Genomic DNA, 70,206 nt, shown 5'->3' on the forward strand with positions numbered 1-70,206 from the left:
CTGGAAAACACCCAGAGCCAACTATTTCGTGGACCAGTGTTGTCAAAGTCTGACATGAGGAGGGGAAAGCAGCACCTAAACTGGGGAAAATAAAGAGGTCAGGGGTTTCAAGGAGCTTGGGGTTACAAGCGGAAGCCTTGACCCAAAGCGGTCCCTCACAAACGCCCAAACACATAGCACCTATCCCCGGGTCACTGGCTCAAACCTCAACGTTAATTCAACGTTAATTGAATTTTTCCCCCCTCATGTTAGAAAGGGAATCTAGGGTATCGTATTTACTGGGTAGGATGGAGTTCTGCAGCCAGGAAGCACTCCCTTGTCAGAGACATGGGTGTTTCCACAGCGATCATACAAGTATTCGCCCCAAGTGAGACAGAAGGGGGACCCAAGTGGCCTCGTGTCATGGTAGTATGCTAACCATAAGTTAGCATACTTAACCATACAGAACCGTAAGTCTGAAGTAGGTATTTCTGGTTTCTCTTTTTTTTTCCCCAGAAGGACATCAAAACCAGAACATCAAAATACCGTCCCAAACTAACACGAACAGGATCAGTGTTCAACACAGCAAGAAGGTTGGAGGACTTCAAGGCTGGGAGGTGCTTCACCCAACCACCCACTTGGTAACACTCTTCCGCAGGAGGGAAGCTCTTCGGGTCTTCAAAACAGTTGGAAAATCACGTCCTGTGCATGTCTTGACCTGGCAGCCCTCCAGACTCAACTGTCTGTTGTGCATACACACCCGTTTCTTGTTCGGATGATTCTGCCGGTGCTCACAAGGACAAGCTAAGAATCAGACCCTCTGCAACAGAGTCCGGGTTCTCCACTGAAGATCAGGACTCTGGGGGTGGCCCCTGCCGAAGCAGGACGCTTGTCCAAAAGCGCGTCCACCTGCTTTGGGGAACTTGATCTTTCTCATGGATGACACCTTTCTCGTGGATGGGTTGTTAACACATTTTCACAGGAACTGGAATGCTAACTCTTTCTCCTTCAAATTCCCGAGGGCACTGCTTCTCACCTCTTTCTGCACCACCACACACTGCTGATCTTTGTTCCCTGAAGAGTCTCCCAAGTGCACTTGTTCCCGTTGTTTCTGTCTTGTTACTTTCAGTGAGTGCTATGACCAGAGTGGGACTTTTTCCTCCTCTGCAAAGCCAGCCCACCACCAGGGTGCCAGTGGGAGGCAGCGGAGGTGGCCCTCCAGAAGGTGCTAGAGGGTCCTGTCCACCCCCCCCCCAACACCTCAGGGCCACGGACCTTTGCCAAGACGTGACAGCACTTTGAGAATTTCTGAGCCTGTTTCTCAGGAATCTGCTCCTTTTCTTGGGCAAATTAAGGATATCCAAAGCAGACTGAACTGTTTGGATTTCTGCATTTGCTTTTGGTTTTTCCCCCCGCACTTTCTCCTGCAGTCCAACTGAGTCATCCACATTTTTTAAACAATTTAAGACTCCTTTTAATTGAAATAGTTTTATGTTGGTTTGAAAAAGTCGAGTGACAGGTCCTGTGAATTCGATGGAAAAGCATGTCAGCTTCTCCTGGTACCTTCGGTGGACAGGAATATTTGTCACTGTTTTTTTTTTTTCTCTTCTCTGCTTGCTGAAATGTGATTCTGATTTATAAATCGACACCCGATTGACAGATGGATGGCCTACTTTCTGGGCGCTGGCTGCTGACAGAGCCCCAAGACATGTGTAAAGTGATACCTGCTCTCAAGGGGTCTTCATTGTTTTCTTCTCAACTAGAAACATTCCCAAAGCCAAGCTACAATATGAGAAAAATGAAAGACAGATGGTGTCATCAGGCCCTCTGTGAGAACCCGGTGGTGGAGATGGTTCCCCGGGAGCCTGATGAAGGCCAGGCCCACATGGGTCCAAGAGACAATGAGGAGGGAATGGGGTCTGACAGGTGCAGTTGAACAGGTGGAGGAAGGTGCAAGGTGTTTTAGGGAAGCAGAAGGTGGGAAGGAAATCTAGAGGCAAGAGAGAAAGAGTCAGTGAAGAAACCAATGTGGCTAAGGCAGAAGACTGTAAAGCTAAGGCTGGAAGTGTCTGAGGCTGGGATCTGCAGGTCCTGAAGCCCACTATCTGTCCTTTCCTGCTAGACGGTATGGACTGGCTGGAGGTATGGTATGTGCACAGAACAAGAGGTCAGAGGCCCAGTCACTGGCAACCACAGGGCCAGGAAGGGCAAAGAAATGAGAGAAAAGCAGGGCAGATTTGAGAAAATTTTCCAAATCATTGATGACTAATACAAACTACTCAAAAAATATACATTCAATTTTCACATGCATTTTTAATTACTCCCTTATGGATTTTGTACACAGCCCACTTCCCCTATAACCCATGCTCATTTCATTACCATTAGTTGTGAGCCTATCACCTATTTTCCTTTCCTAAAACAATTCCAGAAACCACCAGGTAGGAACAAACTTCTATTTAATAAAATGAACATCTGTGATGACACACCAGGAGCAAAATCCTAATTGTTCTAAAACGGGCACTTTGCTTTGACAACCAACTACCTATTTTTTTTTTTACCAAAAAAAAAGAAAGAAAGAAAGAAAATGCTTTATTCCTTTAAAACACCTGCTTTCTTTCCTTTTTAACTTCTAAAGGAAGAGATTAATTTTTATTGGCAAGAAGAGAAGTCACTCTCCAACAAAGGAAAAGCTGTGCTCTACAGAAGAGTTGCCCTCTACATTAAATAACACACAAGAATATCAACCCCAAACCACAAATCAAAGTGGGGCCAACCCCGTTTTCCCACATAAAAGCCCGCAGTCTGATAACCTCACTCCTTTGGAATTAGGCTGCAATTCTCCCTCCTCAAGGAGGGTGGCCCGCACCGCGGCGTTTCTGGATGGCCAGATTTCCATTAGAATCGCCTTCCTCCATTCACTCCCTTCTCCACGCCCTCCACCCCAGCGCAGTTACTCAGGGGGTTATAATTTGGCACTAAAATTCAATTAAGCTGAAACTTTGGTCATATGTGGCCTTTTTCTCAGCAACGCGCGATTCCTCCCACCCGTCTTCCGAACGTTAGCCGATCGATTTTTAAAGCGGAGGGAGGTAAAAAGTTGACCGAGACCGAGCTCTCCTTCCTAACCACCGGCCCGGACTCCCCAGACGCCAAGACCCGTAGCGCGGGGTCAGTGCACCAAAGCGCTAGTTCGTGGGCCCCGCGGCCAGCGCCTCGCGCTCCGCAGCCGGGACACCCGCGCGCCCCGGTGGGAGTGCGGCTTGCAGGGGCTCCCGGTGCGAGCCGGCCAAAGTCTGTCGGAGCATTGAGACCCCATTGAGGACTGTGGGAGTTTGGGCGGCTTAATGGGATTGTGTTCGGCGCTTCAGGCGCTCCTTTAAGACTCCATGGCACCAACGAAACTCCAATAAAAGGGCCTCTCTAATTGCTCTCTGACTTTCTATGAAACTTTCTAAGCTGCGCTGACATCCTCGAATACAACTATGGAATTCAACAGGGGAGACCAAGGGGGTGTGCGCAGAGCAAGCGGTTCTCAGCCAGGCGTGTGTGGGGTGGGGGGTGACTTGGGGGAGGGGAGATGGGGCGAGTGTGAAGTCTGCTCAGGGGAAAGAAAAATATGAGTGTTCTCCTTTGTGTGCGGACAAACAGCCGAGCGCGGGAGGTCGGGGCCGGGGTCACGCGGCTCCGGGCTGCAGCTGCTGCCGTGGGGCGGGGGTCCCGGGCGGGCCCCCCGGGCGTCGCGGCCGGCGGCGGCATCAGCATTCCGGAGGCGCGGGCGGCCGCTGTCCTCGCACGACCCCGGCCGGTCCAGAGCGCGCCCCGCTCCGACCCTCGGGGCGCCCGCGCGCCTGGAGCGCGGGCCGGGCGCCGGAGCAAGGTAAGCACAGCGCGCCGGCGCCCCTCGCCCCTCGACAGAGCGCACGGGAGGCCCAGGCCGGCCCGGCTGCCCCAGCCCCGCGGTCCCCTCGCTCCTGGGGCCCGACGCCCAGCCGGGGACCCCCCGGCAGCCCCGCCACCGCGGCGCCGGGCCTGGCCTGGGCCTGGGCTTGGCCTGCAGGGCCCTCCGCGCCTCAATTCGGGCCGGAGAGGACGGATCCGCCACGGGGCTGACTCGCCCCTCTCGAGAGGGGGCCCCACGAGAGCACAGGTGACCTGCCCAGGCCGCCCGCGGCGTGGGTCACCCTCCCTCCGAACCGCTCCGTGGGCGGCGGCCTTACCAGGGTCCTGGCCCCGGGCGCTGGTGTCCCGGGGGCCCTGCGCGAGCCCCCGCCGCCCCCTCGGGCTCTCCCGTGCGCAGGCGGGGGCCGCGGGGGCCAGGCTTCGGCCAGCGTGGGCGCGCGGGCGTGGGCCCGGCCTCGGATGCTGCCCTGCGTGCCCACGCGGTCACCCGAGGGCGAAGGCACGTTGGGGGCTGGGGGCAGCGATGGCGGCGTCGCGAGGCCCAGGCGCCGGCAATCAAAGGCTGGGGATGGCGCCCGCCGCGTTGCCCACGGCCAGGCCTGGGGCATGAAAGGATCTTTATCCTCGAGTGACACGGCGGCGGTTTCCTCCTGCCTCCCCCTCCTGCGGCCCTAATTGGGGCCGGCTGCTAATGTGATTAAAGGCCAGTTAAATGTCTCTCGGGGCAGATGGTGGGAAGAGGCCGAGACCCCTGCCCCCTCCCCGGGGTCACGCCAGGCCCGTGGTCAGGGGGCCGGTGGTGGTGCCAGTCCCAGGGCAGCCTGGCCGGGCGCCCGCCGATTGTTCACCCCGAGGCAGGGAGGCCGCGGGCGGGCTCCTGGAGCTTTATGTAAGCTGGTGGGCTTGGGGCCCGGCCGGATTTGGGGATTCTTTTCGCACAGTTTCCATTTTCTGGCCTTTGGAACAGCGCCCTAGGCCCTTGGGGCCCTCCCCCTCCGGTGCCCGGCGCCTGCTGGGCCCAGCCGCTGTAGCAGGCCTGGGGGCGCAGGGCGCTGGGGGTCCGGCAAGCTCCGAGCGGTTCGGCTTAGGGTCTCCCCACTGAGGACAGTGACTCAGGATGGTGGTGCTGCGGGGGCCAGGCAGAGCCCTCCACCCGCCGCACCCCAGGCCTCGGCGACAATCGGGTTCCCACGTTGGCGGCGGCGTGGGTGGTCTCGCCCTCCCGCGAGGGCTGGGCGTCGTGGCTGCCCGGGGCGCAGGGCCTGGGAGCCAGTGTGTGCGCTGCGCTGCCCGCCGCGCCTGCTTCCGAGGGCGCCCAGAGGCCCTGGGGACCCCTCCCCAAGCCTGCCTGACCTGGCGGACGGAGGCTGTGCTCGGGGGCGGGGGTGGGGGTGCGACAGACAGCTCCGGGGCGCCCCGCGCGGAGGCCAGGCTAGTGCTAGTGGAGTCAGATCCCCGAGCCCCGGCCCCACGGCCCGCTCCCCGCCCGTGGCCCTGTACCCCCGGGGGCCCGGCCATGCGTTCCCGCGGGCTCATTGCTCTGGAGTCCCCCAGCGGCCGAGAGCGCGGCCCGGCTGAGTCCCCGCGCCTCGGAAGTGGCAAATCTGGAACCAGTTAGGGCGGGGGAGGCAGATCAAAGCCGAATGGAAGCCTGCGGAAGAGTGAGCTCGGGACGGTCCGCCAGGTGGCCCTGGCCGTGCGCTCGGGCGGCGTCGGCGCGGGGAGCGCGGGGCCCGGCGGAGCAGGTGGGACGCGGCCCGACCCACGCCGCAGGCCGCGCACCCTCTTCCGGCCCCCCAGGGTTCTCCCCGCAGCCTCGGTGCGCCGCAGAGAGGGAAGATGGGGGCCGAAGGCAAGGCCGCGCGGGGCCGGGACGGCGGGAGGGCGCCCAGGGCTGCGCGCGGAGCAAGGGGAAGGCCGCCGCCGCCGCTCCCGCCGCGCTGCCCTCCGGCAGCCCCGCGCGACGCAGCCTTGAAAACTACCGTTAACCAAGCAGGCGTGCTTCCGTGGAAATTTCACATATCGGTGGTTTACTTTTTTTCCAATATTTCTGGAATAGTCTACAGAACTATCTCACATCCAACAAATGTCAGACTGAACAGATCAGAAAATATGAAAAAAAGAATGACATTTCAGTTGAGGCGGAGTGAAAGCAAACGGTATTTTTTAATAATATTTTTGCCAGAGTGTATTGTGGATCTAAAATTTTGTCACGTTCAAAATATATTATTTTTTTATACTTACAATATACATTTTGTACATTTTTTTAACCCAAAGAAGTAAAGCATTGAAAAAGCCAAAGCGGAGAAACCGAGAGCCCCGCAGAGAAAATGGTGAGGAACCAAAGCCTTTCTCCCACTCTCCTATTTTTTTTTTCTTTTCCTCCCTAATAGCCTGAAGGAAAATAGAGTCAAAATAAAACAATTTCATATTAAACTAACACATGGATGGGATCCATTCCTTCCCAGATGGTCTGAGGGACCTGGCTCTTTTAGTGGGCTCAGAAAATGCTAGATTCAAGGTGATTTTCTTTCCTTCAGCTGCTCAGAGAATTGTAAACAGCATCAGCCTCATGATTTGCTTTAATCTGCCTATTGAACACAGATAAAATTAGAATCGTCTTCCACTTGACATAAACGTGGCGCAGGAAAAGTCATCAATTTTTTTTTTAACCAAAGGAATATCTGTTTTTGTTTTGTACAAAACAGTACTATTTAACTAGTCTGTAACAGACTGAGTGACCTTGCGTTTGTTTAAAACGGCAAATGTTCTAATGTCAGTAACCCCAATGGCTGTAAAAAAAAAAAAAAAAAAACAGTTTTTAAGGCTCATCTTCCATTTGCTCTTCTCCAGTGATCTTCTGTCAATGAGCAAGTAGCAGAGAGTAAAACAAACAATTTGTGTGTTCCTGGTAAATAATTTTTTGAGTCTCAAAAAATCAGAAATAACGTCAACTGCCGCTTTTTAGGAATAACCTTTAAACTGAACACGAGAGGGGATCATATGGTTTTGTTGACACTGGGAAACTGGCCGCCCTCTGAGGGGGCAATGCCGCTGGACGGGAACGGCTTGTTGTGAAGCGAGGCTCTAGGTACACGGGGACAGTCTGCAGACACAGCTCGGCCCTTATAGTTCTGACACGGGTGATGTCACGAGCCAGACAGGTCCCCTCTGCACCTGCAGTGGGGGAGGGGCCCCGGACTGTGCAAGCCGGACCCACACCTGCCCCACCGTGTCGTGGTCCCATCTGGAGGACCCTCTCCATTTTACAACCTTTTCTCTCCTTTAAACACTCCGTGCTGACCCGCTCAGTGACGTGACTGGGACCCCTTTGTCATTTTCACACGCATAGCCAAAAGGAACCAAAGTCTGGAGCAAAACTTAGGATCAGAGAAGCCCCCAGGCTTCTTTGTCACAGGGGCAGCCCGTAGTCTGAAGAGCGGGCCATCTAGGGGACATATTTGTTTGCATCCCACAAAGGTGACAGAGCGTCCAACCTCAGGCCCGATTACGTAGTTGGATTTAGGGGTGTGTGAGAGTGTTTGGGGTTTTTTGTTTGTTTGTTTCCATCTTTGTTTGGTTCTGTCTCCCTGGGAAAACTACGGTCCCTTTCGTAGCACTTGGGTCCACCCGCACGGCCGACGGGAAATCCAGCCAGGACAGAAAAGGGCTGAGGCCTCTGCCGGGATGCCAGTTTGTTTTGTGCCTGTTTATTACGACTGACCGTTTCAAGGTGTCTCGAATTGCCCCAACCAGAGGCCCATTCCCAGGAGGGGAACGAAGGCTTCACGGCCACGAAGAGGCCCCTGCAAAGGTGGTCTGAGAATCCCCCCAGCCTTCCCCATGGGAGTGGGCCCCTGACGCTCTCCAAGGGGCAAAACAGCCAACTCACGTGTTTTGAATATCCAGAACACTCCGTGATGTTTAGAAAAGTAGACAGCTGGCCTCTGGCCTTGGAGACCTTAAATCGACATGGCCATGTTGGACGAAAGAAGGCAGTGTGAGTGCCTTGGGGGAGGGGAGGGGAAGAGGGATGCCCGGCCCGGGAGGGAGGGTCCGTCTGAAGACCCCAGGCTTTGTGCCCCCTATGTGGGGCTCTGTGCTGGGACCATCTGCAGGAAGCCCAGCAGATCCAGGGGGGCCAGCCACACACTCCAGCCAGAGTTAGCTCCCGATTGGAAAACAAATCTGATAACCCCAAAAGCCTTCCTCCAGGGGCCCGTTGCTGGCAGGAGAGAGCTCAGGCGGCTTCCCCTGACAGGCCTCCCAGTCCAGCCGGGCATTTCTTGGCCCCTGCCAGTGTCATTACCCTGACATCCCTCTGCTCCCCGAGACACTCTCCTCGGCCACCAACACTGGCTCAGGGACTGGAAGGGCTCTCACGCTGCCAGCCCCCCATAACCACATGGGGTTCTGTGCCTCTCAGAACAGGCCAGCCTGGGCCTTGGTTTGGGGACCTCCTGAGCACCCTGGCCTACAGGTGAGGAAGCCCGTGGGATCGCAGTCAAATCTCAACACCCCGACCTCTCGGACCCCACACAGCGGTGCCGCCACCTTGCTGCGCCAGCCCCATTGGTGTGCGGGTGGGGGCACAGAGCGGAAACCCTCCAGCACGTCCTGGCTCCTGTCCTGTGCCCAGCACTGGTGTTCTTGTTCGGAGAACAAAGGCCCGGAGGCCCCTGCAGAACAGAGAAAGGCTTTCAAAGCTGGCTGACTGTGGCCAGGGTAAGAAATATATTGTGTGTCTCAACCCAGGGCACACAGAATGGCTACATGTAAAATAAGCAGTGAACTTTTTACACACGTCTAACGAAATATTTTCACCCAAGAACACGTCTCTCTCCATGCATCGGGAACCCGGGAACCCTGATATTTGTTACCTTGTTTCGAGTCTTCTCAGTGATGGCGGTCACCTGCTGAAACGATCCCGTGGCCCTGGAGGGTTGCAGCTCAGTTTCCACAGAGCTGAGGCTGTGTGGGCTACAGGAGCCTGGGACTCACTCCGGGGGCACCTGCCAGCTTTGCGTCCCCTAGACCAGCCCTGGAGTCAGACCATCTTGCAGGGATTCCTAGAGCTGTGCCGCTGGAGAAATCACTTCCCCCGTTGAGTTTCTTTCTCTTAGAATGGGGGTGACAGCGCCCACCTCCTAGGATCACAGGGAGGTTCAAATGAGATCAGGCGCGAAATGAGGGCTGGACTCCAAGTGCCCAAGCACCTGTCCCTGTCGTTCCTCTGCCTCTCGGCTGCACCTCTGGTCCTGCCCAGGATGCCAGACCCCGGCTGCCTGCCTCCCAGCGGGGTTCTCCCCCTACCGGCTCTGTTCCTGGCTTCTCTCTGGGCCACCTCCTCCTGGGTTCCCACTGCAGGGTTCCGTTCAGCTCAGCCTCCCTTGAGCCAGGATTAAGCGCTGCTGGCCTGATGGAACACCGGTGCCGTGCCGCACACCTCTGGACGGCCAGCTCTCCGCCGGGAGCTGCAGCGCCTTCCCCAACCGACCCGAAGTGCGCCCTGGGACACGGGGGCTGCTCCTGGCCTCGTGTTGCAGATCAAGTACTGGGGGCCCAGAGGAGTCCCCGCAGTTAGTAAGGGCAGAGCTGGGGTTAGGCCAGCTCTCCTCGTCTTGGAATATTGTCCCACCCCGCCCCATGCACAGCCCCTGGGTCCACACCCCGTGTCCTCCCTGGGCCAGGCAGCGAGGACTCCTGCTTCAGGATCTCTCCCCAGCCGCCCACGGGAGACGGGCTCCTGCCCTGGGGCTGGGGGAGGGGCGCTCCCTGGGGAAGAGACAAGGAGCTCCTCCAAGCCACACGGGAAAGACTTCCCTGGCCTGCCTTCCCCTTCTCAAGGCCCGGAGACAGCGGACCTCATTTTCCTTTGAGTGCCCCCCAAGGAGGCAGAACCACCGTCTTCCTGCCCTCCTCACCAGGCTCACTCACTGCTTCAGCGACGAAGTCACGCACATGGGACCAGGATGGCTGCCCTGTGTCCTCTGCACGTGAGTACACATGTACGCAAGCATGCTTGAACTCACAGGCCCACACGTGCGCACACGCGCACACGCGCACACGCGCAGACTTGCCGTGTGCATTTTGGTTGGCGAATTACCTGTAACTGCTCCAGCCCACCTCTGATCGGTAAAGAAACATCAGGAAATAGACGGCTAACTCGCTCTCGAAGGAGGCAATAGAATTTTGGGGAAGCATGGAAACTGGGGGAAGGCTGCTTCCCTCAAGTTTTTTCAGGCTTTATGAGTCTCCGATGGTGCTGAAGGGGGACGTCGCAGGGCGCCGAACCTCTGTGTCCCCCGGCCACGGACGGAGGCGTCCTGTGGGCCCGGCCCTGCTGCAGACACCCGGGTCCCTGCCCGGGGAGCCGGCATTCTAGCGGGAGATGGCCGGGCAGGGCAGGGGAGGCACCCTGGATGGACCGTGTCTGGGAGCAGGCAGTGGCCGTGGAGGAAGGCGCCAGCAGCGGTCTGGAGGAATGTTCTGGGACCTGTGCACCCAGAGGCCAGATCCAGGACCAGGTCCAGAACACGCAAGCAGGAAGGAGCTGGTCACTGCAGCAGGAGGCACGTGGCAGAAGAAATGAAAAGGAAGAAGGAATGTTGGGGTCTCTCTGGCCCTCCAGCCCTTGGCATCCCACCTTCGACCCCTCCTCCCCCGCCTCCGAGCCCAGCGGGGCTGCAGGGCCCCTCCCCCAACACCCCAGCCTGCCCCGCCTCTCAGGGCTGCAGCAAGGTCCGGCAGCCCAGACTCAGGACGGCTCTGGGGCTCAGCCAGCCCCCATGTGGCTTCTGCAGTCTGTCCTTCTGGATCCATTTTCCCTTGTAAGGATTTTCCCTTTGACTTGTTTTGTTCCTCTGACAGGTTTTTATCTCTGAAGTTGCTCTTGCATGAGCCGGCCGGCTCTTCTGGCTGTTTTCCTCCCTCTCGGGCCTTTCCGGGGTTGGGGGGGAGCGGGGGACTCAGAGCAGTGGACACCCCTGCCACCGCGTCCTAGGGGCCTTTACCACCCATCTGCCCACACCGGCGGAGCCCCAGAGTGCCGGAGGGACGACCACAGCGCTGGCAGGGCTCCCGCTCCAGGCTTCTTTGAACCACAATGTGGGGAGGCTCCTGCACCCCCACGCCCCACGCATAGACACACATGTGTGCGCGCGCACACACACACACACACACACACACACCCCTGTGGTCCCATGAGGAAAACCGTCCCCAACCAGGAGTGAGCTGCCCAACACCGGATGCCTTCTGAGGCTTGTCCTGACCCTGGGGCCCGGGCACGACGGGTGTTTTCCCTGAATCCGTCCGCCTGGAAAGCAGGTGCCAGAGACGCGGGCCTCTGCTGTCCTCCGCCACCTCCTCCCGCCAGCGGCCGGCTCAGGGGTGGGGCTCACCTTCAGCATCCATTTGCGTGGCCGTCTGCCCACCGCTTCCGCCGGACAGCTCTTCATGGTGTGTACAAGCATTCTAGAAAATGCTCTAAGCTCCACAGGCCCCCGGGGCCCCGGGCCATTAGAGATGACAGAGCCGGCCTTGCAAGGCTTGGGCAGGCAATGAGGGGAGCAGTTTCCTCTGAGGGGTGAGGACCTCGCCCTCCCAGCCTCCCGCTGGCCTGCTTGGCTCTCACAGGGGCCCTGCCCGCCTCATGCTTCCCTCTTGCTTTCCGTCCCCCGCCGGCTGGACTTTGGATGTATTTTCTTTCCCTTGCTGCCAGCCTGTCACGTTGGTCGCTGCCCTTCCCCCAGTACCTCCAGGATTGTACTTTCCTCTGAGGTTTTCCGCCAGCATAAACCTCCAAAGTATTTGCTTTGGTGTGTAGTGATACTCATATTCTTAGTGGGACAAAAACCCCAAAACAAAAGGATGCCTGATGGCGGCAGGTGCCCAGGTGAAGTGGGGATCCTGTGAGCCCGGCTGCCTTGCCTGGAGCTTGCTAAACTACAACTCCAAGCAAGATACTGAGAAGCGGCCCCCAAACTTTAGTTCAGAGCACACCTGACTCGGAGTCTGATAAAGTCATGGAACTGTAAAAGGAGGAAATCCTTCGAAGGGCATCGAGCCAGGCCCCTTATGACCATAGCAGCTCAGAGAGGGAAAGGACTGGCCCAAGGCCACACAGCCCGTTGATAAGTGTGGTAAGACGGGGCTGGGAGGGCTCTCGGCTCCTGCTCTGACCGTTAACATGGTGAGCAGCGGCCCAGCTGTCATGAAGGTGTGATTCACACACCAGTCTGGGCACCAAGCTCGGCACACCAGTCTGGGCCAAGCATTCACTGCGTGTGGGCACCCCCATGCTTCTGCCTCACCACACTCACCTGAAGAACCCACCCCTCCCCCATCCCAGGGGGCACAGTCTGTACCCAGCAAGGAAGCCTTCCAGGCCACGCTCTCTGGTCAGAGCTCCGCGCTCCAGCCCAGCCCCCGCCATCAGAGTCTTTTAAGAATTTGAACTAAGGACAGTTGCTGAATCAGCCTGAGCTGGGCCTGAGGACATGAGATCCCACCGATGCAGAGTGTGACATCTCCGTGTAGTACATCCTAGGTTTCCAGGAGCGTCCCCAGCCCCGCTCTAGGCCCCTGCCCCTCCCCAGGGGCCTTGTTGGCTCTCCCTCAGCCCACAATGAAGCGAGGCCCCGGTGCTCCAGGGGCAGGATGAGACCAGGGCTGGGGAACAGAGGGGGACATGATGAAGGCCGCCTGGGCTCCAAAGGGTCCCACATCCTTGAGAAGGGGAGCGGACATCTCAGCAGCACCGGGGAGAGACGGATGCTGAATGCTGAGGTGTCCCAGGCTGAGGGCCCCATCCCCAGGACCACCCCTGCAGCCCAGACAACACGGCCTGTGGCCCCACCCAGCTCCGGATCCTTCTGGACACCTGTGTTCATCTCCAGGCGCTCCCAGAATGGATGACGGGGAGTTGGGCGCCTTTAACACAATAGACAGTCTGTCGTGTTCTGGAGGCCATGAGTCTGGGACCAGGGCGTCTGTGGGGCTGTACTTCCTCTGAAGTCTTCAGGGGAGGATCTGTCCTTGCCTCTTTCTCACAAGGTGACCACCATGCCATTGATGGTTCAGAGCCCATTGACGGGTTTAGGGCCTGTATGATCTCAACTGATCACATCTGCAAAAACTGATGTCCAAATTAGGTTATGTTCTGAGGTTTCGGAAGAACGTGAATTTCTTGGGGGAGGAGATGACGTGATTCAACCCGACACACCCCCATGCTCTCTAAAGAAGGAAGGCCCCATGTACCTTGAGGGGTCATTGGGTGTGAAGACAGCATGGGGACTCCATGAGAGGCCTGGCCTGTCTCTGTCACATCATACTGTCTCTGTCGCATCAAACCAGGGCAGTGATGGTGCCAGGAGAGCCAGGGTTCGAGGGGAAACTGAAGGCCTGTGGGAAAAGGGCAAGAGCGTGGAGCAGAGGGGAGCCCCAGAAAGAGAAGCCGCCAGCCCATCTTCCTGTCCCCGCTGTGTGTGGCCTCCCTTTCCTGGTGCTGGTTTGCACAGCGCAGTAGACATCTGTGGTTCTGTTGGCCCCAAAACCCAGGCTTTTCCTTCCCTACTGTGGTCCTTAGAGTTCGGGCGGGGCTGGGCCAGCAGGGCTCCTAGCGGGGCTCCTAGTGGGGTACATGAGCCGCGCCTGGCCCAACGGCCCACACCGTCCCTCTGCACCCCATGGTTGTCCACTCGGGACACCAGGGCAGGGGTGGACCAAATCAAGGCTCTGAAGGGGCGCTGAGATTGCCAAACGGCAGAATGACCCTTGGAGTCACCTTGCCACCTCCCACCGCACAGGGACGGGAGGCTGGACAGACGCCGAGTGCAGAAGAACAGACACGGGCTCTGACATCATGCGAGCCATTGAACGCTGGACTCCCTGATCACAAGAACCAGGCATTTCCCCTAAAGCCAGCCGGAGGGGAGTTTCTATGCTAGTGGCCACACCTGTGCCCGCTGCCAGCTCTGGCCACCTGCAGGGACCGAGTTTCACAGAAGGCATGTCTGACTCAGTACCAGGAGTGCACACAAGACCCTGCTCACACTCAGTCCCCAGGAGGGTCACAGACGTGCGCCAGGGCCGAGGTCAGAGACCAGGTCTCAAGCACAGATGGCCAAGACCACGTCCACGCTCTAGACCCTGAGCCACCAGACCTATCCCACCATGGCAGTGGAAGGAAGTGCCAGGCGATGCACAGCTTCCAGGGCCATCTAAGCTCCTCGATCCCTGAACTCTAAGACCCCCAGGCCCTGTACATGCAGCCTCCCTTGTAAGACGAGGGCCAGGAGAGTTCTGGAAAATAAGGGTGGAGTTTGGGGCCCATGTGAGAGAGAAGACTACCTCTGCAAGTGCACAGGTGTCAGGAATGGAGGAAGCCCATGGTGGGCAGGAGGCAGAATCGCTGGTCCAAGGCCAGCCTCTGGGGGTGAGGGGTGTGCCTTGTGATGGAGGGATATGGGGTGCAAACCACGTCTTAGGGGGCTGCTGGCCAGACCCTGCCACCTTCACAGCCCCTCAGGGTCTAGTTCCTTTCTGTGAAATGAGGCCTTGGTCTTTATGAGTACCGTCCATTACCAAGTTTCAAGGTCACCAACAAGTAGGAGGCCTGGGGCTGGAGCCCACCGTTTCCCAGGTGACCACAAGGAGACCGGCCAGAGATCGGGTTTGTGGGTCTCCACGGAGATAGGACCAGGATCCCAAGACCCATTGGTCTGTCCTTCCTCTGACCTGAAGCAGGAGCAAGGCCAGGAAGAAGATCATCTTCAAGGCCTGGGGTCTTCTAGGCCACTCCCGCTGTTCTACAGAAGGAGAAACTGAGGCCTGGGGGTCCTCGGGCAAGGGCGGAGCTGGATGCCTACCCCACCACCGTCACCCATGGAAACCTGGCCCTCATGAGCACCAAAGTGGCCTTCCTGCAGCAGGCCACAGAGAGACCTGTGTCAACGTCGCCCTCTCAGCAGCCCCGAGAGTGGCATGACAGCGACTGCCAGGTCGAGTGTGTGCGGGATGGGGAACAGGGTCACAGCAGGGAGGCAGACTTTGGGGCCCCGGGCCGACAGGAGACAGTTTGGTCCCAGGTGGTCTTTGGATTCCGTCTGGGGCTAAGTAGAGGTCCTTGGCCACTTCGGCTGGGTTATAGAGCAGCGATGATGGAGAAAGAAGTGGTGTCGTCCCTTCAAGCTTTGGAAGGGCACCAGGACAGGCCCTGCGGGGTGCCAGGGGACACCAAGAGCAAGGCAGCCCCTCTCCTGGCCTCACTTGACCCCCCGTGAAATGAGGACTTGGACCAGAAATTGTCCAGGGTCTTCTGCCTCCCATGTTTTGGGAACCACAGGAACTAGAGCTGACCTGGAAGCAAGCAGGAGGGTTGAACCTGAGGGTTCACTTTCTGGAATCCTAGTGTTTTCTTCGGTTTTCTTCCTAGGGTCCCAGTATTCTCTTGGAGGAGTGAGTTTTTAAAATGGCATGACCTTGTTTCTCTCTTTAATACAGAAAAACACAGTCGAGGAATGAAAGGATGTTATTCCCCCCCCCCCCCCCAGAGACCCCTGTTGAGGTTTTCTAAAATAAAGGCGTACTTGCAGCCAGAGAGGAGCCCCAGAGGGCACGGAAAAGGTGAACAGTGGAAACCCACAGCTCCCGGCCCAAGGCCTCACCTCCAGCATCCCGGCAGATGGGGGCTCGTGGCCTGCACCCCCACACCTCCAGGCAGGGTCCTCCCCTCCCTAGACCTCGGTGTCATCATCAGCAGAGGTGGTCGAATGGTAATACCCGTCTCCTGGGTCCTCTAAGGACCTGGCGAGTTAGAGGCCCTCAAGCACCTGGAGGAGAACTCACGACGAGGAAGGGGCTCCCGGAATTCGCCCCTAGCAATGCCCCCACCTGTCTTCTTCCCCTTTCTTAACTTAAAAAGGATCGGACTTTGTTTAGCATCTTGCTTTCCTTGACGTGTTTATTCGAGAGATCTGTCCATCCCAACACACGTGGACGGAGGCACCTCCCTCTCACTCAGGAGCCTTTAGGTCCACGGGCCCACCTTCTGTCCCCGTTTCCGGCCCCAGGGCCACCAGGAGGACGTCCAGTTCCCAGAAGTGTCGACTCTGGCCCGTGCTGCGTATGCATTTTCAGCGTGGCTGGATTTACACTTCCAGCGCCCAGCGTTCCACCTGCCAGCCCAGGGATCACTGCGGTCTGGGTGGGTTCCCATCTGCCCCAGGCACCCCCTCGGGGACAGCCTTGCAAGGCCATGCGGGGACCACACTGGCCTCAATGATGCGGCAGAGACACGGGGCCCGGGCGTGGGCTCCAGCACGGAGGGATATCTCAGGGACCCCGGGGGGACGGACAGGAGCCACAGCCAGCAGCCAGGTGCTCACCCCCTCAGGCGAGCCCAGCTTTGGGCTCCTGGGATATTCTGTAGAGCGAGTCCCTGGGCTGGGAAGTCAGCTGGGATGCTATCCGCCCGCTTTCCCTGAGCCTCGCCCGAGGCAGCCCTCTGCAGCCCCGGGCTGGCCGGGACGCCGGCCTTGGGGCCCTTCGGGCAGCCTGTGGAGACAGCCCACTGTGTGGCCTCCTTAGCAGGTTCGGCTGCGACCTCAGAGAGCCGGCGACGTGGAAACAGCCAGACACTGTTCTGAGCCAAGCCCAGCAGGGCTGCTGCTGGAGCCAACCCAGGTCACCCATTCGAGTGACCACAAAACAATGAAGCCCATCTGCTCCTGCACCATGACTGGCCTAGAGAAGGTTCCAGAAGAGAGGCTGCAAACCTGTTTGCAGTGAAGGTGGCCCAGCTGGGTAAGGAGGCAGCCTCCAGGGTGACAAGGGGACCTGTTGGGAAAGGCTGAAATTTAGCTCACTGGTTGAGAGAGTCACATGCTGGCTCTAATCACCTGCCTTGACCGCCGCTTGGGCCACAGCCTCCAAGCTTGGCCGTGTCTGTGGCTTTGCAGACACGGTTCCCTGTGCTCTGCCTGCCGCCACCTGGCCCTTTGCCCCCTCCCTGTGGCCACTAAGTCATGGCCTTGTCCTCCAGACATGAGTCTCCAGGGGTCACAGCTTGTGTCTCTTCACGTCTGCGTCTCTGTAGCCCAAAACAGTCATGCCCCCAGGACAGTTCTCAGACCCCACGTCGCCCCCGGGGAAGGCAGCAGAGGTGCACAGGAGGGCACGAGAGGACACACTTTCGCTGACCGTCCAGCCCAGCAAAGCTAGAAACCGTCAAAAAGTAAAAATTCCATTTGTAAACAAGATCGAATTATTCAATTGTGAAACCAGGGTCCGTGGAATTTAAAATAATTTAATATGAAACAATATCATTTGAAATGCTGGCCAGCCAAGGACCTGGGGGTGGCGGACAGGGGAAGGGGGGGGAACCTAGTCTCCTGTGGCCAGACACGTGGAGCCCGGCCTCAGGGAATACCAAGTCACGGGTCGACAGGCCAGACGGACAGCCGACTGCGCGGCTGACCCCTGTCCTCCCGGGGTCACCGTCATGAGAGGCAAGCGAGACGCTAGCCGTTCAGAAAGCAGCGCCGGGGAGCAGGGGGTTCTGGTTAGGTGGCATATACTCCAGGCCAAAAGGGAGACCCAGGTGGAGCCCAGGGGAGCGCACAGCCCGGGCCTCGCAGGTGCTGTCCGGGACCCTCCAGGCAGTCCCTGATGGTGCTGAAGAGCTGAGGACAGCACTCAGAGGAGGCACAGGGAAGACAAGCACTCAGAATAGAAACAGCGACCGCTTCTGACCCTGGCTGTGTCTGCACTGCCGGCGTGACCCGGGCAAGCAAGCCAAAGCCAGCCTCTGTTTCATCGTCCGCGCGATGGGGATAATCCCAGTCCTCATTCCCTGGGGGCAGCGAGGATCGGAAAGCCTTCACGTGCCCACCCCTGAGAGCCGACGTCCCCGACAGACAGGAGAGTTCCAGGTAGGAGGTGTGACGCACTTGGCACCATCAACAGATGCCCGTGGCCGGGAGGCACGGCGCAGGTGCTCCAGCTGCCTGTGCAGGCGGCTGGCTCAGGATCCCGGCCCCAGTGCCTGCGGGGGCCCAGCAGAAGGATGGTGCGGGCAGGGCCCAGCAGATCCTGGTACAGCAGCCCCCCGCCTCCACGTGTCCTGCCTCAACACAAACACAATCGGGAATATTTCGGGACTGGAAGCGCTGGAAAAACAAACCCAGGGAGCCCAGACAAAGAGCGCAAATGCTGACTTTCATGTCACAGCCAGAAACCACGTGTTCATCAAGCCACCTGCAGGCTCGTGGCTCAGCAGGGAGGCTCAAGCTTATTGTGTTTAGAAACCAAGCTAGCCGTGCAGCTGGGGTGCCGCCTCCCTCCGGCCTCTCAGATCCCACGCCCACCATGGAGCAGCCCTTGGGGCTGCCGGGGATTTCAGCTTGGGGACAGGCACCGGTGCCTCTGGGTTTCCCATCACCTGGGAATCAGAGGGGCAGAGTGGGACCTTTCCACCACTGCAGTACCACCTGGGCACCTCTCCCAACACAGAAGGGTCTGAAAACACCCAAGGTTACCTGGCCAGTGAGTAGCAGAATGCCCACGAGGCCCCCGACTCCCCAGACAGCCCCCCCCCCCCCCACCGCCCTGGTCTCCCCTGCCACCATCCTGCTCTTGCAAACCTGCTACCTATGGGCTCAGGGCAGGCTCCAGATCCCTCCTACCCTTTGAGACAACGATGCTGAGAAGTGTTATTTTTATTCGTCCCCGAGCCTTGCCAGATTACATTGTCAAGGCCAGCACTTTGGAGATATTCCCTTGGTTTCGCAATTCACGCGGTGACTAACACATGTTACATTTTGAAAACCTCTCTTGGTAAAAATTTAAGCTGAATTGTAAATACATAAAAGTCTCGATGTTAATGGGGTGCATGATTTCTCGGTGGCTGTTTTGTAATCCCGAGATTCAGAAAGGATGTGGAATTCTATAAAAATGGATAACGAGCTCCTGCCCAGAGCTGCCCTTTGAAACCATCACTACGGGCAGCAAAGCAGCCCTTACGGCCGTCCATCGTTACGTAAGTTACAAAATCACTTCGAGTTTCCTGCCTCTGACTGGCCCAGGACACTTTGTGGGGTGATCAGAGCAGGGCAGAGCAGAGGACAGAGTCCCTCCATGGGGCATGAGCCCACGTTCATGGGTGGGGTGGAGACACGGAGACATGAAGTTCTGGTCAGGGGTAGAGCAGGACTCCATCCCAGGCCCCAGGCCTCTCTGCACTGTGGGAGACCCCCGGCCCCTGCTCCTGAGCACCTGTGTCCCCGGTCACTCACTCTGCATCCACATCAGCTGATTACACCGGAGTGGCCCCACCTGGGACAGTCCGTGCGTAGATGGACAGGGGGGTCTCTGCTGGAGCATCCAAACTAGGACATGAGAGAGGACGGGGCCGTTGGCCACAGGACAGATGTTCCCATGCACGATGGCATTGCCATGAGAAGGCGACAGGGAGTCAAAACAGGGAGGACACAAGTCGAGTGTGGCAAGGAGCGGCATCGGCTGTGAGAGAGGCTGGTAAGGGAGTGGGCCCAGGGCTCCCCCGGTCCCTGCGGGCTCAGGTGGGTGGCAGGCGTCCAGAGGGCGGGCAGCCCCTCCAGGCCCCGCCAGCACCTCCCTCACACCCCTGATTTATTGCCTTGGTGGATAACGCTTATCAGTCTGTAATCATCCTGTTTCTTCTTTCGTTTACCGTTCAATGCCAGTCCCCTCGCTGGACTGTAGACTCCGGGCACTCAGTGTCCTGTCTGGCCGGCTCCCCGTCATATCACAGAGCCCAGCCCCGTGTCCAGGCATAGTGGGCGCTCAGGAATCGCTTGTGGAACCCGTGCATCTCTGACAGAACCAGGGAGCCTCCCCATTCCGGCCGCCCCACCGCTATGGGTAACCATAAAAAGTGCAACCAGAGGCAAGGGCTGCTCCACAGACAGGCAATAGCGAGGTGAGGCGGGACCTCCCCCACCAGCAGAAGGCTGGCCATGCACCTCGAGGCAAGTGTACCATCCAACCATCTCCAGGGAGAGCACTGATTTTCTTCCAAGTTCATGGCCAATCTATCCGGGATCCTCCGGGGGTCCCACCCGCCTCCAACCCCCATGGCTGAGCTGCCTGCCAAGCCCGGGGACTCGGGCCATCAAAGCATGGTCTCCTCGATGCTGTGGGACCCCCAGCCAAGGCCCCTGTCACCTTATTGTTGTTGCAATAAAGCTAACAACAACAACAACAAAAAGGTCCAGCCAAAGATAAAATGTGGAGAAGGTGCTTTCTGAAGAAACGTTCACGGCTATGAAAGAACTCAATTTGGGAGGGTCGCACGTGCTTCTTTTCTGCGATACCTAAGTGGGCAAGGAGCAGCCCAAGCTCTGGAGACCCCCATGTGGGCAATAGAGCGGTGGGAGACGGACCCAGGGATGCTCACAGGACGGTGCAACGGTGACCTAGGCACAGAAGAACAGCCCAGGGGGAGGGCCAGCTCTAAAGGGGTGTCATCCGGGGGTCCCCAAAGGAAGGAAATTTCCGTTGTCTCTTGCCATTTTAATTCGGCCGCTCTAGGATACCTGTCCTATTAGAGCCAGCGGAATTACTCAGCTTTCGGTAATAAAGGAGTTTTTCTAGGTCATGCGGGGAAGTGCTTTAAAGTTATCCTTTTTCTTTTATTACAGCAACGACTCACAATGCTTGAAAGGACATTTCCCTTAATTCAATTACCAAGTGAGCTAAACGCATTTGCTGAAGATAATTAAGAACCTTTATAAATATGAAACAATTATCCCATCAAAATGCAGTGCTCGATGTTATTATTCAAGCTAGCTTTTCAATCAAGCCTCCCTCCTTCCAAAGCAGTTCCAGAGCATTCCAGGCCCGCCTTCCCTGGTTTTTCCAGGCACAGCTGCCTGTGTCCAGGATCACCCGGTCAGGCCATGTCGTCCCGTGAGCTTCTCACCATGACGCAAGCTTTTGCCCACATCCACCTCGCCCCCTGCACCACGAACTGCCCACGGCCGAAGCTCTCCCCGCTCACCTCTAGGGCCCTCGCTTTGGCCCAGAGCAGGTATCAAAAGACAACGTGACATGGCCCAGAGGAGCCTGGGGAGACAAGAGGACCATGGTCAGTGCGTTCTCCAGCTCGGATGCTTCCAGTGGGAGTCTTCGGTGGGAAGACTGCGGACACATCGACTTCAAGTCTGGACCAATGTCAGCTTCTTGGTACTGGCACACGTCCCACGGTGACCTGGGGGAAACTGGCTGAGGGGTGTATGGGAACTCTGAAATTACTCTAAAACTAAACATTATTGGGGCGCCTAGGTGACTTAGCCGGTTGAGCTCCCAACTCTTGTTTTCAGCTCAGATCCCGATCTCAGGGTCCTGGGATCGAGCCCCGTGTTGGGCTCTGTGTTCAGCGAGCAGTCATCTCAAGGATTCTCTCTCTCTCTCTGCCCCTCCCCCCACTCCTGTTCACGCACACTCTCTCTCTCAAATAAATCTTAAAAAAAAAAAAACTTTCAAAATTAAATGTTTATTAAAAAAACACAAAGGCCACAAAGTGACTGAATTGTGAATTGTGACAAGCAGAAAGGCAGATTCGTTACTGCCCGGTAGTCCCCATCTTTAGAAGCCTGCATGGGACCACCCCCCCCAACCGCCCCCAATTCCAGGGCAGGAACAGCAACAGCAATGTTCTATCGTGTGCAGGGGCGGACTGGGAAGGAGGCACCCTTCTGCTGGAGCTGTGTTTGATATCAGGTGCACCAGAGCCGTCCACAGCCCTACAGTAACAAGCATCAATGCACACCTCCCAAGAACCTGACCTCCAGAGGGGCCAGGCCAAGTTACAAACCCTCAGAGCTGCGTTGGGAAGATCATGATCAATCCATAATAATATCTACAATTAAAGTCTGGGGCGAGGGGGAGCGCCTGGGTGGTTCAATGAGCTAAGCCTCTGCCTTCGGCTCAGGTCATAATCTCAGGGTCCTGGGATAGAGCCTCACATGGGGCTCTCTGCTCAACGGGGAGCCTGCTTCCCCCTCTCTCTCTGCCTGCCTCTCTGCCTACTTGTGATCTCTGTCTGTCAAATAAATAAATAAAATCTTTAAAATAAAGTAAAATTAAATTAATTTTTTTTTATAAACTGACAAATATTTCAACATTTTTCTGTGGTCGGCAAAATCGAACAGATGTTCATGAGCCCCTGAGAATGGTGCTAAGACGCACCCTTGCGCGGTCTCTGGCAGACCTAATGGAGAAGTGGGGTCCCCAGGCCGCGCTTTGCAGCTAAGTGACCCAGAGCGACTTTCTTAACCACCGCACCTTCAATCCGTCCCGTGAGAACCAGGGATAATGATGCCTGCTTTGCAGGCTTTTATGAGGATGGCCTGAGTTAATGGGTGTGAAAGCCCTCACTCGATCTTGGCCCCCAGGAGGAGATCGATAGGGACCCGCTGCCTTTCTGAAACATCCCAGCCATCCGAGCGGACCGCAGCATGTCCAGCTTCTAAGCGCTCCCGAGACAGCCTCAACTACAGCCTGCCCACAATAAAATCAAGACCTCTTGATTCGGTTCCGCAAGCTGTCTCGTTAACCTGAAATTAGAAGTACCGGAGAGCCGTCTTGCCCTGAGTGCTGTGCGGCACCCCACTCACCAGCCGAGGCCGACGCGTAGGTTTCCCAGGGTGGCTGCCTCCGGGGGTGGGGCGGGGGCCTGTCTTTATCTCATCCTTCCTCCAGGCCCGGGACTCAAGCTCCCTCCCCACACGAAACCAGGGGAGGGTGTTTATGAAGAGCGCTGACCAAAGTCGAGGCTCCACCCAGAATTTCCCTGTTTGCTTTTGGTCCTCCCGGGTGAGCTGGCGGGACAGCCTGGGAACTCGCGCTGCCCCTATGACGGTCTCCGCATGGGTGCCAGGGCTGACCTCCCAGCGAGGTCCTCTGTGCTGCCGCTGCTAAGAGCTCAGACAGGCTCGTCCTTTTAGCTTAACTGCCACGGCTGAGCCCACAAGGGAGACTCGCTCCTTGGCATTCCCACAAGTGCTTCCCGGTTTGTTTAGCTTGGGAAATTAGGCAAGACAGGTAGAAAACTGTGGGTCAAACACAAGCCATTGCAAGAAACTGACTCACACTTTACCAACAGCAATTATTCATTCTCTTTCCTCTAGCTGGCTCTTTACGTATTCATTCATTCAGCAAATATTTATGGAGCGGCCAACATGGGTCTCTGGGTCCTCTCACACCCTGACCTCACATCCTTGCAGACCAGGTCAAAGGTTGCCTCCCCCTGGGAACCATGTGCCAGGTCTCCTTGCCAGACACCATCCCTCTCTGTCCAGAGGATGGCCAGGGGAGGAGCTAGCTGTGGGATCAGACAGGCCTGGCTGAGAAGGAAGGCTCCAGGACCGCCGATGTGTGTCCCTGGGCAGGCTCCTGAAACTTTCTGCCTGTTTCCCCACCTATAAAGTGTGGATAATAATAACGCTTACCTCCTGAAATGAAATGCCTAAGAATGCGCCATAAAATGCAATGAACAGGGGCGCCTGGGTGGCTCAGTGGGTTAAGCCTCTGCCTTTGGCTCAGGTCATGATCTCAGGGTCCTGGGATCAAGCCCTGAATTGGGCTCTCTGCTCGGCAGGGAGCCTGCTTCTTCCTCTCTCTCTCTCTGCCTGCCTCTCTGCCTACTTGTGATCTCTGTCTGTTAAATCAATAAATAAACTTTTAAAAAAATGCAATGAACATCATTTGCAATATGCAACTGAGCTTGCAGAGGTAGAGGAGGCCCAAACCCAGAGGTCTAAACCGAGAAGATAGGAAAGGGAGAGTGACAAGCTGATCCCGACACTGAGGCAACCTCAGGGCATCGGGCAGTCCCAGCATCCTCTCAGGGAAGGTGCTGGCGTACAGGAGAGGGCCTTGGGCATGAGCAAGTTGGGGTGTTGGGACCAGCATATATGCTCAAAGCCAGGCTGGCTCAGAGGGTTCCCACTGCACGGAATGGGCATCTAGGTGAATTCCACCTGCTGGAGGACTGATGACTTCTAGCGCCCCCCAGGTTCAACGTTCCTCTTCCTCCAAGCGCAGATGAACGGGTTTCTGGCCCCTTCTGATTAGCCTGTTCTTGGGACTGGTTCTGGCCAAAGGGTACTGAGAAGAGATGTGAGCCACTTCTAGACTAAATCTATCAACAGCCAGTGCCAGACTTTCCAGAGCTATCTCCCACCCCAGTCCCCAGGTGCCTGTGGAAGCCACACACACAGATGACAGAGCTGTGTTGTGACTGATGAAACCTGGATCACTGACTGGCTCCGTCCATGGTGGACAGTTTCCTGGAGAGATGCTCAGATTCCCTGCGAACTTTCCAAGAGCTTCAAGAAATAAGCCTTTGTTGGGTTATACCAGTGAGAGGGCCTGTTTGTTACTGAAGCAGAATGTAGGCTACCCTGACTAACACAGCTGGCAAAAAGAGATAGCAATCAAGGAAACATAACAAGGCAATTTGTTCACCTCTACCTGTTCATCTCTATCTAGAAAACCAATCTCCTCTGAGAATTCATATCCACAGTCCTTACTTCCCAAGAGTTTGGGGGTTGGATTTACACCATCTTTGTGACCCAGAAAACCCCGAGCTATAAAATATATTTAAAGGTATTTCTGGTAAGATCCAGCCTCTGAAAGGAAACTGAAATCCCCCTCAATCTGGCCTCATAGGATTTCCACAAATATAGAGCCATCAAATAGGCAATCCCAATCCCAAAATAGAACCCCCAAGTTCATCAAATAAATGCAATCACTGAATAGGAAACTTAAATAAACTTTTTTTTCTTAATGTTGTAAGAAAGGAAATCAAGAAATCAAACTATGGGCAATTAGCAAAATACGATCAAGAAAGACCAAATAAACTTGAAAAAGAACCAAAACAAACTGGCTATCAAAATCTTATTAATAGTATTAAAAAGTCAATTTTTGGTAAAAGAGCAAATTAGATGTAGCTGAAAACAGAATTCATGAAATGGAAGGCATACTTAGTGAAACAGAGGGTTGGGGGTGCACTCCAGGCAGAGGGAACAGCTGATGGATTGATCATTTGCACATTCTCTTCTGTGGAGTAGCTGTCCAAAGATTTTGTCCAGTGTTGCACTGTTTGCCTTACCAGGTGTTGCAAAAATGTTCTTATGTTTTCTGATAGAGTCCTTTACCACATGGGGGTCGTATATTGCAAACATGTTCTCCCAGGCTGTGGTTTGTCCATTCATTGTTTTTTTAAAGATTATATTTATTTATTTGAGAGAGAGAGAGAGCATGAGAGTAGAGAGGTCAGCAGGAGAAGCAGACTCCCTGCCGAGCAAAGAGCCCAATGTGGGACTCCATCCTGGGACTCCAGGATCATGACCTGAGCTGAAGGCAGTTGCTTAACCATCTGAGCCACCCAGGCACCCCTTGTCCATTCATTTTAACAGGTCCTTTTAAATGCAGATTTTATTCATTTTGATGACCCCTTGTTGAAAAATTTTACTTTTATGTTTTTGATCATTTGGGTCTTATTAGAAAACCTCCACCTACCCCAAGGTCTCAAATATTTTTTCTATATTTTCTAGAAGTTTTATAGTGTTGGCCTTTATGTTTAGTTCTGTGTTCTCTTTCAAGTTAATTTTTGTGTGTGATGTGAGGTAGGGGTTGAGGTTTACATTTTTACATACAGATATCCAGTTGTTACAACAATATTTTTTTTAATTTATTTTTTTTAAAAAAATCAATTGTTCAGGGCACATGGGTGTCTCAGTGGGTTAAGTCTCTGCCTTCAGCTCAGGTCATGATCTCAGAGTCCAGATAGAGCCCTGCACCAGGTTCTCTGCTCAACAGGGAGCTTGCTTCCCACCCCCTCTCTCTCTGCCTGCCTACTTTTGATCTCTCTCTATCAAATAAATAAAATCTTTTAAAAAAAGAAGAAGAAGAAGAAAAATTAATTGTTCCTCTATACATGGATCCATTTCTGGGTTCTTTATTCTGTTCTGTTGAACTGGATGTCTGTCCTTAATCAATCCCATACTATTGCTTTATAATTGGTCTTAAAATTCAATAGTGTGAGTCCTCCCACGTTGTTCTTTTTTGAAAGTTGCTTTGGCTATTCTAGGTCCTTTGCGTTTCCATTTAAATTTTAGTATCACCTTGTTAATTTCTACAAAAAGGTTGTAATTATAATTGGGATCATGTTGAATCTATAGATCACTGAGGACAGGACTAACATCTAATAGTATTAAGTCTTTGGATCCATGAACATGGTATATCTCCTTATTTCTTTATGCCATCTTTAATTTCTTTCAGCATTGTTTTGTATTTTAGGATGCAGGTCCTGTATATATTTCAGGAAATAAATCCCTAGGCATTTCATATATTTTATACTATTGTAAATGGTATTTTTTTAAATCTTTTTATTTTGAGATCATTTTAAAGTATCAGAAGAGTTGCTAAAAGAGTACAAGGAGTTATCATATAACCTTCACTCAGCTTCCCTTAATGTTAATACCTAAATCATGGTGCAATTATGAAAACCAGGAAATTAACATGGGTATAATACTATTAACTAAACTATAGACTTTATTTGGAGTTTGCCAGTTTTTCCACTAGGATTCTTTTTGGCTCCAAGATCCCACATCATCTTTAGTTGGAACATATCCTTAGTCTCCTACAGTCTGTGACAGTTGTTCAATATTTCCGTCTTTCATGACTTGACACTTTTGAAGAGTAATGGTCAGGTGTTTTGTAAACTATTCCTCAATCTGGCTTTGTCTAACATTTTCACATAATTATTTGAGTTTAGGCATTACTGAGAAAAATACCGCTGGGGCAATGTGCATTATATCAGGGAATTCATAATCATTTGGGGAAGATGGTGTCTGCCAGATTCCTGCATGGTATTATACGATTTTTCTTTTCATTAGTAACTTTGGGATGGGAGATACTTTGAGACTAAGCAAATGCTCTGCTTCTTCTTAAACTTTTGCCTGATAATTTTAACATCCATCGGAGTATCTTGCCTTCATTATTTCCGTGGAATTCTATGATGCTTTTTCTGTCTCCCTCAATCCTTTGACATTTATTAATTGGAATTCTATAAGGGAGTGTTTTTCCCTTTTTCCCATTTATTACCATCGTTTATTCTCTTACTCAAATTGTTCTAGCTTTGGCCATTGGAAGCTCTTTCAGATGGGCTCCAGTGGCTTTTCAGTATGCTCCCATCCTTTTTTTTGCCTCTTGATTATATGATTCATTTGTAGTGAAGTATGTTTTTATTTTGATTACCAACTGTTCTTTGCTAATATATATGTGCATATATATTCATATGTATGAATTCATTCATATATATTCATTCATATATATTCATACTCGTTCATATTATATTCACATATATATTCATATATATATTCATACGTATACTATATATACACACAATTGGCTTTTGTGTATTTAAAATAGGTTTCTTAAAGGCAACAGAGAGTTGGGCCTTGCTTTTTTATCCAATGTCACACCCTCTGTCTTTTTTTGGAGTATTTAGACCTTTATATTTAATACAATTATAGTACCACTGGCATTAATTCGAACATCGTTCTGTTTTTCTATTTGTCCCACCTGTTCTTTGTTCCTTGTTCCCTTTCTTCTTCCTTCTTTGGGATTAATTGTGGTTCTTTTATTCCATTTTCCCCACTAATACCCAATAAACTATATCTCTTTATTCTAATTTTTAGGAGTTGCTCTGGGATTTAAAATATGCATATGTAACTTCCCACAGTCTGGTTTCAAATGTTATACCACGTCAGACATGACACAAGTATCTTACAACAGCATTCTTCCATCTCAACTCTCCCGTTCACTGAGCTATGGTTGTCATAGATCATACCTTTCAATATGAAATAAGAGCCACAGTACCTTGCTGATATTTTGTTTTAAGCAGTCAATTGTCTCTTAAGGAAATTAAAATTTAAGAAAAAATATTTTAATAACTGTTTTAAATGCATATGGTGGAATAATATGAAACATTTTATGTACAATAGCAATTTATACTCCGTATATTTTCATATGTTTATGTTTAATATACAAAATATGTAGAATAATATACATTATTTCCTTTGGGGAACAGATTAGAAAGGTTTAATATTAAGTTTCTATTTGGTTTTTTGTTTTTGTTTTTAAGATTTTATTTATTTATTTGACAGAGACAGAGACAGAGACAACGAGAGATGGAACACAAATAGGGGGAGTGGGAGAGAGAAAAGCAGGCTCCCCGCTGAGCAGGGCACGAAGCATGGAGCTCGATCCCAAGACCCTGAGATCATGACCTGAGCTGAAGGCAGAGGCTTAATGACTGAACCATCCAGGCACCCCAAGTTTCTATTTGTATTTGGATGAAATTAATATATATGACACCTATAATTTAAGTACATTTAATCAAATTTTAATTTTTAAATAACAATTTATGAACCACCAGAGTGCCACAAATATTATTGCAAATAATCACTCTTAAAGTGGGCTTTGTTTAAAAAAAATTTTTTTCATTTATTTACATTTTTCCATTTCCAGTACTTCACCGTTTTTTGTAAATCCAACCTTCCACCTGAAGTCATTTTCTTTCTATTTGAAGAAATTTCTGGGGCACCTGGGTGACTCAGTTGATTAAGCATCATCTACCTTTGGCTCAGGTCATGATCTCAGGATCCTGGGATTGAGCCCCACATTGGGATCTCTGCTCAGTGGGAGCCTGATCCCCCTCTCCCACTGCCCCTTCCCCACGCATGTTCATGCTCTCTCTCTATACATATATATATTTATATATCAAATAAATAAATGAGATCTTTCAAAAAAAAAAAAAAGAACTTCTTTTAACATTTCTTGCACTGTCAGTCTGCTGTGTCTTTAAAACTGTTCATTTTGCCTTCATTTTTAAAGATATTTTTGCAAGGTGGAGAATTATAGATTCAATTTCTTTCATTATTTTAAAGATGTCACCTCATTGACTACTGGCTTGCCTTATTTCCAAAAAGAAAACATTTTTATATGGTTCTCTCTGTGTGTCTCATTCTTCTCTGGTTGCTTTTGGGATTTTTCTCTCTAACTCTGGTTTCAGAAAATTCAGTGTGATGTGTCTTGGTGTGGTTCTCTTTGTATTTATCCTCCTTGGGATTTGTCACACTTGTTGGATTTGTAGACTACAGTGCTGCTCAAATTGGGATGTGGTGTTTCGGCTGGGCCTCCTGGAAAGTGTTTTTCTGTCTTTGAGTGGAAGGGCCAACCGATGTGTTATTAGCAACCTGGGTAACCACACTCCTTAGAATGCTGTCCGGGAGCCTGAACAAATGGTTAGAGCTGAGTGTTAATGGTCCTGTGGTATGCGGTGGAGTCTGGTGAGAATCTGAGTTACTTAGAGAATTAGGACAGCATTGCCACCGCCTTTGGGCACAGCTGTGGTGATGGATACACCACACGCTGCCCTGGATGCAGGAAGAAACGTGAGTCCTTTGGAAGAGAGGTGCAGTTAGCTTGGGGAGGAGGCCTCTCAAGCAGACCCATCTTCCCTGGCTGCTGGGGACACCATGGCCACACAGGCATGGAAAAGCCCGGGGGTAAAAAGATATCTCTGCGTTGCCTTTGGAATCTCCCCCCCCTAGAAGAGCTAGATCTGTTGGCACACATCCAAGTGCCTCCCTGAGAAGCTAGCATTGCTGAGCACTTGACTTCTCCTGGTCACCTCTTTGTCCCCATTCTCTGCCCCACATTTGCAGCTGTTCCTTTACCTCTTCTGGGTGTTGGCCCAAATATGGACCTCAGCTCTTTGTCCTTCCTGGCCATTAGAAACCACCTGTGGAAGGCCCACATCTGAGCACAGGCTCTACTGAAGGTTAGAAGGGAGGAGCTGCTACGTCACAGCCATGAGGACACCAGACATCAGATCTTCTTCGGTTCTCACCCCTCTTTCCTGCCAGGCCCCCACACTCCCTTCCTTGCCGGCCATCCCCCACGTTGAGGGTCACCCTCCCCTCCAAGGGGCTTATCTAGGAATTTTCCTCCCTGAAAGACACAGGACTAGACCTGAGGTGAGCAAAGGAGGTCCTCACTTCTGGGGCAAAAGTGAAGGAGGCACAAATAAAGACCATGATAAAGACAAGCCACATTTAGTGCAATATTTTTAAAGTCAAAAGTAACGTAAATACAACACAATGGCAAGAAGGTAAGCAGCCCAATGCAAAAATGGGCAAACGACTTGAACAGGCATTGCTCCAAAGAAGTTACAGAAATGGCCACCAGCACATGAAAAGATGCCCCAAGTTATTAGTCAGCAGGGAACTGCAAAGCAACGTCACACTACGATACCACTCCACACCCACAGGAATAGAAAGAATAAAAACATCATATAAAAATGGAAAATAACAAATGTTGGCAACGATGCAGAGAAACTGGAACCCTCACGCACTGCAGGTGGAAATGCAATATGGCACAGCTCTTGAGGAAGACTGTGGTGGTTCCTCAAAACATTAGCCACAGAATTACCATGTGACCCACGAGTTCCGCTTCTATGTACATACTCAAAATCATTGAGGGAGGGGGAAAAAAACGACCTTGCACACCGATGTTCATAGCAGCACTATTCACAGTAGCCCAAAGTGGAAACAAGCCCAAACTTCAACCATCAGATGAACAGATACGTGAGATGGGGCATCTGCGTGCAGGAAGTACTATCCATTCATTGAAAGCAAGGAAATTCTGACAGCCGGTATGACACGGATGACCCTGGAGGACACTGTGCTAAGCAAAATCGGCAGTCACAAAAGAACAAAGATCCTTTGACTCCTCTTACCAGATTTCCCTGGAGGACAGAAATCCATGGAGGCCAAAAGTAGAAATGGGGAGCACCAGGGGCTGGGGAGGTGGCCATGAGGAAGTTAGGGTCGGGTAGGGACAGAGTTTCTCTTTTGCCAAATATGAAAGTTCTGGGGATGGATGGATGGTGTTGGTTATCCAACAGTGTACACTGAATTATACACCTAAAAGTGGTTAAAATGGTCAAGTTTGTGTAATGTATATCCTACCACAACTTAAAACAACACTAAGGCAAAACTCCATGATAAAAAATAAAATAAAATTTTGACTAGAGATGAGATCCGTGCTATGACAAGCCACAGTGGAGCCCAAAACAAAGAGAACAGCCCCTCAAGACTGATCTTGCCTTTATTTAAAATGTGGGCATTTTGCTCATCATGGATTTTTTGTGTTACTTTTCAATAATACCACAGTAAAATGTGGTTTCTCTGGAGCACTGAGACCAACAACACCAACCCCTTACCTTCAGCACCCAGTGCCAGTACCCCACTTTCACGGCCCCAGTTCTAGCCAGAGGAGCGCTGAGTCCGTCCCTGAAATCATAAGTCTCCTTCAGTCCTCTGGCAGGGCCCACCCGAGGAACCCTGTCTCGCTTCGAGCAGGGGGCCTGGCCACTCCCTTCTGGGTCAGGGTCAAAACTTTTCCTCCCTTTGAATTCCCCACTGCCATCAGTCCACAGAATAAAACCAAAGTCCTCTTGGATTATTCTTTAGCCTTAAAAACGAAGGGAATTCTGACATCTACAGTGGCTGGACATTGAGGACACGATGCTAAGTGAGATAGGCCAGTCAGACAAACACAGTCACTGTAGGGTTGCACGTACACACGCTAGCTAGAGAAGCTGAATTCACACAGAGAGTAGAAGGGGGACTCCAGGGCTGGGGAGAGCGGTGGGGGTCCATGTCTCCTGAGGGCCGAGTTCCTGTCTGGGGAGAAGAAAAGGTTCTGGGGACAGAAGGTGGCAAGAGCTGCATGCGTATGGAAATGTACTCGGGGCCCCCGAGCCGTACCCTTAAATATTATTTAGAAAGTCATTATCGATATATTTTACCACGATACAAAATAAAAGCACCAAGCAAACACACACGCAGCCTCTGCTCCAGGTCCCCGTGTCTCCACGGCCGCTGGGCACGAGGAGCCTGCAGGCCGGGCTCCACCACCCTTTGCCCTCTGAGCCCTGTGGACCAACATCCCCCTTCCGTCCGCCCCACACCACCGCTCATAAAACAACAACGATAAAGATTTTCAACTTGACTTGGTAGAATAGAAACAGAAAAGATCCAGTTTGATTTCGGGAGTAACTAGGTTTTGTTCCCCAAACGCTTTTTCTGACCTTTAGGCTGTCAACCCTCCTTAATTCGGGAAGCCCACGGGCGGCTCCTCAGGCCTTGCCCTGGGTCAGGGGATTCACACAGGAGTTCCGGGCGCCACCGGGGACTGCAAACCGTCCTCACACCGAATGTGGCCCAGGGGCTGAGGCCCAGCGCTGCTGCGGTGCCACCCTAACAACACAGCCAGTGGGTGTCATCTACACAGCTGAGGAGCGACCCGCCAGCCCAGGGGTCCCAGTGACTGGCCCAAGGTCACACAGCTGGCCGAAGCTTTGGCTTTGGGCTCCGGCCCCTCCCCTGTCCCAACACCCCTCCCACCCGCTCCCCCCACCTGCCCCCCCCCCACCAGACATGCCCTCTCGCATCTTAACCAGAGCCCCTGACCTGGTTCAAGTCCACCTCCCTGCGAGGCTCCCCAGCCCCCACGACAATTAATGCAGGCAAATGGGAGGCCAGGGCCTCAGCTTGCTACAGCCAAGACCCAGGCTTGGCGGGGGGGTGTGCTGCTGTTCCTCATGCAAATGAGGCTGGGGGCCTTCAGGGCCAGGGCCGAGGCCCCTGAGAACGAGGCTCGATGGGCCCGCGGTGCCCGTGCCCAGGCTGGGACGGTGCGGCGGCCAGCGCACATTCCCAGGCCCGGCCTCCTCCGCGGGGTCGGCTGTCCTTTCCCACAAGGCCCCACATCTCTGCTTGGTATGCGCCAGGGGTCCCCGCCAGGGTCCAGCTGCCTTCCCAGGCCATTCAAGTCAACTCCAGCAAAGGCTTTCTGTTGTTATTACCACCCTCCACCATTAGCAGGGGCGGCTTTTGTCTTCCCAAATGGGAAAGTATCTTTTACTTTTCTCTTTTGACACTGACTATTTGGCCCAAAGCAGGGACCAATTAAACTAATTAATCCCTAGGCATTTTGCCGATGGAGAGACCAGGCTCTTACCCTTCCAGTCGCTCCAGAGGGAGCAAGCGGACTCACATCCTGCACGGCCCTGACCTCTGGGCCGGTGGGTGACCCTGAAGCCCCGGGCTTGGGCACGGGGCCCTCAGCAGGCCTCCAAGGGTTCAGCAAGTCGGGTCCTGAGGCTTCCTGCCACCCCCCATCCCACCTGCCCCACAGGGAACCTCAACCCCCCCCAACACACCCCCCCCCCCCCGCTTGGATCCAGGCCAGCCTGCAGCCCCGAGGGGGACCACTTCCCCGTCCATGTGCAATCAGCACTTTCTCTTAGAAGGAGGAATACGGGACCCCAAATTCAGAAAGAGCACGATGCGCTGAAAGGAGCTGCTCAAGGTGCAGCTTGGAGGCTCTTGGGGCCCCGGAGAGGGCTGTGGGGGGGCGGGGACAGCGGGGGTGGGGGGCTGTCCTTCGGGGCCCCTTCGCGCCTGCAGAATGGGTCCCGCGTCAAATGCGTTTTCTTCCTGGACAACAGCAGACTTTCCGGGGCTGCGGGAGGGAGGAGCAGCTGTCCACGCCGTTTCTTCGATACCATTCTGGCAATGCTCAGAAGCTGTTTTTCTCTCTTCCCTGCCGGCTCTGAGACCATCCACGGGGCAGTTGGACGCACATGTCTGCACATGGCTTCCCAGAGCGGCGTCTTAGAAGAGCGCGAACGTCCTCTTCCAAGAGCCCTTTGCCGCGCTCCTCCGGGCCCCCCTCCCGCCGCCTCCCGCCCCCGCCAACAGGCATGTTTCTGCGAACGCTCAAGACAGAAAACACGGGATTTGGGAAGTGTCTCTTTCATGGTCTCTTTCACATGTTTTCCGTTGTGCATCTTGGCTGAGCCGGGATTTTAAATTCCCAGCAGCTGTTCCCAGGTTGGTTTTCAAATTGTTTTGCACCTTGGACCCACCCACTGCCCCCCCCTCACCCCAAAAGGAAGAAAACCAGAGGGCACGGCCAGGGACTTGGAGCCTGTCTCGGGAAGCATTCTTCAGTCCTAGTTGCATGGTTTTACCCCCCCGTCTCCCCTTGCTGCGTGGAGCCCTGGGCTCGCAGACCCAAGATTCGTTCCGAGCCTTGCACCCATGGCACAACTTGACAAGCATCAGCTTCCAGAACTTTCCACAACACTGTGACCACAAGCACTCTGGATATGTGAGGCCGTGTCTCCCCCTTGTCTTCTGACACCCAGTCATGTCATTTCCCGGCCCGGAGGCCCCACCAGGGCCCTGCCTGCTGCCCCACCCCCGTTGGGTGTCTCTTGCTCCAAAAGAAGCGGAGACCCGGGACAGGGTGGTCAGGGCCCCAGCTCAGGGCCCCAGCCCTCCCAGCCAGCCTCACCCTGCAGCCCCTCCCTGGCCCCACAGACTGGTCCGAGAGGCAGCTTCCCATCCAGCAAACAGCCTACACTCCACTTCTGGGCCTTTCCACGCGAGTTTGCTTCCAGCCGGCGAAGGCCTGGCTGCAGGCCCCCCACCGCGCTGGCGGGGGAGTCTCCTAGTGCTCTGATACCAGGAGACCACAGCACCTTAAACTTCAGGGCTCAGAACAACACCAATTTATGATCATTTGGTGCTGGAAGTCGGGTGTCTAAGTGGCCTCACTCGGCTAAAATCCAAGTGCCAGGGCTGGTTCCTTCTTGGGGCCCTGGGGGGCATCCATGTCCCGGCTGTGTCCAACTTCCAGAGGCAGCTGCGTTCCTCGCTCACACACCTGTCTCTGTCTTCAAAGTGCGTCGTTACCTCAGCTTCCCCCATTATGTCACCTCTCCTCCGACTCTGACCCTTTTGTAAGGACCCTCGAGATTCCGCTGGGTCCGCCGGCGGCATCCATCCCCCGTCCCACAATCCTTAACCTCATTGCAGGAGCACAGTCCCTCAGGGCCTCTACCCAGCCAAGCACGGGCACAGTGCCTGCCACGGCCCCACTCACAGCAGACCTACTTCCTGACCCTGCCTGATGGCCCAAAGCGACGTGAGAAGTAACCAGACGGAAGCGCCAACCCCATGTCGCAGGTGGAAAGCAGAGATACATAGACCAGGTCACATCAGAGCGAGATGGGCAGGAAGGCCTTGCTCAGGGACCGTGCCAGGACTGTGGCCCATGGCTGCTCAGACAGCCGGCATCTGGGCCTCGAGGCAAATGGTGCAAGGTGGTTCAGCAATTCATGGCGTGGCGTGGGGCACGGCTCAGCGTGCAGGTGGGTCATGGCTGGAAACGGACGATCTCTCTTCCCTCCCCAGACCCACCTCTCGCCCCTGGAGCTGCTTGAGGAAAGAGCCCTGGACAGAGGGGCAGACTGAGCCGGGCAATGCAACAGCTCACATGCACACGTGCACACACAAACACACGCACGTGAGCAACTGGGCGTCCCGAGCCTCAGATCCTACCTCACCGTGTGCTGTGAGCAGATCACTGTGTGCACATTCCAAGCCCTGGACCTCAGAGGAAGGGGCAGAGCACGTCCTCTGCTTCCTCTTTTCTGCTTGGCCCTGACCGGAATGCAGACGGGATGGAGGGGGCTGCTGTAGACTTCTGAGACCATGAGGTCAGAGTTTCTTGTTGAGGACAACAGAGCAACAGGTGCCCTAGCATCCAGGCTTCTGACGTCCTATTGTCTCCATATGATCCTGAACCACGTGCATTCGGACCATAATGTGAGAAAGAAATGAACTTCCATCATGTTTAAGCCACTCTTGGTGGGGGAGAAGGATCCTTGTTCTAGCAGCAAGCCCTGACAGTGTCCTCACTGATACAGATTAGGGAGCACAGAAGGGCTGGGCGCTGCTCCCAGTGCTAACCCTCCCCAGTCTAGCCTTCATGGTCCAAGACACAGATTTTGTGAGCGAGAAAGCTGTTGACCCTTGGACTGTGGAAATCTTCATCAAATCTTTCATAAAAGCACTCCCGTGGATGCTTAAAAGGCAGACCACATCCTGATGGCCCCGGGACTTTAGGACTGGGTTGAAAAACTCAGAATGTAGGTGTGTGGGGGCTGCTGCTCCCTGCCTTCGGGACATGATCCAGGAGAGTCAGCACATGGCTTTGAAAACACAGTCTCTGGTGGAGGCGGAGGCCGGTGTCAGGAGTTCTCAGAAGGACACGAGGGCCAGCCCCAGGGCCGTGATCTGAACAAGGTATTACCTCCCTGCCCAAGCCCCTTGGCAGCAAGGCAGTCGCTCCTGAATGAGCAAGATGAGCTGAGAACAAAGGTCTGGAAACAAGAGAGAACAACCTTGTAAGAATAAAAAGCCAGGTCTGCCCAAAATCTTTAGGTGGGGTTCCTGCACCATGGAAATAACCCGTTGTCTATAGACCAGAAATTCACTAGTGTTAGAAGGAATTGTATTCCCAAATAAACCATAAGCCAGGCTTTCAAAATCATGCTGTGTTTTGAAACTTACCCCCCAAAGAAATCCCTGGTCACCCCAGGAATGTGGACGTGAAGATGAGCACAGGCCTACTTCGGGTTAGGCCTAGGGAGGACAGGGGGGCAGGCTCTCCCATCAGCCTTGCTGAGCGCCACACACGTCCTGGATGCTGCCGGACCCAGTGCCTGGAAGGGACCTCAGGGCTGTGTCCTCCGCAAGGAGCTGAGTGTGCTCAGAGCACAGGAGGGAGGGTTTGCATCACAATCACGTGGCCCAGAAGGCTGGGCGGTGGCGTAGACAGCCGACAGCCCCCAAGGCCATTTGCCTCTCCTTTCCCTCAGAGCACCAGTGTCCTTTAAGTTCAAGCCCGGGGCAAAGCTGCAGCCTGCAGGAAGGCTTCACAGGGACCTGCAACCCTGCGACCAACTTCCCACTAGTGGGGAGTGAGCAAAGGCACACGTGTGGCTTCCCAGGGGGGACGGTCTTGCACCCGACTCTCTTCTCGCGTCTCTCCCTGGCTGCACTGTAGGACTTGGACACAGGGTCACACACAAGGCTGCTGCGGGTCCCCAGCCCGAGGCAGGGTGAAGGGGAGGATCCGGAAGATTCTACGCTCACCACGTGTCCTCGGGGAACAGGTCATCCGTGTCTCCGTGCAGTCATCTCTAGAAGTGGAGATGGCAATCCCTGTGGCCTGCCTCAGCTGTCAGAGTTTGGCGAAGCGATGCCCGTAAAGCCCGGCCCTCGGCCAGCTCCCAGTGATGTCACCTCCTGCCTTGCGACCCTGGCACTTGGAGTCCCGGGACCTTGAGCAGAAGGCAGGTGGGGCACAGCCCATCCAGGAGACCCGAGGGCAGCCCACATAGCTCAGGAGGTACGGGAGGGAGAGACAGGGCGACATGTCTGGAGGGGCCCACGGAGGCCACAGGAGAGGGGCTAAAGCACGTGGCATCCATGGCAGGGACAACACAGGGGCTTAAGGTCACTAGAGGGGGCCCACTTCCTTTGGTGGGAGGAGGGGAGGTCTCTGGCTCAGCCCGTGAGAGCTGAGACCTTGGGAAGAGAAGGAATTTGCAGACAGGTCATGGGGGCAGTACAGAGGCTGGTGACGTCCAGCCCCCTGGGGGCACCAAGATCCTCTCGCCCTGGGCTGCACCCCAGCCGGGTCCCGGCTAGGCTGAAGGGTATGGAGGAGCACGGATGCGTCTGGGCCTCTGTCCCTTCTCCAGGGTCACTGTCCCTTCAGTGGCCTCCTGACCTACCTCCTTGCTACCACGCATGGGCAGCCCCGTGCCAAGAGCCCTCCGGTGTCTCTGCACCACGTGGAAGGTGCCTAGTGAATGTTTGGTGTGTGAGGGCCTGGCACACAGTAGGTGCCCTTTCAACGTCTAAGGAATGAACTCAGTGGGCACTCAGCAGTGTGGGTGCTTTAACTTTGGCCAAATCGGCCCTCGGTCTCCTGCTCAGAGTGGGTCTGGGGGCTCCCCCTGCCTGACCCTGTGCGCTCACCCTGGGGAGACCTCGGTCGCCCGGCTTCTCCTTGCCCACCTCTGCCAGGATCGGGGTGTCCTCAGGGGACCCTGAGGCGCGGGTGCCACAGAACTGGGAGGCAGTGTTCCTTTCTGTCTTCACATCGGGCTAAGACTCAAAACAAAACTGTCAGATTTCAGAACATTTCACAGCGGCAAAAATAACTGCACTTGGGGAAAAAACACGCAGACACTTCTCAAAGTCATCTAGTCGCTTCAACAATGTGCCAAAAGCTTCTGGAATTGACAGGTTCGGTTTGCCACGCACCAACTGTGCCTACCCTGCCAGCCTCATCTCCTGAGGCCCCCCGAGGCCCCCCGCGAACCAAAACCTCGGCAAACAAGAGGCAGCGGGGGAGACGCACACAGCCACCTTTGTCGGCCCCTACTAAGTGCTGGTTCAAATGCTGTCCCTGAAGTCCCAAACCGTGGATGCCACATCGGAGGGGACAGAGGCAGAGCAGGGAGGAGAGAGGCCTCGCTGGAAAGGTCCCTGACAGCATGCGGCGCACGTGCCGTTGACGATCTCACTGACTCCCACGAGCAGCCTGCAGAGAGGTGACCCCATTTTAGACATGGGCACTGACGCACAGGGACGTCCCTCGGGTCAGGGCCAGCCAGCCTCTCCTGGGAAGGATTCCAGCTGTCCTCCCAGTCCCCCTCCCCTCTTCCATAGTAACACAAGAGGTAGCCTGGCACACACAGCCCAGGCAAAAACAATGTTTCCAGCCTCCTTGGCAGGCAGGTGGGACCACACAAGGAAGCCTGGGTCGATTGGTACAAGCAGGAGGACTGTGACCAACGTCCTGGTTGTGCTCTCCCCTCCATCTGGGATGGCAGGAGCTCAGGCAGCCACCTTAGACCCATGAGGACAGCAGAGCCACAAGACGGAAGGAGCCTGGAATGCCAACACTGTGGAGCTGCCATGGGCACCTAGACCATGTCCATGGGCTTATGAGGCAAAAGAGGAGGAACACCTGCCCTAAGTTAAGCACCTGGAGACAGGTTTGCTGAGCCAGCTCCCCCTGTGGTTCTGCATCAGGAGACCAATGCTGAGAAGCCTGGGTCTTATCCCAGGGGTGGGGAGCCAGCAGAGAGGAGGGTTCTAAGCAGGGCGGTGATCTGATGCCACTCGTGTCTTTCCGTCTTTCAAACATCCACACGGATTGCAGCAGGTGATTTGGCCCCGGAAGTCTGGGAGGTGATGGGGCTCAGACCAGGGTGATGGCAGAGAGAGGGAGCAGTGTGGCTAGATCCAGGACACATCCCAGAGGAGGGAAGGCACACTGGAGAGGAGACAGGGGGCTCCCACACTTACCCTGAGCAGCTGGGGTGACAGAGGCCTGCTCAGAAAGGGGGGTGGTGCTCCAGGTCCCAGCTCGGGGGGTGAAGTCTGAGACACCTGTGAGGTGTCCAGGGGAGAGGTCCGGCAGGCAGGCCAGGATTTTGGAAGGCGGCGTGGAGCCATAAGCAGGGACGTTACCAGCTTGCAGTTAGTCGTGAATGCCAGGGAGGACGTAAGGTCGGGTCAGGAGCTCTCACGAAGAGGGTCCGAGGGGCACCCGCGCTGGGTGGGGGAGGGCGTCCTCAGAAGAGCCTGGGGAGAAGCAGTCAGGGAGGCGACGGGAAGTCAGGCAGGGCAGGCTCCAGGAGCCCCGAGAGGGAGCGGCCACCCGTGTCAGCGCTGCCCACGAGGCCGGCCACGCACCTCCTTACAGGCTGGCCACTGGGGCCGCTGGGACAGTGGCCGCTGGGGAAGGACGGAGTGGCAGTCAGACTGCAGCAGATCCGGGAGAGGGGCTCCGGCGGGGTCCTGCTCTGCAGAAGCTGCCCCTGAGACGAACGGAATGTGGGCAGCTGAGGGGAGGGCGACAGGGCTGGGGCTTAGGGAGGCCCGTGGAGCCCGCAGAGCCTGAGGTGCAGGACACCGGGGCCGGCACAGCGCTCGGTGTTTCTCCAGATCCCTGGGTCTGTTCTTGTTGCTGTTGTTTTGCCAAACTCTGATCCAGACCGATTTTTACCAAATGACACTCTTAAATGCAATCCTTAATAGTCTGGCTTTTTAAAACTTGCTTTCTCCCCACCCCCTTGGCAATATTCTCAGTGAAGTCGCAGCTTTGATGGGTTAACTTTTTTGGTAATACCCATGACACCAAATACACGTAAGAGGTCCGTCCGGGCATCTCTAAGAAACTAGGGACCCACCCGGCCTACCCCGCTTTTGACACGGAGACGGGAGGAGCACCCCAGGGTTGTCCCTGGTGTCAGGTGACCTGGGGCCAACGGCGCCTCGGCGCCTCACCTCTCACCGGCAGGGTGACCTCAGGCAAGTTACGAAAGCCCTCCAGGCTCCACCTCCATAAACAGGTGACAATACTCAGGAGTGGGCGTGAGGAGGGAGCGAGATCGCCCCGAGCCCTAAGCAGAGAGCTGGTGCTCCGGCCAGAGGCCCTGGGCACAGATGCTCCCAAGGACTGTTTGGAAGGTCGAACAAGATCCCGCGGGACCTGCCAGTGCCTGAGCCTAGCCCGCCTCACCCTAGCCCGGCCCTACAAGGCCTGTAACATACTCGAGCAAGACTCTGGGACACATTACACCCCAGGAACCAAACAGGAGCAGGGGAGGGGCCCACATGCGCCCGTCTGGGCCATCCGCACCCCCAGGGACATTAGTCTGTCCAAGGACCCCCCCACCCCTGCGGAAAGATGCTCACGAGCCTCAGAGGGCCCAGCCTGGGAGGGTCTTGGGTAAACAGCTCAGCGCCCTGGAGGGAAACACACCATCCCACCCATTTTTCACCATCTCTCAATGTGGTTCTCTCTGAGCTACCAAGAGCTGCAAACAAAACCTCGCTCCTCCTTTCCGGAGATGCCCCCTAAATCCTGCCCTTGTCCGGGTGGGACACCAAGGCAGCGAAAGTGATGACATTTCAAAACAGGGCCGAGCTCAGAACAGCAACCCCGTCCAGGGGCAGCCGGGGGCCTCAGTGGGCAAAGCCTCTGCCTTCGGCTCAGGTCATGATCTCGGGGTCCTGGGATCGAGCCCCGCACCGGGCTCTCTGCTCTGCGGGGAGTCTGCTTCTCCCTCCCACCTCCCCCTGCTCGTGCTCACTCTCTCTCTCTCTCTCAAATAAGTAAATAAATTCTTTAAAAACAAAAAGAACAGCCTGTCTGACCTGCCCCAGCCTATGGAGAGTGAAGCCCGTGGGCCAGGGACTCCGTGCCATCCCCCAGCAGTGAGGGGGTCGGGGGCCGGTCTCCCGCAGCCACAAGCTCAGGGAACCACTCTCTTGGGGACTTTTATCCCCAGGTAATACCCTGTCACCATGTAAAGGGGACACTACAGGCCTCACCTCTCTCTCTCTTCTCCGCCAAGTTGACAACTCTTTCCACGGAAGCCGGGCACTCAGGCTGGGAGGCGGCCGTCCGCGCAGAGGGGAGTTCAGCTGAGCTTGGTGGGGGCAGAGCCGGGACCGAGCTGGGCCAACAGGTCCCTTCCGACAGTGGCCGAGCCCTCCGCAAAGGGTGCCTCATCCGGCCTGCCTCCCCCACCCTCCACCCCGAGCGCACCACTCCCCAGGGGCCAGCTCTCTGCACAGATAAGGAGTGTCTGCGATTAGCCTGCGGTCATTTGCCCCAGGACACTGGGCTCTCCCGAGCCTGGGACGTCCCTCTGCCCTCTGGGGCCTCTTCTTGGCCTGTGGGGCAAAGGTGGGCCACCACCCAGCCCTGTGTCGTTCCTTCAAATTCTAAACTCACAGGGTCCAAAGAGCAGACCCAAACGTACCTCTATAAAAATGTGTTTGAAAAGAACATTCTCTACTCCTGCTGGCCCTCTGCCGGCTCCCACTTTGGGGTTCTGGGCAGACTTTTGGAAGCAAACCTGTCACCAATTACCGAGAGCAGAACAGCTCCCAGAAGACCTCGGTGGGTGCCAAGCAGAGCAGGAGCCACAAGTCCCTTTTGCAGAGAGTTTCCGCTCAGCCTCTAGAAATCCCAGGAGATGAGCCTCATGTTGGCCTGGCCGTGTCCAGAGCTGACCCGGTCCCCTCAATCCTGGGCCCCCGCCTGCTCCCGGCCCCAGCTGTCTCTTGCTTTCCCCCCTCAGCTCCTGGACAAGAGGGAGCCTCTCCGCTGTCAGCAGCCAGGCCGGAGCACCCTGGGCCACCAGCACGTGGGTCCCGAGTCTCCAGACAGAAAAGGGCATCTTAGCGAGCTCGGGCTCCCGGGACCCACCCTCTAGGAGGCAGTGACCGCCCCCCCCCCACCATCACTGCAGATCCTCGGGTTCCGAGCATCAGAGGCCAGAACTCATTTCTAGGCCACACAGAGATGCTAAGCCTTCTGGGGCGAGGTCTTGTACCATGGTGGCCTGACGCTGCCAAGGAGCAGAGGCTCTGGGAGGCCCGTTTCAGCTCCTCCTCTCCCGCCCCCTGTCCCGGATCACTAAAGGGAAAAGCAGGAGGAAGGACCTCCGGATGGGCTCTGCTCATAGCCAGGGCTGGGGAAGTGGGCCTCGCCGTGTCCCGGAATGATCCCAGTACGCTCCGAGCCGGGCCTTTCAGGAGCAGATTGGAAAATCCCCCGGAGCGGGTGGGGCCTTACCAGCTGCTTGGGAAAATGTCTTCAGAGCCTTGCTTCCCTCTCATTCAGGCTGCAGACTGCACAGCCCTGGGCTGCAGGCCGGGGACCCCAGCCCCTGGTCTTGCCAGAGGAGCCTCCACCCAGAGCAGGGGACAGTCCTGATAGGCGACAGCAGCAATCACGCGGGATAACTAGGGGCCGTGCAAAGGGTGCAAGACTGAAGGAGGAAGGGGTCAGGGAAGGCTTCCTGGAGGAGGAAGCTCCTGAGGACCAAGTGGGAGTTAACCAGAAAACAAGTTGGGGAAGGGCATCCCCAGGGGCCAAAGCAGAGGTGCAAAGACCCTGGGTGGAAGCAGAAGCAGGCCGTGAGCAAAGCTACGACAGAGCCCGTGCAATGGTGAGCACAAGAGCAGATGGGCGCCCAGTGGAGAGGTGCATTGGGGGAACAGTCAGGGGCCAGTCCAGAGGGGGCCTCTGCACCACACAAAGGAGGATGGGCTTCATCTGGAGAGCAGTGGGGAGCCATGGAGGGCTTTAAGCTGGCGATGACCCAGCCTGGGTTTCCACTCCGTGGCTGCCTGGCATAGGGCAGCATAGAAGGGAGGCAAGCCAAGGAGATGGGGTGGGGGGGCCAGGGACTGTCCTTTCTGGATCCACAGCAGTATATTCCCAGCCCTCTCCCTTCCCCCGAACCCCTTCTCCAGCCTCACAGTCCTTCAAACTTGCCATGATCTCCCTACCTCTGAGCCTTTGTGTATGCTGTTCCCTCTACCTGCAGAACACGCACTCAGGAGCTCCCCAAATGCCCATCCTGGTGTGTCTCCCTGCCCCCCCCCACCACTTCTGGGAAGAATCTGCTGCTCCTTTAGATGGTTCCCACAGAGACCTGGCCATGTCCCAGCTGTGATCTTCCTCTGGTCAAAAGGCGACCTCCCCACCAGACTAGAAGCCCACTGAAGGCAAGGATGGGCCTTAGGTCCTGCTGGATCCTAAGCCCTCAAGCAGGGCAGGGGGCGGGCTCTTGGGAAGGGCCTGGAGGGCTGGCAGGGTGTCCTGGGAGACCCAGTTCTGAGGTCACCTTGAGGCCTGTGACCTCAGCTCTCGCTCACCCTCGAGCAGTTCATCCTCACGCTGGTGAGCTCAAGTTTGCGTGCCCTGCGTTTCTCGGAGCGGGGTGGCAGGGACCAGCTGGGTTGTCGTCAAGTCATTTCCCTTCCCCCTGGCAACCCAAAGCCAAGCACTGTGCTGGGTTCTGGCCAATGCAACGTGAGAACCCACCCCTTCCAGCCTGGCCCCCAGCAGTCGCCCGATCTGTCTTGCTCTTGCTGTCCCTTGCTTACTGGCTGGGTGCAGACATTTCAGTGGAGTCCACAGGGCCCTGGGAACGGTAAGAATCAGTGCCATGAAGGGCCCCCACCTTCCCCGCGGGAAAGAGAACATCTTCCCCAGCCTCTGGACGTGCCCCAAGTGCCAGTTCCTACTGCCAGCCCTCTGGAAAGTGGCTCAGTTCAGTAAGATCCCTCACCAGGACCATGCCCCCGCGCCTGGGTGGCCCATATCCAGCAACCCGTCACCATGGGGGCTATACAGGGTCAAGCCGTGCATCCCAACCTAAGACAGCTCTGACGGCCATTCCAGCCTCAGACCTCCTGGGAGCTCCTTTGAGACCCCCCCAGAGAGAGCAGCTCCCTCTGCCCGGTGGGCTCCCTGTGCTTCCTGTCCCCAGTTACTGACCCAGAGCACCCCCATGCACCCTGCTCCACCTCGACGTCCGCACCCTGGGAAACAGCCTCGGTTCTCTCATGAAAATGGGACCTGGGAGTGGGCTCATGCACTGGCTAGCTGCCTTCAAGGACCCAGGGCTGTTGCCAGGAGGTCAAGTCAGGAGAACTGCCATGTCCAGACATTCACGGGGGCAGACGCATGTGGCGGGGGTGGTGCCTCGGGCTCCCGAGGAAATGGGGAAGCAGCGGCTGTAGGGGGAGTGGAACCACACGCGACGTTCAGCCGGTGCTCGGGGGAAATGTAACACTAGAGTGAGGGATATAATATATGATACATATGGGGAATATAACACTGCATGTGGGGAAACGGAAACCGTGAGGCCCCCTCGACAGGGTCTAACACCCGGGACTCAGTGATAGGAACACACAGGCTCCAGTAAAGGCAGGTCTACTCTGACAAGGTCAAGGCTGTAACTGGAAAATACTGAGATCTTGACAAATGGTATAGCAACTTCTGAGTGGGTGTACCCAAAGCCTTGAGCCCTGGAGTCGCCTAAGCTTTTCAAGCTGGCAAAAGTGGTCCATTTGTTCCTACAAAGGGCAAGTGATCCCACTTCCTTGCAGATGTCAGAAACCTCACTACAGGACAGCAGGCACCCCCCCCCCACCAAAATTCACCCCATCTCCCTTCCAGGCCACTGACTCAGGCTAGGTCACAGCATAACTCATCCAGGGTCATGAGAGAAAGAGGAAGGGACGGAGGAGCTGGCCAGCACAGGACTGGGGTCTGAAAGTCCCGGACCGATGGGTGGGACACCAGGTTGGATCAGGGAGAGCTTGTCTCTCCAGGAGTGCATTTACAGGATGCAGCCTGTCATGGCCTGGCAAGGAGCATGGGGGACGGAGCCAACCCAGCGACCCGGCAGCACCCGGCAGCGCGGGGTGGGGGGGTGGGGGGAGCGTGGATGGCCTCCGCTAAGGGAGGTGGAGATGCCAGAGTTGCAGATGGCAGGAGGGCCGAGCGAAGGTTCGGAGGTGTAGACACAGCACGATGGATATAACACGGACGGCCAGAACACCCACCCGATGATGACCACACCCCATGGGAGGGCCTGGATGATGAGCCATTTACCAAAGCAGTAAGGGACGCACCAGCGCCGTGGAGAAGCTCTGTAGTGGCTGTCGTCCGTAGCCGGAGCTGATGGTAGGAGGTAACGCTTCAGAACCAGGTTCACTGATGCCAGTGAGGGTCACAGGGCCCTAAAACCACAGAGACGCGGCGGCAGTGAGTAACCATCGGAAGCCAGACGGACACAGTTACTGTATTGAGCATCGGAATCCAAGCGGCAGCCAGTGGGCTTTGGAAATGGCCGGTCTCACTGCTGGGACGCAGGGGCCAGAGCCAGAGACCCTCTAAGGGTAAAGTTCCACCTGTATAACCAAACAAAATCCAGAATGAGAGATCGGGATGCTGAAGGCACTGCCCCAATGAAAAGCCGTGATTCCTTGCTTGGTTTCCAACCTGAAACCAGTGTTCAGACCGGGAATCCATTGACAGAAGGGGAGCCAGCCTCCAGGAAGAAGGACCTTGGGCCACCATAAGAGTAGATGTCACAACACCCGTTTGTCCCCAGAGGAGTGCAAGGGTATCGATGGAGTGTCCTTGTGTGTTAAAAGGGGACTCCCCTGTCGTGCGGGAGGCTGGACACAGGATCCGAGTGGACACGCTCAGGACTAAATAGGGGAATGAGGCCGGTGGGGGCCAGGCTATAAGTGGCGTCCAGACCCAAGTAGGGCTCCCGGGCCTGTGGGCCTCCCCCACAGCCCCCGTGGTTATTTCCCTGGTTCTTCAATGAATAATTCAAATAGACTGATTTGGTACTTGGTACAAGCCCTACGGGGCCAAAAATAGTAAACCAAAACCAGTATCGCACACGGGACAATGGCACCCGTGAACCATCTTTAAAGGCCTAAAGGATGTGGGAGTGGCGGTCCCTGATATAGCGCCATGCGGTTCCCCTGTCTGCCCCCAGGAGAGTCTGGTGATGGCTCGTGGACAGTGGCAGTGGGTCAGTACTAGCCCAGCAAGGTCGTTGGCCCGGTCGTGAGCTCTGTGCCAAATACGGTCTTTGTTGAGTGCGGCCTCGGGGACTTGGTACAGAGCCAGTTCTCTCCTCATCCACGCAAGAGAAGAAGATCCAGAACAGTCTGCAATGACCTGCAGTGGCCAAAGACACATAGCTGGTCCTGAGCCTGGGCTCCACCCTCTCTCTCTTCCCTGTCCCCTTCTGGCCGCCAGTCTCCATCACATTCCTGGTGGGACATCCCCTAGAACAAGACACTGATCCACAAAACAGCAAGCAAATCAAACCGCACAAATACACCAGGGCCCTTCCGTCCAGAGGCGGGGAACAAGCCCTTTGAACACTCCCGGGCCTGCTGCATCAGTGGAATGGCGGGCGTGGGCACGTCAGAGCTGGGACGGCAGACATGAACGTGGCCCACCTCCCACGGCTGGTCCGGCCAACGCCATTGCTGAACGCCCCAACTGCCCACCAGAAGGATCCATGGGAAGTCCCCAGGATGGAAGCATTCCTACAGGAAACCATCAGCCTCCTGGAAGCAAGTCAACTACACAGGACATTTTCCATCCTGGAAGAGGCGATGATGAATTTTGACGGGAATAGACGAATACCTTTTCTTGCCATGGGGCTCCATGAGCACCAGCATTGGAGAGCTCACGGAGTAGTCAGTCCACTGACGGGATCCCATGTGATGTGACGTCAGAGCAAGGCACCACTTTACAGAAAGGACGGTGCTGGGGTGCGCCCAGGACGGTAGGCTGGGCCGTTCATGCTGCCGATTGCGGCGCTCGGAGGCCGCCAGCCCGACCAAGGGATGGGATGGCCTGTCCAGGGCAGACTTGAAGCACACACTCGGGCAACGCCTGGCAGGGATGGGGCACGGTGCTCGCCATGCAGCGCACACTCAGTCAAGGACCTTCATACCGTTCTGTGTCCCCAGTGGGGAGAACACGTGGGTCCCAGAACGAAGGGGAGGGAGTGGGAGTGGCCACACTGACTGTTGCTCCCAGCGACAGATCTGGGGACTCTATGCTTCCTGGTCCTGCAGGTCAGGGCTCTGTGAGAGCTGTCCCCAGGGGACGAAGTAAGAGTTTCCCAGAACTCCAAGCTATTGCCGATGCCACACTTTGGCTCCTTGTGCCAAAGGACCAGCCAGTGAGAAGAAGCATCACTACCTCCCAGCTCCGGGTCCTACCTTCCCTTCCACCGGCGAGCCCAAGCCCACTCCCTGCCCATCAGTGTCTGAGTGACCCCCACGGAGCACAGCACCGGGCCCCAGAGCAGGGCCCAGCCAACCCCTCTGCTCCTGTAGGAGCCTCGAGGCTGCGGCGGACACCCTGCCGGGGAGTCCTCAGCCCCCCAGCCCTGGAGCCCATGCTGGCAGCCGTTGGCTGGAGCAGATGCTCGGGAAATGAAGGGTGAGTGGACTCCAGCCTCTGTCCGTGCCTTTTCCCACCTGAGCTGGCCCCTGCCTTCCTCCCCCATGCCTGCTGCATGAGAGCCTCTCCTCTGGGTATCCAGCACACACACACACACACACTAGTGGGGGGCCGACACGGGCCGCCCATCCCCTGGACAACCGTTCAGAGACACTGTGAGTCTGGGGTCTGTCTCTCGCTCCAAGAGCAGGAGCCCTAAGGGCCTGAGCTGTGGCAGATGTACCTTTGGGTCCTCAGCACCCAGGCAAAGCGCTCAGGGAGTACGAGGAATCCAGAATGCCTCGGTTTCCCCATCTGTGCGCACAAGCCCTCAAGCAGCAGACCTCTCTGGGTACACACCCAGGGTCTAGGATCTGCAAGCGGCTGGTCCCAGCCAGGATGTCCTGCTCTAGGGCCCTGAGGAAATGCCTGTAGATTTGGGGGAGGCATGCATATGAGCTGCTGGGGGGCCCTAGTCAGGCCCCCTGGGAGCCAAGGTCACATGCCCTCTGCCCGTCCTCCATCTGAAACCCTGGTCACTCCCCTGACCCAGAATGCCAGCCTAGCCTATACAAGACGACACCAGCCACAAAGGTGGGTCTCCCAGTACCCCCGGACCCCGGTCCAGCCCCACTGCCCCCAGTAGCTGGATTTCCTTCCCCTGAGTCATCGAGGTATAAAGTCACTGCCCGGGGTTGGTGAGCTGGGCAGCTCCTGGCCAGTTTCATTCCTGCCGCTAATGAGACCCTCCAAAGAGGTTGCTCCCAGGGCACCCTGGCCTCCTGCTCCTCCCGTGTGGTGTGGGAACAGGGGCATCCTGGAGACATCCTTGTCAGGGAAAGGCTGAAGTCATGGTGGCCAGGCCCCTACCCGGCAAGCCCACACCGAGCACCCACGGTCTGCCAGGCCTCAGGCTGGGGGCAGGGGTGGCAGGCCGGGAAACACAGGCTTGGAGGGGGCCGCCTGTGCCGAGTCACAGAGCTGGGGGACTGCGGCAGTGAAGCTCAGATTCAGGCCTGGCTGGTGTCCATGTTCCCTCCCTGCAGGAGACCCTGCCGGCCGTGACCTTGGAATGAAGCAAAGGACGGATGCCCCGTCTCTGTCTGCAGCTTTGGTCCTTCTGGGGATAAAGCCCTAAACCCTGAGTTTCCTTCATCTGCCTCAGGATCCCGGCTTGGCAGATGGTGTGGGGGCCCCGGCCATGTCACACACAGCTTCAGGGGTCCCAGGCAAGGGCCTTTAGGTCTCTGAGCATACCCCCTCCTTGGGGGGGTCATCCAGGCCCCAGCCCACTGAAGCATCAGTAGGCACCCCATGTGGACAGAATCGTCCCCTGAAGGGAGCCCTGTTCGCCGAGTGCATTGGGAGGGCCTGGACAGGAGGCAAGGGGGCAAGTCTGGGGTGGCAGCAGCTGGGACTCAGCCCATAGAGGGAGGTGCCCCTCCATCAGAGCGCACGCTCTGAAAAATGTAAGTTCTCCAGCTCTGAGCTGGGAGCACCGGGCAAGGAGACGGGGTGGGCACCCAGCCCCCGGGAGAACACCACTAAGCCCTGGGCCCAGGCAGGGAACGTCTGCTCCGGCTGCCAGAGCCGACACTCCGGACAGGGCCGAGCGCACCGCACTCAACGGCCGGCGTCTACTGACGGATACACCCTTTCCTGGCCTCCAACCCCTTCTGTGTCCAAATACCGCTTCCCGTGCGGGAGGACAGTAACAGTAGACAGTAGCTGCTGTTCTGTTTTTGTTTTCAGTGTTCTTACTTGGCCGATCTCAAGTTGGCACCCTATGACAGGAACTAAAGTTGATTTTTTGAAATTTTAATTGTTTGCGAAATCCACAGGCCCAGGACTTTGAAGGAATCTCTTGTTTAATTCTCCCAGCACCACCCCCCGCCCCGGGACAGGACTCACTGCACCCATTTTACAGATGAGGGATGGGTGGTAGAGGCCTTGCCCAAAATCTCAGCCTGTGGGCTGGTCGGGGGGGGCGGGGGGAGCTTGAACCCTGCTGACTGGCCCACGCCTCCCTCCCTGACCCAGGCCCCCCACTCCATGGCTGGAGGCCTTCCTGCTCCTGCTCCACCAGCTGCAGAAGAAAGGGTCCGTCTCCAGTCCTGGCATTATCCGTCCCCGGGGCTTCTTCTTCCCTGGGCCCCTTAGCCTGGGGCCACCCCAGGAAGCCCACTCCCACCTTCTCCCAGCCAACTAAACAAACAGGGCTCACGGGAACAGCCTCACCGTCCAGATTCACCCCTCCTGGCCCCGCCCCCACCGGCCCATGAGCCTCCCCCCAGCCCCAGAACCAGGGTCAGGCCCACAGCCATGGGGGCTTGGCCTGGGCCAGGACAGCGGGGGGTCCCAGGCCACCCCGCCTGTGCTGCCGGCAGCCCGCTGTCCTGAAATGGCTCGGACCAAAGACCCAACTGCAGTTTCTCAATGACAATGAGGACACGTTGTTTTCGGTGGCCACAGGCCAAGGGCTCTGACTGTGGTCTTGCCTCGCCTGCCTGGAGAGACATCTGGGAAGGGGGCGTGGCTGCACCGGCCCCTCCTGGGCAGCCGCGTCCTCAGTGCTCACTGCCCTCAGGTCGAGCCGGCCCCGGTCACACCGTCCTGCCTCCAGGTTCCTCCAAAAAGCACCAAACTCCGCAGGCTGGCATCCGCGGCCCTGGCACGTCTCTCCTACCTGACTTGCCACGTCTCCCGGCCATGCAAGTCAGCCGGGTCCCATCCTTTCCCTGTCCGTGCTGTTCCCAGAGCCTGTGTGCCTCCCTTCCTGCCCAGCCCATCAGATCTGTGAACTCCGGCCCAGCCCCAGCGCCCACTGCGGCGGCACCACCTCCTCCCGGAGGCCCTCCGGCTGCCCCCTGGGACTTCTCTTAGTGCGCTGAGTCCCCGTGGCCCTCTCTCAGAGCCCTGGTGTTTTCACCTGTAAAACAGGCACAGTAACAGTACCTGGCTCAGCAGGTGAGGTGAGGATGAGTGAATGGGACCGTCCGTGTAAATCCCAGGCTCTCATGCCCAACAGCTGCTCCGGAAGTGCGGGACTGACTCCCGTCCTCGTTACTGTGCTTCCCCATCACTGTGGACAACTCCTGAGCCTTTTCCACCTGCCCCATGAGGGCTGGTTATCCCCGGAGCTCTCTCGGCAACTGCCAGCCTCCCCCTGCCCACCCTCCCTGAGCAATGCCACCTATTCCCACGGCCTTAGCCACGGGGACCCACAGCCATCCCCAGGGGCCACCCTTCTCGGCTCTGCACAGGCGTGTCCCCCTGGAGGACCCTCTAGGCCTCAGAGCCGGCAGTTCCAACACAGCTACATCCCCACCTCCTGCTGTCCCAGTGGACTCTGCTGGTTAGGGGCTGCGAAATCATTTCCAGCTCCACTCTTGGCATGAAATCCTATACTATTTAGGAATGCCTTTGGCTGCAAGTAATAGAAGGCACAGTGAACAGTGAGTTAACTAAAGAGGGGGTTCGTTTTTCTGGCATAATGAGGGGTCTGCCGTGACTGGCTGCCAGCTGTGGTTCGACAGCCCCCAGCTGGCCCCTGATGAGGTCCGTGTCACGTGGACCTCATTGTTGCAAAATGGCTGCCCTTGCTCCAACCCCTCAAACAATGTCCAAAGGCAAGAAGCAGGAGGAGGTCCAGGGAGGGCGTTCCTCTTCGCATACCTTCTCTTACCAGGGAGGACAAAACCATGCCCAGAGGTTTCCAGTAATCGTCCTCTTGCATCTCTCTGAACAGGCCTGTCTCCTTGGAGTGGCCATCCCTGCTGCAGGGGAGCCTGGGAGGGCTGTTTGCTACCACCACCAAGCACCCAGGCACCGGGCAGAAACCCGGGCTCCTCTCTCTGCCTCCCGCCAGCCCTCCTCCCCCACCCAGCCCCCCTGCTCAGCACTGGGCTCCCTCGTCTGCCCTGTCCCAGCCCCAGTGAACAAGCAGAGCGATAATTTAAAATCCAAAGCTTTCCGTGACTCCTGACTTCTCTAGGAAACACTCTAGCTCCTTCACATGTCCTCCAAGGCCTCCCAACCTGGGCCCTGACTACCTTCCTAAATGTTCCCCCCGCCATTTGCCAGTAACCTGCAGGCTCGCTGAGGATTCCCCAGATGGACGCTGGCCTGGCCGGAACACAAAGGAGCGTGCGTGGTTTTGGTGGGCGGGGATCCCAGGACAGCAGGAGGGGTGGGGAGGTCAGGGCAGGGAAGGAGCCCGTGGAGGGCGACCGCTGGGGGAAATACGCCCAGACTCTGCTGTCCCGCCTGGCAAGGGACGGAAGTCGGTGCAAGGAATCGGTGCCGAGGTCGGCTTCTGCACTGGACAGGGTGGGCCTCAATTCTCCAGAACGTCTGGGCTGAACTCCTCCCTTGGGCAAAGTGATACAGGCTCTGGGAGCGGACGTGGAGGCAGGAGGACGAGTGGGCTCAGGTCAGTGGGCCGAGCGGGCTCAGGTCAGTGGGCTCCCTCCCCACGGCCTGGCATTCTTGCCTCCTTACCAGCAACCCCGCGGTTCCTGCCCCGGGCCTCCCCACAAGCCTTTCTGGGGGCCCCCCTCCCTCCCACACACCCCCCACCTTAGCACCAGCCCGGCCCAGCCAGCCCCCCTCGGCTCTGGGACTAAGAACACGATACTTTCCCAGGTGGAACCCATGCTACCCCTGGCCTTGCCCCAGGTCTGGCTCGAACGCAGGTCCGTCTGCGCGCCCATCTTCACTGGGGCTCCAGGCCTCAGGCCCTTCCCCGACTCCTGAAAGCAGAGGCAGCAGGGTGGAGGGAAAACACTGCTTCCCCCCCCCACACCCTCGCAGACATCAGAGCTGTGTCACCAGGCTTGTCCCCTTGCTGCTGCTGGGGGTTGGAGATGGGTAGGGGGAGGCTGCGGCCAAGCAGGAAGGAAGGAAGAGAGCCCAGACTGACCACCCAGCCCTCCTTGGCAAGGTGCAACAGCGCAAGCCAAGGAGGAACCAGGTCTCCAGAGCTCCCAGGGCTAAGACCAAATCCTCCATCGCCATAGAATGCAGCTGCAGTGTGGCTAAGCCGCATCACCTCTGGAGCCTCAGTCTTCCCATCAGGAGAATGGGCACCATTGCACCGGTGTCACAGTGGTCCGAGAAAGGCACATGGTATGTGCACACTCAGGAGGCCATGGCAGACCTGGTCCCAGGTCTCAGAGAAGGTTAATAGGGGAGAGGCAGCCCAGCCTCCCCTGGGTTTTTTGTAGCCACCCCGAGCTGCTCTGCCTCCCTTCTCATGCCGGGAGGGCCAGCCCAATCGCCATCTTGACCAAGCGCCCAACAGGGACAGCTGCAGAGCCGAGTCTCAGGGCTGCAAAGCTTTGTGTCCTCACCAGTGACCCTCCCCAGACCACCAGCTCCACCAGGCAGGCCCGAGCCTCCCCCAGGCCTACAGGGGCTCATCCCAGCTGCCCCTGCTCTTCATCCAGGCCCCGGGAGCTCCCCTCTCGGGCCTCACCCTGCAGGCAGCCCCAGCTCATGGTCAAGGCACGGGACAGGGTCAGGCGGCATGGCCGGGGGTGTGGTGGGGGTGTGTCTATGATCCCACAGGCTGGAGCTTTGCAATGCGTCCTTTGGGAGCATTCCTCAAATTCCCTCTCATCTCGCTGCTGTGGAGTGGAATCAATACAGGACATCCCTTAGAGGCCATCTGGAGTCCCAAAGGTGGAAGCCCAGAGAAAGCACAGATGTGACGGAGGCGGCCCAGCAAGCGCATGCCGGAGCCCAACACAGAGCCTGGGCCTTGTCCTCTCAGCCCAGGAGGCCTCCTCGCCCCCGCCACACCTGGAGACCCCCATGAGCAGAAGCTGGGCTGTGGGAAGGAGCCCGGAGCGAGGGGCTGAGCCTCGAAGCCACTTCCCTCACCAAGCCTTGGGGGCTCCTGGGAGACTCACAATCTCCCGCAGGGCCCACAGCGGAGGAGGGTCAGTTGGAGAAGGTATCTGTGGCCTGAGTGCCCTATGATGGGAGAGAAGACCCCCACCTCCCCCACCCGGTCGGCTCCAGGCTGCCTAACTGGCCTCTGAACTCGGGTGATGGGCAGGCAGGTGGGACCCACCCTAGAAGCAGAGAAAAGGCAGCAGGCATGAGCTGCCAAGACTCTCACCACCCCCTGAGGCTCTCCTCCCCCAGGCCTACCCCCATTCGCTGAGGTCCAAGGGCCGATAGGGGGTCCAGTCCTAGGGCAATGTCCCTGGCCGGGTGGCGCCCGTGTGAGGGTGCGGGGTGGCTGCCAGCTCTCCGGGTGTCTCACTAATTGTACCCTGGGGTGTGGTCCACTGTGGGCACCAGAGCCCACAAAGCAGATGGCGGGGGCAGGGACTTGGGCGGAGGCGAGGCCGGGAAAGCCCCAGGCGGCAGGGCTGGGTCGGTGACAGGCGGCCCAGCGCCCAGGCCGAGGACAGGACACTGTGTTTTGATTATTTCCAGTTTCCTGACCCCCAAGTAGTGATTTAATGTTCCTGTTTACTCCAAGGGTTAGAACAGAAGGCGGGACAGCTAAGCTGGCCTCCATGGCCTCCCCTGGCGTCACCCCTAAACTCCCAGCAAAGCAGCAGTCGGAGGGAGCAAAGGTTCTGGGGGACAGTGCGAGGACTCTGCGTGCATCCGGGACGTCAGATGGGCTCGGGCCGGACCTTGCACAAAGCAGGTCCTGCCAGGGGCTGAAGGGTATGACCTGCCCCTGGGAAGCATGGCTGGGTGACCCCCAGAGCTGTCCTGAGAGGCTGCCTGACTGGGGGGGCCCAGGGCTCACTCACCCATCTCTACCTGGTTCAGGGCCGGGGCATCCACATTCCTGGACCTCCCTGGCTTGACCCGGGGCTCGGACTTTGGCTGGGACCCCGTTCCCACTCAGAGTCTGAGTACATTTCAGGGACTGCCCGGTAGGCAGAGCCAGGAGCCTGTGGCTGGCTGGGAGGGGCTCCAGGAGGTCGTAAGCCCAGCTCCTTGCTCCGGAAATCTTGGCGCAGAGGGGCCGGCTTGTAAAAGCACTCCTATTGTGGCCTTCCCTAAGCACCCTCCGAGGTCACGGCCGCACATGGCAATGTGAGGGGTGGTGTTTTTTACAATTACACGTCATCCTGGGTTTTTCTGTTTAAATCAACACCGGCTCACATCATTGTTGGCAAAAAGCTTAAAGGCTGGTATAGTTTCTGCCCAGGGACGTCCTATCGTCGAGCGTCTGTTCCTTTATTCAAGTAGCGTCCACCAGCACTGGGCGAAGCTGGACCCACAGACAAGTGGCCACAGGAAAGATGCAGGTGGGGGAGGGTCCGCAGCTGGGGCGAGGCTGGGAGAGCCCCTCAAGAGGGGACCTCGGAGGGGAAGGTGGGGCGAACCACGCCCAAGCAACAGGGCCAGCCCCACGGAGACACAGGAGTCTCAGCATGAGCTGCTCCCCAGACAGAGCCTTGGAGGTCTCGAGACCCCAGATGCACAGAGCCCGGGAACGCTCCGCAGAGGACCTGCGTGCACCCAAAGTCACCACGACGCTTCCTCCCTATAAGCTACTGAGGGGACAGCAGAGTCACAGAGAATAGAAGTGGGACTCAAGGATCCTCACAGCCCAGGGTCCCCCACAGGGTAACAGAGACTCCGAATGCCACTGGGAGTCTTCATTGACCTTGAGCAGAGACCAGGATGCCCAGGGCAGGGTCTCGGCAGGGTGCCGTTGCCCTGCCCATCACTAAGATCCTGGGGCACAGAGCCAGGTCCTGTCTCCACCTCTGAAGTCCTATTCAACCATGGACTCGTGGCTGATCCCTTCGCTGAAACCAGAGTTGACCCCAAGGCCCCCTTGAGTGCTCCATCAGGCGCCACACAGTGGGGGATAGGTGATGGAGGCACTCATCTCTGGAACCGGTCCCTTCGTGTCCAAAAATGCGACTCCTGAACCCCAGTCCACAGGCATGCAATAAAACCAAGGTCCTTTGGTTCATGCAACCGTAGTGTCTAGCCCCTGCCCTGCCACTTAACAGCTGTGTGGCTTCAGGCCAGTTTCCTGACCTCTCTGAGCCTGAGTCCCTGAGAGTCAGTACCGACAGGCTTGAGAAGTCTGAAGGATTTTGAAACCATAAGGAACAGTCCCCTTGGGAGGCAACTTGAGAATTACCAGCAGGATTCCCCTTCAAGTGCTCAGCGACAAGAGGGCAGGTTTGGGGAAACACACAGACTCCGCTTTGAAGCCCCGTTCTGCCACTTGCCAACTGTCTTCTCCTCAAAGACCTCCTGGGTGGGGCCGGTGAGAGGACAGAGGGAGATGGAGCCCATAGGAGGCGCTCGGGAAGTGGCCTTCATGAGCCCGAACGCAGGCGGTGAGGGGTCTGGACTGACCAGACAACGTGGCCCCAGAGGCGGAGACCCTACCCCAGAGGTGAGCAGTCACTGCCCCCACCGCTGCCCACGACCCCGCTTCAGGGCAGCGGGGGTGGGGCCCAGTGGGGAGAGGGCGCTGTTTGGGGAAAGAAGTGGAACAATTGAAGCCAGCTCATTCAACAGTTAGAGTCCCTTTTTCCAGAGCGGTTGTTTAAAAGGAAAAAAACCTCATCCAAATCACAGCCGAGAAAACCTGCAATTGCCAGAGGAACGGGGGTCGGTGGCCAAAAAGGATTGCAAAACAACGGCCCTGGGGAGCCGCATGCTTGTGCCAAGCCCGGCAGAGCCACGGCTCAGGGCACCTTCCCGGGTGCCCATCCGGCCTGGAGGCCGGGAAGCCAGCCCCCTCACCCTGGACGTCCGTGCCTGACTCTGAGACGGAAAGAGGCACAACCCAAAAGGTCACACAGTATTTCACGGTTTGCAAAGTGAGCCTTTGCAGGGAGGGTCCACAAATCGGGAAGTGGGGAGGGATACCTTGTGGGGAGAGGCTGGGGGCGGCTCTCGCCTCAGCATTGGGTCCAAAGGTCCAGGACTGGGACAGTGGCCGGGGTGGGACTATTCCAGCCACAGGGGAAGGGAGGGAGCCAGTCACTGTGTGCCTGAGAAAGGGACCATGTCTCCCTGCCCGCTCCACCCCTGCACCATACCCGACAGCTCCTCCCACACCCGCCGCCGCAGGATGTCCCTGCCATCCCCTGGGCTGTGCAGACCACGCTGCCAGGCCAGCCCGTTCCCTCTTCCCCAACTACAGCTCAGCCCCGGGAGATCTGGCTCCAGCAGTCCCAGCAGCACCCCCGACCCTGCTGCCCCACCAGCTACCCAGGCTCTCCAGGGGTTGCGGGATTTCTGAGTGGCTCTCATAACTGTATGCTGCCCACCTACTGTGTGCTGGGCTGGGAGCACTCAGGCGAGAGCAAGGCGAGTGCCCAGTGAGGACCCATGACCCGTGGGAAAGCTGGTGCCTGTGGGTCCCGCTCTGCCACAGCCTCTGTCCCCAGCCCCATGTGTCAGATGACCACTGCCCTCCACAGGGAAGATTCAGGAGAGGAAATGAAGGAAGAGGCCCTGTGCTGGTTTGCTGGTCTCCACCAGCTCCCATCAGGACACACCGGTGGGTGTGGCCCAAGTCCGTGGCGGCTGAGCTCACGACTGGGTGTCGGGGACCAAGAATGGAGCCTCAAGCGCCCCACACCGCACGCCCAGCCTTCCACAGCCCCTGCAGTGTGGCCTGATCAAGTGAGCTCCATGCTGAGTCTCCACGTGGGGACCCGTGTGTCCTGGATTCAGCTCGCCCTGAGTGGGGCTTCAGGAACCATCCACGTGTGGACAGCAGACACAGTGGCGACGCGGCAGGGGGCCGTGTCTGCTTCGCCCACCAGCACCAGACCTGCTGCGTCAGAGATGCTTAGCAGACCTTTGTAGAAGCAAGGTTCCCTTTCGACCCTAAAACAACTTGATTGACCGCATTTGAGAGATGAGGCCGGTGAGCAGAGGGGCCCCCTTTAGGTCACAAGTCACAAGTGGGCCCCCCCAGAGCCTTTACGTCGCCCTCCACGGCCCCACCGCCTCCAGCCCCTGTGGGCCATTCCCCACAGGTCACGTGCTGCCACCCGGCCTGAGATCTCTCTCCTGACTGGGGCAGCGTCCCAGCCAGCAGGAGAGAGACACAGCCCAGACCAGGAAAGAGCCTCACCAACGGAGGCTCAAACCCTGTTCCACCCTTGCCTCGTGAAGTCCCTGTTCCCCAAGTCTCCGTCTACATGACGTCCAAGACCCGTTCTGTCTGACAGTCTGTGACCTCTGGTCTGGAGCAGAATCTGCCACACGGCTGCCCCAGCGTGGGCCTTACGGCAGACTTGGCTACCCAATTACCAATCTTCCCCAATGAGCTCATGTTGAACGTCAGAAACCTTCTCAACACGGGACACAAGGAAACATTTGAATCAAAACTGACAAAAGAGAGCAAACCTCTTTACCCTCTCCCTGGTCAAAGGGAAGCTGGGCTGGGCTCAGGCCTTGAGGACAAGCCTCATGCTACTAGCTAACAGCCCCTGCCTTTCCAGAGGACGCCACCAGGAGGGAAGGTCTCTGAGCCCACTGGTGGGGAAGCATCAGGAGGCCTTCTGTGCACAACGGTCTCCCCACCAGACTGACAGCCCCCGACCCCCAACCCAGGCCAGGCCCTAAACGTCGCGTCGGAAGGCTTTGCCCACTGGTGGTCTCTATTTCTGTGTTTCTCTCATGCCGACAACTTAAATCCCAGCTCAGAGCTCACCACCTCCAAGAGGCTCCCTTCTAACTTTCCCCCCCGCTCAGAGCGAAGGTCCCAGCAGTCCCTCTGCCGGTTACGTACCCTCCCTTAGCCAATCGGCAAATGCCCACGTCGCGTTTGTCTGAGTGTGTAAGCGGCCCGGGCCGAGCACAGGTGAGCAAGCCTGCATGGGCGTGCCCACCGATTCACGTGACAAGCACACGGCATTCACCTGTTTGCCGGTTCATCGGGACCCTGCCCGGGGGGTGCCATGAGGGTGCCGTGCGGGCGCCGTCCGTGCCCTGGGGAACCCACATTCCACTGAAAAAGACAGACACTTACACGACAGTTACACATATAATTAAATGGCCAGAAGCAATGATCTAAGAGGGGGGGGCTTGCAGGCGGGGTTCTGGGGGCTCCACAGGGTCTCCCTGAAGGTCTAATGCATGAACAAACCCCGGGGGTTAGTGGGGGAGGGTGGGTGGGCACAAAACCCCGAGCTGCTCTGCCGGCCTCCTCTCGCCCCTCCTCCCAGCCCCGGGCTTGCAGAGGTCAGCTGGAGCCCCCGGGGCAGCGGTGTCAGGCCTGGCTGGGGAGGAAGGGTAGGACGGATGCCCCGCACCCAGCTGTTCCCATGGCCGGTTCCCACGTACCCCAAAGAGGAAGCAGCTGGCCTTGAGCCAGGCCATCCGGGTCTGCCTCCAGCCCAACCAGGGCCAGGAGGCCACCGGCGGGAAGCTGGCCGCCTCGGGGGCTGCAGCCAGCCCCAGGCTGCCTCGGCCGGTGGCCGGGCTGGTCTCCTGGTGGAGGGGTGACTTCAGCTCGGCCGGGAAGAGGGTGCCGGGCGGCGGGGTGGGGGCCTGAATGCCGGGTCCACTCGGGCCACATGTCAGCAGCCCACGGAGGAAGGCGGGACATCACCGGGCCCTGTCCACCTGGGCCGCTGGGACTCTCTAACGGCGCTGTCAGCTCCCCGACCCATCCCCTGCCAAATTGCACTTAATTATGATGATAAATGATGGCAGACGTCCACAGCCACATCGCAGAGCATGACAAACACTCCGCGTCGCCGAGCCAGCAAGCTCCCTCCCCCCACCCGCCGCGCTCCTAACAGGAGGCTGACGGGGTTATCTCGGGGCACAGGCAGCCCCCACGACAGGCTCAGGCTGGACCCCGAGGCCGGCTCAGGGTGGGCTTTGCTGGGCGGGGCCCGGGCCCCGCAGTTGCCAGAGATCCGGACCGAGCCCAAGCCCCTGCCTGGTGTCCCTCTCTGTCACCTGCTCGTTCTAGCAAAGCATGAAAACAACAACCCCCCACGCTGGGGGGAGGGGCAGGAGAACAGCAGCCACCCTCTTTCTGGAGTAGCTTCTAGAATCAAGGCTGCAATCACGCCGGCCCTGCAGAAGACAAGCAGCCACCAGGGGCGTCTGCAAGGACTGGAGAGGCCCCACAGCTGAAGGCCGGGAGGGGGTCCGGCAGGGCGAGCCCGAGAGCCCACAGGGAAGGCGTGGGCTCCGGCTACGGGCCTTCCTCGCTGGAGTGGGGGCATGGGCCTTCTTGGTGTCAGAGAGGGAGGCGGGCGTCGACATCCCAGACAGGAGCCCCAGTCCCAAGTCCAGCATCGCGGGGCGGCGAAGGGAGGGGGTCTGCACCATTCTCCGTCGCCCTCAGGGCAGGGCTTGGAGACAGCACGCCAGAGACCCAGTCCCAACGCCTGGCCTCCCAATGAGCCATGGGGCAAGGGCTCTGTTCAGGCTACGCCCCCCGAGTGCCCACCCCCTCTGCTCGGCTGACCGGTGATGACAGTGACATTGTCACTGTGGACGTGTCAGCTAGGGCGGGCATTTGGCAGTAGACCCAGCAACGCGGGAGGGGACGGGCGACACAGACCGAGGGAACCACATGTTAAAGGTCTCAGAGACACCCTTGAATTTGGATAGAAGGGGAAGCAGCCTGGACCGGCAGGGGCAGGGAAGGGCGTGGGGGGGAGGGGCAGGAAGTGCCCCTGCACGAGGGAAGGGTTGGAGTGGGGGGCCTGGGCTCTGGCAGCGAGAGGAGAGATGGGCGTGTGGGCAGCGGGACGTGGCTATGAAGGAAGTTGTGCCTGGAGAGAAGCGTGGCCGCAGGCGGATGGCCGGTCCAGTCCCGAGACGGGAGGAGCACGTCAGCAGGTGTTTCGGGCGTGTTTCCCCGAGGCCTCCTGGCACAGGCGTCCGAGGGCAGCTGGGTCCGGAGAGCTGGAGCACAGAGGGCTCAGAACGAGGTGCTGGTACCCAACAGTGTTCAGCACCCCTTGAGCTTAGCTGTGGGTGCGATGACCAGGCAAGGCGAGGGGTGGCCCCTGGAGGAGCTCGGGGAGCCACCCAGTGACTAGAGCCCAGAGCCAGAGGGGAGAGCCAGGGGCAGAGGGCCTCGGGCCACCCTCGGCAATCCCACAAGGAGAAAACCAAGAGGACCAGTACACCGCCGTGCTGTCCGCAGGCACCGCGCTGGTACATTCCATGGGCCAGCCCAGGAGGAAGCCTGTGGGATACCGAGCTCCCCTTCCACGTGGCCCGTCCAGATTCACATCCCGGGACACAAAGCCAGCAGGGGGGCGTGCGTGGGTGCCCAGTGCACCTAAGGAGGCACTGCAGAGAAGAAAGGGGGTAGAAGCCTGTTGTGCCCAGCAGCCTCGCATGGGGGTCTGACGGCAACGCAGACACCCTTCCACGGACAGCTCTACAGAGAGGAACTGGAAGAGAGGCTAGAGAAAGCTTGGCATTAAAGGGCAGGTTTGCTTTTGTTCTAAGAGCCTCACGTGGAGCCATGGTTCCCGTAGTGCAGGTGGGAATGAGGGTGCGGGTGAGAGGGAAGGCAGGAGAGGGGATGCAGGAGAGAGATGCAGGAGACCAGAGTCACTGACAGGGCGGCAGTCAAGGGCAAGAGCTGGTGGGTCTGACCCCAGTGCTGGGAGAGCCGGGGTGGGGTGAGGGGCGGCAGCAGAGGTGTGGCTTCCTCCCAGCCCTTGCACAGAGGCTGGAAACAAAGGCCTAGTCTGGGTATGCGAGGCATGACTTGCTCCTGTGAAGGGCCTTGGGCCCAGGGTTTGGGTGAGGCCAGGGGGGGCCATGTGAGGAATCTGAGGACTCGGGGGCTAGGGCTGGGGAGTACTTGTTCAGGCCCCGGGTTTTGGACGCAGAGCCAGCTGGGTATTGGGTCAGCGGGCACCGTGGCAGGACAGGGAGGGATGTCCGGGAGGGTTGTGGATCCACGAAGGTCAGGGATGAGAGACCAGGACTCTGGGGCATCCCCGGAGATGCGGAAACCGACGTGGACCGAGAAGGCGGACTGGTGCAGGGTGGCGGAGGCCGGGAAGGTGGTCTGTCATGGAACCCAGCGGAAGAGGAAGGCAGGGGTGGCTGTGGAGTAGGGGTGAAGGGTCAGGGAGGAATGAGCAGGTTGCCTGGGAGGGAGAGGAAGAGCCAGATCAGCCGCAGCCAGAGGAGGGAGAGGCACATGTGTGGTGGGCACATCTGGGCTCCCTGGGCATCAGCGGCCGATGGTAGATGGGGAGACGGGGACCCAGAGTGGCAGGAAATGGGGTGTCAAACCCCAAGGCCTGGACCGGCGGGACTCAGACACGCCTCTCTGAGTTCAAGTTCATGGCTCCCCATCCAGGCCAGCTGTGCTCATTCTGGGGGTAGTGGGGGCGGGTGTAGGGGCAGGGGGTCCCTCACAGCCCACGGAAAGCCCAGCACTGGCTCTGCCCAGCCCACAAGGACCCCGGCCACATACAGGGGCTGGGACATGGTGGGGGGGCGTGTCTGGGTGGGGGCATCTTTCTGTGCAGGCGAGTGGGTGCGCCCACCGTGTGGGTAATTAGGACCACAGGGGTGACAGGTGCCTGCAGGGAGGAGACAGTCCAACTGCGTCTCCAGGCAGAGCGGGCGGACGTGCCGTGGGAGTTGCGGGGGCACTCAGGGTGGGACCAGGGCAGATCTGGGGGTGCGGGGTGATACGGGGGTGCGCCGGCAGCGTGTGCGTGAGCCTGTGCGTAGGAGGAGGGGAGGCTGTGGGCGGGTGGGAGCTAATTAGCTGAAGCCTGGTCTCCATGCAGAGCCTGGACGTGAGCCCGTGTCTGGCAGCTTCATCTCAGCCCACACCGGCCCCCCTCGTCTCACTGTGGCTCCCCATCTGCCCCAGAACCCCACCGTTGCCCACCAGGCATGGCCAGGCGGTGGCCACCGGAGGCTTCCAGCATTGTCGGCGAGGTCAGGGAGGGGGCTGAGCACAGAGGACCTCCGCTCGGGGAAGGAAAGAGCAGCTTCTGTGTCACATCTGAGGCTTCCACCCTGCCCCGGCGCATCTGGGGTGCAGTCTGTGAAGGTCAGGGCGAGCTGCCTGGTTCCAGGGGTGGAGAAGCAGCATCCCAAGTCACAGAGCAAGTGGGCAGCAGAGCCAATTCTCCAGTGGGCCTACCCATCCAGGACTCTAGCCCAGGGTCCTTGGGGTTTCCAAGCTCCCGGGCTAGCCTGGGCCAGCAGCTGGGCTATCTGCCTCTGGGTGATCCTGCCCTCTGCTCCCAGGGATGTACACGTCGGCAGCCCCTCCCTTCAACCCCTAAAGCCAGCCCCACGTCCCAACACCCAGAGCAAATAAGAGATTTTAAGGAAGGCAGGAAGAGCCAACCCGTTCTGCTAGGCAGAAGGCCCACTGAGCCCTGGGAAAAGGGCCCCAGTGCTGTGGGCTACAGGGAATGAGAGGGGGGCTTGTCCTGGCCCTGGTTCTGGCTGCCAATTGTCCTGGAGCAGGCTCCTTGGCCTGGAAAGACCCCAAAGCCATGCTGGGAGCTGGGAAGGACTGCCGGCCGCCTCCGTCGTTCCCGTATTGCATCCCACGGGACCACTAGCGGCCCCACGGCCAGCGCGGGATGCTCAGGGGCGCCTCGTCCGTCCTTCGTCATCCTCCATCTGCCCCCCATCCCTCCGCGCCTCGGCCCATCGGTGCGTTGACCCGGAATCCATCCAGTAAGCGTCTGTGGACGCAGCCGACGACTCTCCCTGTCCCTCTATCTGCCCTCTCACACACCTGCTCGCGCGGCCTCCGGTCCTTCAGCAGCCCAGCCAGCCGGCGAACCCACAGTCCCTCCGGTCTTCTAGGGGGTCATCTCCCATGGGTGGGCCACCCACCGTTCCCACACGGTCCACTCACCCAGCCCGCCCGCCGTCCACGTGCCCCCCCACACCCGACCATCTGCCCACCCAACCCGTGACTGGTTCAGCCCTGATTCACCTGTTACTAACCCATCCGACCACCCACTTGTTCGTGGTTAAAATCAAGTCCTTCAGCCCTTTCCAAAGTCCCAGGAAGGCCAAACCCCCTCTTCCCACGCCAGTCCTCCTCACTTGCTGCCGACCCCAGGCTGTGCACCCTTTCCCTGGGCACCCAGGCCTGCTCCCTGTGTAGAGAGGCCACCCCAATGGGCAGCCCCGCCTTCTCCTCCCGCCAGGCAGGATCCAAGAACAGTGAGTGGCCCCACAACCACTTCCGAAGAGATGCTGAGCCTGGCCTGCCCCGGCCCAAGGGCCCGGAATGTGTCCATGAACAAAACACAGGAAATGTCACATCCTCGAAGGGACTCCCGCCGCGCTGCCCACTCCCCTCCCCAGTAATAGTATCTCACCAGCAATAATCACCCTCCCACGTGTGCCACTCTGGGCCAGGTCCTGTCCTAAGCACTCTGTGTATAGCTACTCATACGAGCCTCGCCATCACCCACTCACCCCTGAGGCAGTGGCGCTGCTGTACCCATTTTACAGGTGAGGCATACAGAGGCCAGGGGATAACGATAGAAGCCAGCATTGATTGGTCCCTCCTACGGGCCCCACGGTGCTAGGTGCCTGACATGCCTGGAACATTTAAGCCCCATCATGGCGGGACTCTCTGCCACCATCCCCTTTTACAGCTGGACTAACTGAGGCCCCAAAATTCATCTAAAGTCACAAAGCTGGAAAGTGGAGGCACTAGGATTTGAATGCAGCTTCCTGATTCCAAAGCCTGTGCTGTCAGTTACCCAGGATTCCACGGGCCTTGCTGGGGCTGAGCTTTGCCCTAGATGAGTGTGGGCAAAGGGTGGCCGAGAGCCTAGGCACACACGAGCTCCAACAACCCGGCCCTTTCGACCTGCAGAGGACAGAGTGGGTCCATCAGAGCCGGGACTGCAGAGTGTGGAGGAAGCATTCCGCAGGGTCTTTGAAGGAGAACCGAGAAGCAGGGAGCTGAGGCAACCCCGGGGTCCAGGGCAGGAGGGTCAGGGGGGGCGTGGGGACTGAGCCCGGGACCCAGCAGGTGTTAGGCATGGGCCTGAAGAGAGCTCCTCACAGGGTCCGTCTCAGAACTGATTCCAGTAACAGTCTAGGGCAGAGGGAGGAGAGGGGCGGGCGTGGATGTTTCTGAAAGGGGCTCCAAGCCTGAGCACTGTCTGTAAAGTCACCCAACAGCCCGTCCTGAGGAGCTAAACCTACCGGGTGCTTCCAGCTGCATTTAGTAGGTGCTCAATGGAGGCTGGTCAGAGCGGGGGCCTGGATCCCCAGGGCCACAGGCATCGGGAGCTTGAACAATTGCCTTTCTTCCGATTATTACATCACGTGCACATTGGATCGTGTGGCAGGAAGTTTAGGGAAATGAAGGAAAAGGAGACTCGAGTCCATGAACTGCTCCAGGAGAAGCACGGGGCTGCCGAGACTCTGCTGGGGGTGCGGGCGTCGGCGCGAGCGGGTGCACGAGACCCCGCTGCCCTCACCCAGCACAGACGCCTGGGCGGGGCGCAGAGGCCACCTGGAAGACGGACGACGCCTCTGGTTCTCGCTCGTGCACCTGTTCCTAAGGAAGCCTTCATGAAGCCTGACTGCATCCAAGCCCAGGGCGCGGGGCCCAGAGAAGGCTGCCGTGGCCGGGACAGGAAAGCCCACGGTGCTGAACCACGGCCCCCCAGAAACTAGGCCCCGATCCCCGGAACCTGGGCATGCTCTCTCCCTCACAGGCCAGGTGTTTGCAGATGGAAGGAATTCAGTCAACGGTCTTGAGACCAGGAGATGACCCTGGAGTGTTCGGATGGGGCCCCAATGTCGCTACACGGTCCCTCTGAGAGGAACTTCTCTCAGTGTGCTGGGTCTGCTGTGACGGGGTACCGTGGACCCGGGGCTCATCTCCGGAGGCTGGAAGTCTGAGATCAGAGTGCCGGCACGGGCAGGCGGGGACTTCTGGCCACATCCCCTCAAGGTAGAAGGGACGAGCGGCCTCCCTGAGGCATCTCTTCAGAGGCACCAAAGTCCCCACCTCCTTATAGTGTCACCTTGGGGGTTAAGTGTCACCGCAAGAATTTCAGGGACACACTTGCAGACCACGGCACCAACCTCCAAAGGCCTGAGGCCGAGGCGAGCTCGAGGCGCAAGGGGGAGCGGGGCCAGCAGGAGGGAGAGGGCAGTGGAGGGGGCAGCGGCCAGGGAGAAAGTAGTGGGATCCCAGGCCCCGCCTAGCCAGGGGTGACCGGGGCATCGCCTTGTTCGCCCTCTCTGCCTCGTCCACACCGACACCCAATGTCAGGTGCTGGAGATGAGGTCCCGGCCCCACGCGGGGTACAGCCCTGCAGGAATGCCCCCAGCCCAGCCAGACTTCTGCCTCTGTGCCCACCCCCCAACCGGCCGGCCTTGATGTGAGGGGGGTGGGGGAAAGCATCTTTTTTAACCGAAGAAAATGGAAACCTCACCTCACTTCAGCTGTACTTAGCTAACTTTCCCTGCTAAGTGGGGCATAATCAAATCCAGCCCCGGAGCCTCATTTCCAGGCAACTTTATTCATTGTTATTTTTATTCCAAGAATTCCTTGGCATTTTCTGGGAGCCACTGAAGTGTTTAGTAGCGGCCTAAGTAACAACGTATCGTGTTTGGAGAGAAACCCAGGAGCAAGTAGTGGCAGCTGGGGTTATCCCAGGAAGGACACGTGAGGTCAACAGGCCCAGGCCCGGGGTGAGGCACCCGGAATGGCTCAGGGGGCGCAACGTGGCTGGGTCAGGGGCGTCTGGCTCACGGCAGGGGGACTTCTAAAACAGTGGGGAGCCCGGGCAGAGGAAGAAGCAGGGGCCTTTGCGTGGATAGGAATGACATCAGGCAGAGAGGTCACCCCTGGGACGCTGGGGAGGTCCTCAAACCAGGGGGCTTGGCTGTGACAGCAAGTTTCCAGGGACTTGAGGGACCTGGAGCCACAGCTCTGCCCCCGTATTAAACACCAACCCACGGTCCTCTCCCTTCCCAGGGTGGCCCCGAGACCCAGCCAGGACGAAAGGCATCCAGCCTCCACCGTATCTTCTCAGGGGCCAAACCAGAGGACACCTTGCGAGCAAGGGCAGCGAGAGCTAGGAGGGGTGTGCTTCGCCTCTGCGTCCGGCACGGGGACCCCAGGATGGCAGCGGAGGGCCAGGAATGAGCAGACAGAAGCGAGAGCAACTCGAATTCAGGAGGAGGCCACAGCCGAGCCACACCAGGACTGGGATCTGGGGACAAGGGATGTCTAGAATGGACGCACAGGCAGAGGCCAGGCTGAGGGCTACCGGGCATGCAGGCAGCCTAGACACAGGGAACGTGGCCTCCAGGTTGGAGGCCAGCTGTGAGCAGTGGAGCGGGAATAAGAGGTCAATCCCGGGCAGTGTGGGGGCCCTGGAGGAGATTCAGGATGCTGAAGTCGAGAGTGAGCTCGGGGAATGTTCTCAGGCACACCAGGGGGCCTCCACAGGCACCCACGACAGCCCCTCCGCCACCCAGGTCCCCTCAGCCTACGCCACACATGGCCACCAAGCCCCTCCTGGCGTGGTTGAGAGTTGGTGACTCTGAAGGAGGTCCAGCCGGTATGTTTCCTATTCTTGTTGCTTAAATCATTAAATGGCTCTTTTGTAAGAGTCACTGGATGCTCAGGAAGTCTTTTGATGCCTTCAAAGGGCTTTTTAATAAGCGTTTCTAATCCTTTTCTCTTAAAAACAGGAAGTTACACTTTGCCAACCGTAAACACCAGAAGGTCCGAGTTTGGTTGGCGAGGCACAAGCCGCAGACTCCCGATGGCTGCTAAACCCAGCCAGGCTTGGCCAGCGCTCCGGCAGAGGACAGCCCAGTGCCCCCCAGGGGGCCCAGAGCCCAGGTGGATGGGGCTCGGCCACAGGCCACAACACAGGTGACCCTCCCCAAGGAAGGATGCACCCTGCCCATGACCTGCCGTGGTCCTTCCCATGGTCCCTCCCCTGAGTGCAGGCCTGCCACTGCCCACATCAGAAGCCCCAGTACCCCTCAGTGGCCTTGCCTGCTCAGCCCTGTCCCCCTGCTGCCCTACTTCCTACTCTCTAGACCTGGCCCCACAGCTCCGCTGCAGAGAACCTACCCTGAAACCGTGCTCCAGAGTCTTCACCTGCTTGAGGGGAACAGGGGTGGGGAGGGCAGGAGTGGGGAGCTCAGTCCTGGGGGGCCGAGGGGAGCGCAGGATCGGAGTGAGGCCGGCCTATGGAGGTTCTCTCCATGCCCCCGGCTCGCGACTCCAACACCACCCAACAGACTGGGACCCCCCGCTACTCCATACCTTTCCCTGTCTGGAAAACCCTCCTTCCGCTTTCCCACACAGCGAACTCCTATCCATCCCTCAACACCCCTCCTCTCTAAAGACCTTCCTGGCTCCCAAGGCAACCTTTTCCCTCGGATCCCAGAGCCTGGGTGGCCTCCTTTAAGGCTCTGTCATGCTCCCTACACACACTGAATGCCATTGCAAAAGTATGGGTGCACTAAACAAAGAGCCTCTCGGAGGTGCGACTGTGTCTTTTTACCTCTCCCTCACAGCCAGGCCCACAGAAATGCCTCAGCCAGCAGAGCCGATGGGCCATCATCCATCCGGGGGCTGTCCCTAGGCTCAGGACCCGGGCTCTGACTGCAGCCAAGGGCCTAGGCCTCCCAAGGGAAGGCGCAGGGTCTGTAGCCACCAGGCCAGTGAACATGGTCCAAGCTTGCCCTGTCCTGGTCTCTTCCCTTTCTGCTCTCTGCAAGGTGAGGAGCAGAAAAACTCCTTCCAGGCCCTCTGGCTGGTCTCGTCATTGAGTCGACTTAAGACAGACTCAAAGGAGAAAAAAGAAATCAAATTCAACTTCATATGTCTAGGAACTTCTAAGAAGCGAGGCTCAAAGAAGCAGCGGGAGGAAACAGCTTTGACACCTTTTAGGAAAAGAATCAATAAATTTGTGAAGAAGTGACAGGACAAAGGGGTTTGGTAGCCAAATAGCGAAGACAAAGCCAGGGTTGTTCGCACAGCCTTCTCGGCCCCCACGCCCTGACTCGGGCTGTAGGATGCCTCTCTCCCTCCCGCAACAAGGAAGGCACCTTTCCCCGGGAGACGGGTTTCCTGCTTTCAGAAGAACAAAGGAGGTCAGAGTGTCCTCCTGGCACCAGCTGTCTCTTAAGTAACTGTAATTCGAAATAATCAATTTGCCGAAGTGGCAGATTTGGGGGGTGGCGGATTTTGCTCCCCCTCGGGGGGTGGGAGCAGCAGGCCCAGTTCCTGAAGTGCAGCAGGAAACAGTTTCTCGAAATATTGGGCAGCAGATGATTTCACCAGAGCCTTCCTCCCCTGTGCCCCACCACACCTGCCGCCAGGGACCGGGAGGTCTGGGCCACATCGCCCCGCCTGCCGTGGTACCTGCTGCGTGGACAGCTCCGGCCCAGCCTCCTTCCTGGGGCAGCAGGGACACAGCCTTGACCCAGACGAAGCAGTCCCTGCTGCCCACATGCGGGTGCTGGAGACTGGAATTGAGGTGGACCTGAAGGGAGAGGGCCTGGGGGTCTCCCAGGAGCCCAAGAGGATGAAGGGGGGCCGTCCTGTTTCAAGATGTGTGCAACCCACCCCCTGTATCAGGAACACGGTGACTGCCAAACCCTAGCTAGGAGCAGGGGTCCAGAGACTTCTCAGCTCCCCTCACAACGCGGTGTCCGTGTCTCGGTCATTCAGCAAGCGTTCTCCATCCACTCTCACGAGCAAGGGCACATGAGAGGGGGCCTAGGGACATCCCTGTCCTCCAGGCCTCCCCAGCCCATAGGCAGACACATCCAGAAATAAAGGACTTCTCTCCAGAGGGCCAAGAGTCATCTTGTTCACTCCTGTAACCCGCAGTGCCCAGCAAAGGGCCTGGCACACATTCAGTGCCCAGCAAAGGTTTGTTGAATGACTAGGCGCTCTAGTAGAAGCCCCCAAGGAAATGGGGTTCCAGAGAGGTGGCCGGTGAGGAGCAGAGCCCCACCCTAAAGGCACGGACAAGCTAAGTAAAGTGACTGAGACCCCATCCAGGGTGCAGGGAGACCCCCACCTTGCGCAATGTGGGAGACGTACCAGGGCTGGGAAGGGGACCACGCATGCAGGGACATCGTGGGCAAGACTGCCCGTGACCGACCCCAGAATGACAGTGGCTTCACCTCTCCCTTCGAACTGTGGGCTAAAACAGGAGCCCCACTCCACGAAGTCCTTGGGGTCTGGCCTCCTCTAGGCTATGACTTCCCCCGGGGCATGGCCCATCCCCAGCCAGGCATGAGCCCAAAGCTGTGAACGGCACAGATGCTCCCATGGCCACCCCCAGCTATGAGGGAAGTTGGGGCAACTGGGACTCGAGGAGAGGGCTGTGGGGGGGGGGGGGCAGCTAGCAGGCTCTGCGGCTCATGCTTCACTCCTGGCGACAACGAGAAAGTAGGTCCTTCAGAGGAGCGGCAGCGGGAGGGTGACCTGCCTGGGGGATATCCTGCCGGGCAAGTCTGGGGGACACTGCAGGC

The 70,206-nt window shown here is 57.4% G+C and overlaps 2 long non-coding RNA genes across 2 annotated transcripts; both read right to left on the minus strand.

Annotated features, from left to right (window-relative positions):
* Nucleotides 1–5,903: 5,903 nt before the first annotated feature.
* On the minus strand, nucleotides 5,904–11,549 carry LOC131836993 (uncharacterized). Its single transcript, XR_009355899.1, has 4 exons — nucleotides 11,280–11,549; nucleotides 9,986–10,439; nucleotides 8,760–9,026; nucleotides 5,904–8,558 (listed from the first exon to the last, which is right to left on the minus strand). It is a non-coding gene; the product is annotated as an uncharacterized LOC131836993 (long non-coding RNA).
* A 4,947-nt stretch (nucleotides 11,550–16,496) lies between these two features.
* LOC131836995 (uncharacterized) lies at nucleotides 16,497–22,782 on the minus strand. Its single transcript, XR_009355900.1, has 3 exons — nucleotides 22,476–22,782; nucleotides 20,918–21,127; nucleotides 16,497–16,716 (listed from the first exon to the last, which is right to left on the minus strand). It is a non-coding gene; the product is annotated as an uncharacterized LOC131836995 (long non-coding RNA).
* Nucleotides 22,783–70,206: the final 47,424 nt, after the last annotated feature.

Source organism: Mustela lutreola, chromosome 7 (genome assembly GCF_030435805.1).
Source record: "Mustela lutreola isolate mMusLut2 chromosome 7, mMusLut2.pri, whole genome shotgun sequence".
Lineage (NCBI taxonomy): Eukaryota > Metazoa > Chordata > Mammalia > Carnivora > Mustelidae > Mustela > Mustela lutreola.